At 43.9% G+C, this 72,089-nt stretch overlaps 1 protein-coding gene across 4 annotated transcripts; it reads left to right on the top strand.

Annotated features, from left to right (window-relative positions):
• Positions 1 to 16,784: 16,784 nt before the first annotated feature.
• Positions 16,785 to 71,791, top strand: PRR7 (proline rich 7, synaptic). Of its 4 annotated transcripts, none has more exons than XM_069954479.1 (5): positions 16,785 to 17,099; positions 59,482 to 60,288; positions 60,381 to 60,428; positions 61,060 to 61,092; positions 69,644 to 71,791. In XM_069954479.1, the coding sequence occupies exons 2-5, from the start codon at positions 59,889 to 59,891 to the stop codon at positions 70,021 to 70,023; spliced, it is 861 nt and encodes a 286-aa protein (XP_069810580.1). In that variant the 5' UTR covers positions 16,785 to 17,099; positions 59,482 to 59,888; the 3' UTR covers positions 70,024 to 71,791. The 4 variants fall into 4 exon arrangements, with proteins under 4 accessions (XP_069810580.1, XP_069810606.1, XP_069810597.1 ...); XM_069954496.1 differs by lacking the exon at positions 16,785 to 17,099 and adding an exon at positions 17,302 to 17,421; XM_069954488.1 differs by lacking the exon at positions 16,785 to 17,099 and adding an exon at positions 17,444 to 17,493.
• The last annotated feature ends 298 nt before the right edge of the window (positions 71,792 to 72,089 follow it).

The following is a 72,089-nucleotide window of genomic DNA, read 5'->3' as shown; positions in this document are numbered from 1 at the left end:
TTCACCTCAACGCGGTGGGCACCGATTTGTGGGCGTTGAGAGTTCAGGAAGGGATTGAGCGGGCCCTGGTCTTGGTGGGGGGCTCACATACTTGAGGTTTCAAGGTATGTTCGTGGTGGCGGGTGTAGAGGGTCCTTGGGGTTGGTCTTGGATTCTGATTTGGGGGTACATGGGTAGCAATCCTCTGATGTACTGGTATCATCAGGGGAAGTTCTGGGCTCCTGCCAGTGTGGTGTCACGGGGAGCGGAGTTATAGTTATGGTCAATACAGCCATCTGCTGAGCTTTATATAGAGGGTGTGGGGCCTTTGAGCCGGTAGCGGGCGGCTGGAGGTTTTAAATTGATGGGGAGCAGATTGGTTGGGAAATTGGAGCCCCAAGGACCCCCTGCACATTAAGAAGGCTCGATATGTATATACGTATCTAACATTACTTGTTTGGCCGTTGGATATGTATATATATATATTTATTTCTATATTTAGTTTTAATATTTGGTTTTAATATTTGGTGCAATATTTTGTATGTTGTTTTTGTTAATAAAATGGCTGCTGTGGCCAATTTTTCCAAGCAGGTTTCCGTGTCTTATTCGGGGACGAGAGGGTTGGTCCAGCGGAAGGGGGGAAGGGAGGTTTTTTACTGTAAGGTAAAGGAATGGTCTGGGCTACCCCCCTGTCATGCCCCCTACCCTTGATGTAATTTTAAAGTTCTAGCAGGAAAAAAAGGGGTTATCTGCTTTAGACTACCCCTCTAACCAAGTTTCCACCTTGAGAGGTGAACCTGGATATGTAAGGGAGAAGAGATACTTCCACCTAGCCATTAATAAGGTGACAGGTATTGCAGCCAGATCTCTCTCACATCCAGAGTAGTATATTTATAATCTGTTTTTATTATTATTGTCTGTAATTCAGATTAACTGTTCAAATTCTTAAACTATGTTATATTGGTATTACCCTCTAAGCCCAAGGGAGGGGCAACATGTCACCTCTTTCGGCGGATAGCGGAATACGCCGGCCCATAGAATGGTGTCTATGGAGCCAGAGGAAAGGCGCGCGGCCGTGCGCGCGGACAGCCAACAGAATTCCGCAGAGTTTATCCGCGAGAATTCCGTAGTGTGAACCCACCCTCAGGGTCTGCTGTCTTTTTTCAGTGTCGTGTGATTTGAAAAAAAAATAATTGTGAACATTTGACACCTGATTACAATGTTTCATGTCTTTATTTTGTGTTCTTTGATTTCATTCATTTTTTCTTGGCAATTGGGGGTCCATTACATAATAGAGTCATTGTCTACAAAAAAAAAATACTCCCTTCATTTCATCTTCAGCAGGGATCGGCTGATATCTCTCTATTAGCTCACCATCAAAACTGGAAATTCAGGGAAAGGATGGAGGATAGAGCCCATTCACTTCTATAACAGTGCCGGCTGTCACACCTTTATCTGTTTGTGAGTATACACTCACCGGCCACTTTATTAGGTACACCTGTCCAACTGCACGTTACCACTTAATTTCTAATCAGCCAATCACATGGCGGCAACTCAGTGCATTTAGGCATGTAGACATGGTCAAGACAATCTCCTGCAGTTCAAACCGAGCATCAGTATGGGGAAGAAAGGTGATTTGAGTGCCTTTGAACGTGGCATGGTTGTTGGTGCCAGAAGGGCTGGTCTGAGTATTTCAGAAACTGCTGATCTACTGGGATTTTCACGCACAACCATCTCTAGGGTTTACAGAGAATGGTCCGAAAAAGAAAAAACATCCAGTGAGCGGCAGTTCTGTGGGCGGAAATGCCTTGTTGATGCCAGAGGTCAGAGGAGAATGGGCAGACTGGTTCGAGCTGATAGAAAGGCAACAGTGACTCAAATAGCCAACCGTTACAACCAAGGTAGGCAGAAGAGCATCTCTGAACGCACAGTACGTCCAACTTTGAGGCAGATGGGCTACAGCAGCAGAAGACCACACCGGGTGCCACTCCTTTCAGCTAAGAACAGGAAACTGAGGCTACAATTTGCACAAGCTCATCGAAATTGGACAGTAGAAAATTGGAAAAACGTTGCCTGGTCTGATGAGTCTCGATTTCTGCTGCAACATTCGGATGGTAGGGTTAGAATTTGGCGTCAACAACATGAAAGCATGGATCCATCCTGCCTTGTATTAATGGTTCAGGCTGGTGGTGGTGGTGTCATGGTGTGGGGAATATTTTCTTGGCACTCTTTGAGCTCCTTGGTACCAATTGAGCATCGTTGCAACACAGCCTACCTGAGTATTGTTGCTGACCATGTCCATCCCTTTATGACCACAAAGTACCCAACATCTGATGGCTACTTTCAGCAGGATAATGCGCCATGTCATAAAGCTAGAATCATCTCAGACTGGTTTCTTGAACATGACAATGAGTTCACTGTACTCAAATGGCCTCCACAGTCACCAGATCTCAATCCAATAGAGCATCTTTGGGATGTGGTGGAATGGGAGATTCGCATCATGGATGTGCAGCCGACAAATCTGCGGCAACTGTGTGATGCCATCATGTCAATATGGACCAAAATCTCTGAGGAATGCTTCCAGCACCTTGTTGAATCTATGCCACGAAGAATTGAGGCAGTTCTGAAGGCAAAAGGGGGTCCAACCCATTACTAGCATGGTGTACCTAATAAAGTGGCCGGTGAGTGTATATGCTATATAGTATTGGTGCAACTGTTATTTTTGCAATTAATGCAGGCCTACACAAAGTGTAACCCTGCCCACCCAGGTGCCTGAATATGTTACTATTGCATATATAGGCCATGTTCACACAGTGTATGACACCGGCGGTTCTGTGACCCGGCTGGGTCACAGAACGACCAATGTCAGTGAAAAACATCCTGGCCGGTACTGCAGTACCGGCCGGATGATCTTCAATTGTGCTGAATTGGGATTCGGGCGCATCAGTGTGTGCCCACATCCCAATTTACCATTGACCTAGCAGGCTTCTGTGGCTGCTATTCAATGAATAGCAGCCAAACAAAACTGACACGTTAGTTTTTTGTACGGCCGCTAGGGATCCCGGCCAGAGTGTATTCTATGTGTATACATTCCCGCCAGGATTACCTCTGACTGCAGTACACGTAAGTTGTGTATTAATCACGGCTGTTGTTGCACATTGGCAACAGTGTTGATTAAACGGAAACTCCAGGTAGAGGTTAAAAAAATTGAAACTTCTGCAGAAGCATATAGCATTACTTACCTATCTATCCCAGTTTTGAAATTACCAAAAATCCATTTGTTTCGGGGGGTTTTGTTCTGTATTGTGTTTGTCCTTTTTGGTTGAGCAGTTCCCAGAATGCAATGCTTTCCCTCAGCTGATCATCACAGTCCCTCACCCATCACAATCAGTAAAATTAGTGCTGCACCTGCTTCTGGCCATTCAGAGATGGTGAATAACTCAGGGGATTGGGGGATCCAGCCAAGCCTCCTGTGACATCACGCCCTGCCCCCTGTCTGCATCATCAGCCTGCGCTCAGCAAACACACACAATGTGAGACAGAGGCATGGAATATTTATCTCCTAAGGGGGGAGAGCAGAAGGAGCAGGAGACAATGTAAATTGGCACAGACGCCATTTTTCTTCACTTCCTGGATTTCTATCAGCTACCAGTGTGGCAGAACCATGCAGATATGGTAATACGTTGTATAGACACATCTATATAACTTTTAATGTACTTTTAATAAAAAACAAGTTTTTCTTTTTCGGAGTTCCCCTTTAATATACAACTTACGTTGTGTGAACATGGCCTTAGGCAATATATTTTTTTATGAAAATGGAACATACATGATCGATTTTAAGACTTGTGTTAGCTGATGTGTGAGTTACCTAGCTTTCCTGGGTTCCTAAATGGCCAATCTGCCTAGAGCAAGGGTAATTTATCTAGGTAGATTTAATGTTCAGCCATCTCTATTACACCACCATGCGGTTTGTTACCCAGCTTTCACAGGACTCTGAAAGGTAAATCTTCCTATCTAGGTAGATGTCCAATTTTTTAGTTCTTGGGTAACGAATTTGACTAGTTATTCTATTATATCAGAATTGGGGACGTAGGCAGATGGTGGTCTGTAAAAGCTGGTAACAACCTCTGTGGAGCTGTGATGAAGGATAAGTTGACTGTAAAACATCCAGGATGCATCAGTGATATATATATATATATTATGAGTATCTATCATGCAGTATTAGGTATGTCAGTATCAGTCTCGTCACTCAAATGGGAAGTCTTTCTTTCTGTATATGGGGGATTTATCACTATATAATTAAGCAAACTTGGAATTCAGCAGTCTGGGGAAGGAAGGGGCCAGAGTGCAATTTTAAGTCTATGGCCGTCCCTAATTCTACCTGTACATCACATTTAGGTCCAAAAATCAGTATCACAAAAATATGAAGGAGACCTTTTTAAATGTTTAAAGGGAGTAAGGGTATGTGTGTTTTTCATATGTAAATGTATGACATAAGTAAATAGTAAATAAAATAAGGCCTCATTCACACTACGGAATTGACATGTCAATTCTTTGAGCGGAGGCGCATGAGGCCTCCCATTGAGATAGCAGGCAGGATTAGGCTTGGGGCGGGATTCCGAGCAGAATTCCGGCGCCAATTCTTTAGTGTGAACGGGCCCTAAAGCGTAAATAAATGACATTCTTACTCATCACTGTCGTAAATATTTATTACAAATAAGAAAGAATGATGGATGAGCAAACATTGTAGAATGCCACCGGTGCAGCGATAAGGAACATAGGCAGAGAATATGCTGCTCCGCTATCTACATTATGCCCAACTCTTTCTGAAATGTGTTATCCATTTGGCACACTGCGAACAATTAATGTATGTAACAATATTGTAGATTCTCTTGAAATTGATTTGCTCAGTTAAACATAAAAAGGAAGTTCAAATCCACTGGGATTTATTTCGCTGAGATTTTACTCCTTGTGTTTCACTAAGCATAGCAATTATACGCAATGTTATTATACATGAAAACAAATCAAAGCTCTGGAACCGTAGAGCTGTCACAAGTTCCTGTTCTCCATGTTAATTTAGTGAGCTCTTTGAGGAACTTAAGAGTCCATTTTCCATTTCATATTCAGATATAGATCCTTGCAGAGAGACCAATAAAAGCATTCCCAGAGGAAAGCAACAGCTGCTACTGGGTTCAAGGTAACACAAATCAATAGAAACGAAAGAGGATTTCTACCTAAAATGTCCGTACATTGGTAAATCAGAAGTTAGTGCAGTAGCGGCCAGAGGTTAATTGTGTTATATTTGTTTGCATATAAATTGCCATTTTTGCAAATGCAACTTCAGAAATGTTTGCCATACTGTCACCTCTCCATTAGCTTCTAAGTTACTGACACTTTGTAAGTCATTCCACATGAAGACATTACAAATATTATCAGTTACAGAGGATAAAGTATTGATTAACCTCTTGTTAACATCAGAAGTACATGCAAATCAAAGATCAGGTCAGAGAGTGTGGAGCAGGTCAGGATCTGACTCCAAACACAGCAGGTGCCAGCTGTCAGGAACCAGGACTAAGATAACTCTGATGCCATGTATGTTTCTAGGTGCTGCGATCAGTAATGCATCCAAAACAAAATACGCAGCAGCACCACATCTGTACCACCTTATACAGATGGGACCCAACACTATACAGACTCACCAGCCTTTTGGGCCTAGGCCTACAAAACGACAGGAATGAGCATTATTCTACTCTACCTACAAGAAACTCACATTTAAAAACATAGTAAATATAGAAATAATCCAATCTCAGCCAGGTGCCATGGTCAATAGTGACTGGGCATCTAAGCACTTTGGCAAAGGGAAAGAATTCCTTTGTTACCCACTGGCATCCGACAGATGTCATCATGGGTACCAATGGTTGTCACAGCAGACAAAGGCCTAGGCCTGCCATGGCTGTTTGTCTATTAGGCTGTGCTAGAGGTAAAACCTAACGCATTGCCTTTAAGTATATGTCTTTGTTATATCGACTATACCTTATCATTACACAAGCAATCAGAAATATTTCAACATTTCCAAAGGAGACTAAAAAATCATAATAAGTGTTTGTTTGCATAGTAAAAAAAAAGTGCATAGTAAAAAAAATTAAGGGGAAGACAGGTCGGCAAAATCACCATTATTAGTCCCATTGTGCCAATTATCCCCCTACCTACATTAAGTAGGTCCTCCCTCCCCTTACTGACTATTTTCTCCCATGTTTGGTAGGTAGACCCCCTTTCCAGTCTTGCAGTACTTATCAGCTGCTGTATGTACTGCATAAAGTGGTGTATTATTTCCAGTCTGGAGAGCAGGAGAGGTTTTCTATAAGGATTTGCTATATCTCTGGACAGTTCCTGACATAGACAGAGGTGGCAGCAGAGAGCACTGTGTCAGACTAGAGAGAATACACCATTTCCTGCACAACATACAGCAGCTTATAAGTACTAAAAGACTTGACATTTTTAATAGAGATAAATTACAAATCTCTGGCACTTTCTGACACCAGTTCTTTTTAAAGAAAACATTTTTTGGTGAACTACCCTTGTAAGAAGAAAGGTAGACTCCCTCTATTAATTTGATACGCAGACCCCCACATTAGCTAGATTGGAAGACTTTCCCTCATTTGGTAGAGAGGCATAAACCTCCCCTGTCCCCACCATTAGGTGGATAGGCAGACTCACCTCCTCCCATTAGGTAGATAGCCCCTCCATTGAGTAAAGAGGCAGACCACCCCACTTTACAGTGCTGCCTGTGCCAAAAATAATGTTACTCACCTTAAAACCCTGTCAAGCTCCTGCTTCCTCATCATCTGGTGCAACAGTGTGACGTAGATATCGGTTCTCAGCCTTTTGAACACCACAAGCATGAAGAAGCCTGTGGCCTTCAAGGGTCAGCAGCAGGGTAGAGGGCTCATTCTCTCTGCTTCACCTCTCTTTAGTTACAACTACATACACATCCTGATGGGGCACATGTAGTTGGAAGTAACACTTGCCCAGGAGTCAATAGTACATGCCCTGGATTGCAGGGAGTGAGGTAACTGCTTTAACCCTTTCAGTTGGGGCAGTGAGCTGACAGTTCCCAATCAGTGAGTCTGGTACAGGTGCAGAGTATGTAAACCGTGCTTGATAAAATGTCTATTTTGGAGCGTGAAGGGTTGTGTTACTGCTGTGTTCAAGAAAATACAGGTATACATTTTTAGAACCTTTTATAAGGCGCACAAAGGGCAATGACGCAATCCTGGAAGGGGTTAACAAAGAATATATGTTGTATTTTTATTGAAAAATTGATATGTAGGATTGAAAAACCAAGAATTTCTTGGTAGAAGCAGAGTTTCCAAGGAAAGCTTGTCAAGATATATATATATATATATATATATATATATATATATATATATATATATATATATATATCACAAGGTGAGTATTTTTGGAAATATCTGTGGGCACCAGTCTTTGTGTACTGTTATATTTCTGGGTTTCCTGTAAGCCTAACTTGCCATATACATGTGTCTGTGCTTTGTCGTTGAGCCTGAGAAAGAATTCCCAAGTACGGTTTCGTTTTCCTTGGTAACTGTTGCCATAGTAACGTAATGGGAACAGAGTGGCACATACATTTTGTGTGTGTGTGTGTTTGTGCGTACATAAATATATATTTATATGCTTCTTTTTATCTATGGGTGTGATGAATTGTAAGTTCCATATCTTTATTAACGCTCTTCACCTGCACAAGAGGAGGATTGTGATTTGTAAGAGCTTTACATAATTAGATTTCTATTTGAGTCATTACTATACATTAAATTATACTGAATGAACGTTAATGCTATGAAGGATTACATTCACTAACAGACATGTTGTAAGGAGGGCTACATTTAGAAGCAAACACGGAGAGATGGTCTATGTGAGCCTGCAGATCCTCCTTCACTCAGAGCACCACTGTAAATAGACTGCCGAGCATGGCTGTAGTCATATACATCTAGATTAAGCAGTATATCTATTATTTCAGGTTATGACATATCTAAAGGATATGCTATAGCATTGGAACTGTTGGAGGTCTGAGGTTAAAGGGGTTGTCCAGCGAAATCAAATTCTTTCAAATCAACTGATATCAGAAAGTTATATAGATTTGTAACTTACTTCTATTTAAGAATCTCAAGTCTTACCATACTTATCAGATGCTGTTTGTCCTGCAGGAAGTGTTTTATTTTAAGTCTGACTTAGTTCTCTCTGCTGCCACCTCTGGCCGAGACAGGAAGGGATTCCCATAGAAAGCCTCTGCTGCTCTGGACAGTTCCTGTCTCGGCCAGAGATGTCAGCAGAGAGCACTGTGTCAGACTGAAAATAAATATGGCCACTATAGGTGGAATACTGGCTTTAGTAAAAGAGTAGTCAGTAACGGTATGGTGGTATTGAATTATTATTGTGTGGTAGTGGTATAATCATCTTGGTGTGGCAGTATTATCTTGCCCTTGTTTAGTGCCAGGCTGATAAGTGCAGCAAATGAACTCTATTCTTGAACTGGCTACAAGACATTAAAGGGATAATCTAGTTTAAAAAAACGTATTTTCAAATTCCCTGTTACAGTATTCTGAGTTAATAAAGAAATCTCTCAGTTGAGATCCTCAGCAGACAATGGCTCTAAGGCAAATTACAGTTGTTCCCCGGGACAGTGTCCTGACAGTGGAACTTCTTACAAAAAGTGATTTAAGAAAATGTGGACAATCCCTTTAATTAGTGCTACAATTCCTTGTTTTTGTGGGGATCCTAGCATTGGGAAATAGTATAAGTATACATTCCTGTGTCTCTAAAAGGAACAAAGATAGCCCTTCAACCCTAAAGAGGCATGCCCACCATAGATTTTACATTCTGGCCTGTTACTAAACTATATTATATAAATAGTAAACAGTATAGTATATAAAAGTGCTGTTCATTCTCCCTAGTTGTATAGGTGATTTTCTTACCATCATCCTCAGTGTTGTTTTAGGTAAAGCTTCACTTTATTTAATATGCAAATTAGGTGTATTGGTGCACTGGGGGCAGGATTACAACCCTGGTGCACTGATCTGGCCTCCTCATGGTTATAGAGGCAGTGCTCTTCAGTAATGTCACTCAGAGCGCCAGATGGACACTGTCCCTGACAGATTTTTCTTCTTCCTCATAGCAACATGCCACGCACAAGTAGACATATCCAACATCTAATTTCCATTTATTCAGGTTAATTGTAATCCCTCTGCGAGTATGTAGATGCCAGCAACCTTAACCCCTCCCCGCCCCACCGCTGGGAAGATACAGTACCTGCTCCACGCTCTGGCTGCATCTGAGGCTCCCAGTTCCTTGAGGTCCTGCCCAGCCAATCAGTGACTGTGGCCGACTGGCTGTGTGGGACCTACAGGAGACAATCCCGCTGCGAGTATGTACTCTCATTGAAAATTGTTTTTGAGATTGTTTCCACAGCGGATTTCACTGCAAACTCGCATCAAGAAACCCACTGTGGGTACAGTATGTGTGAACCCACCCTTGAGGAAAAATGTTTCTACGCCAGCACAGAAAGGCATTCTTTACTGTAAGAGCAGACTATGAAACTGTCTGCCAGAGGAAGTAGTCATGGTGAACTCAATGAAAGAGTTTAAAAGGTACACTTCTGGCAGGTAATAATATTACAGGTTATAGTCACTAGATTCTGGAGAAGGGTTGTTGATCCAGGGATTTATTTTGGCTGACAGATTTGGAGTCGAGAAGGACATTTCCTCCATCAAATAAGGAAATTTGGCTTCTATCTCATGGGGATTTTTGCCATCCCCTGGATGAACACTTGTAGGGTATTAGGCTAAACTGGGTGAACCTATGTCTTTTTTAGCCTTGTTTTGGCTTTTCCAATACTTTCACCAATTTATACCAAAATCGAGGTAAAATCCACTAGGCCATTGTGGGTTCCCCTTTACATCATTATCATTCACTGAAAGGATTAATGGGAAGTAAGCAGTAAAACATTCAATTTTTATGAGTATGAATTAAAAGTATCCAAGCGTTCCAACGTTATTTCTAATTGATTCACCACTTTGATCTTTATCGGCATGTTCTTCTGTTACCATATCTACCACTTTGTTACAAAACAAAACATCTCTTTGTGCCTTTCTGTTTGTTACATTTCTTTACATCATATCATCATCATATCAGGAGTACAGCAAACAGTTCATATAAGCCCAGCACATCATGGCCTTCTTTATATGACAGAAGCAGGGATCTTAGTGTAATAATTCCTTAGCCACTCTGTAATATATAACCTGACATTTCTCACATGACTCTAGAGCAATATTATTATCAGGGGTCCTGGTCAGCAGCTTAAAAAAGTCAGGGAATGTGATAAATTATCCCTAGTGACTGCCAATACATGTCTAGTCACTAGGCGGTGTTGACTAGGCCGCCACCATTTTATGTTTGCTGCCCATGCTGTACTCCTGCACTGTTAGGACCAGTGACACCTTTGATCCTGGTATTTTAAGCCATTACAGTTTAACAGATCTTTGGTGCTGTTATCCCATCGGCATCCTGGCGACATGATCGTTGGGTGCTGATGGTTCTCCGTGGCATCTGGGGGCCCTCAGGCCTGCCATGCATGTACAGGTATACAGTCGTGTCTAAGTCATGTCAACACAAGTGATTAAAGAATATACCTCTTTCACTGAGTCATTCTCTATCTCCTTAGGACCATCACATTTTATTTGTGCCTCTTATTGGAAGTTTCACAGACCAGGGTGGTAATAGAGAATTCTCATCCTCAAAAATATAATTATGTCAACCAGAGATGCCACTGCTCTCTGGACTCACCAGCTAAAATATTCAAGACATTAAATATGAATAACCACAGTTGTTTTCCATACAAAGAACATACATAATATCCAGTTTTATATAGTCAGAATCCACCTTGATCCTGCCTGATGGATAAGAAATGCTATTATTTCCAAGCACAAGTAGTCTAAAGCCCCTATTACACAGGGCGATGTGAAGAGCATGTGCCCCTCATTCCTCTGCTCACTGTCACCGCTATTACACACGCCGACAGCGAGCAAGGAGGAGCGGGTAAGAGTCGGGCACGCAAGGAGCTGCAGGGAGGCTGCCCGGGTGATTGCTAGATTGTCTGTGCAGCCCATAGGAGACAGCGGTGGTCTACTGCTGTCGCTACTATTACACAGAGCGACAGCAGCAGATGGTTGCCAGGCTGACCATTGCCGTTTCAGCCAACATCATGCATGTCAGCTGATCATTGTCTTCTATCACACGAAGCGATTATCACTTTGTGTAATAGGGCCTTAAATGTCCCCATACACCTTAGACTTTGGATGGCCAAACCCGATTCAAACGTTAATCTAGGGTGTATGGGGCTCCCCTGAACCATCACCGACAGATGATGTCGGTGGTGATAAGGGTTGTGATGGAAAATCACAACTGATGCCTTTGTTTAGACAGAGATAAGCCACAGCAGGAGCACTCTCACTGCAGTTTATCCCTTCCTATAGAGAACACAGGAACGATTGACAGTGCCAAACGTTTCTGTGTTACAAGACAATCTCCAAAGAGTTTGGCATCCTGGCCTCATTGCTACTCATGGATTAGTGAAAAAGCTTCCAGGATATGCTGGAAGAGAAGAATGAATTCATATGAGTCATACGTAGTCCAGTGGTACCAATAAGAACTTCATGTTTTCCCATAAAAATTTTTACCCTTATATAACCATGTCATCCAAAAAATAAAAAATGTAGGGGTCTTTTAGCCATACTGTAGATGGCATATATTTAAAACACAAAAAATAAATACAAAATCAAACTTTTTCCATTTTTCCTGCAAAAACTTAAAAAAATTAAAGGGGTTGTTAGGGACTTTTGAATAAACTAGCATTGCATTTACTCCTGTGGGTGCTGTATGTTCTATATACACTTTCATTATTTATTTCTAGCTTCTCTTGTGTTCTCAGGGCTTAGTCCCATGACCACTCTGCTTGCAAATTCTTTACTTCCTGTGATGTCACGGTCAATATCTTTTTCCTGTTCCTTCCACTGAACATGATCACAGGTGGTGTCATCAGGTGGGTGAGGCAGGTGTCCCTCCTAAGGGCTGGCTGGAATTCCACATTGATGTGCCTGAGCTAATGTTGGAGCTCAGTAAAAGCTGTAGCTAAAAGGGCAGCATGAAATGGAGGAAAGCAGGAGCTGATAACTACCTAAATGGGGTTGTGGTCTGGCATATGTAATTGTTAGGGGGTCTGATCATGCATCTGTAATTCTTAGGGAGTCCTTATATATGGGGGTATGTATATTTTAATTCTTGGCAGCTGTACTCTGTCCCCCATCTTTAGAGTCACCTTTGATTCTACCCTGTCTTTTAAACTGCTTATTCAGACCCTGACCACCTCCTGCCCCCTTCACCCCAAAAACATTTCCCCAATCTGCCATTTTCTCAACCCTGACTCAACAAAACAGCTGGTACATGTTGTCTTCATTTCCCAATGCCTTCACTGGCTTCCTATTGCCCAAGGAATTAATTAAATTGTTGACCGTGACATAAAAGGCCATCCACAACCTGTCCCCTCCGTATATCTCTAAACTAATATCCCATTTCCATCTCTCACACAACTTCCAATCCTTCAATGACCTCTGTTTGTGCTCCCCCCCACGCCTTGTTCGTATCTCACACAACCACTTCCAAGATTTTGCCCGAGCCCCCCCCCCCCCATACTCTGGCACTCACTACCGCGACACATCTGGCTCTTACCCACCATCAAAACCTTCAAAGGCAACGTAAAAACACATCTCTTTAAACTAGGCTACAACCTAGTACAGAACTTGCAGTGGACTTGGCTACAGTTCCCTTAAGCAGTTGCTTTTTGATCAGTTTACTGGAACACAGTCTCTAGATACTTAAGGGCACTTTAGTGTTGCTGGTGTGGCATAAAGCTTATTGTTGCTAGTGAAAATGTTGCCGTGCATATGCAGCCCATTCAGTGTAAACTCTGCTGTAGAGGATTCCTACAGATCTGGCAACCTGTGATGTAGTGTACTGAAGCAGACTCTTACAGTTAATGCTACGGCACAGTTTCACATAAAGGGCTTATGCAGAAAACACAGTTGTGATGTGTAAGCCACTAGGCACTTACAGTCAACAAAGAGTTAGGTAAAGCACGTGAGTCCTTGAGTAACTGATACCTCTCTTGGCTTTTGCCAATTTTAACTGTCTGGATTAGGAACAAGTGTTTGAGCAGAACTTCCCTATTAGTGTGGACTGTAGGCAGCCTTGAGCGAGACCTCCTAAGTCCACACAATGACGTGATTACAACATGGACACAGTGCTAAGCAGAAACAAGGCTAACAGCTGGAACTAGTTATAAGTAGGGATGAGCAAGCTTGCCAAACATTCAGGTTTGGCCAAACCCAAACGCTTGGCAATTGACTTCCAATGGCTGGAGAAATTGGATGCAACCCTAGGGGGTCCTGGAAAACATGGATACAGCCATAGGCTGTACCCTCTGTATATTCGCTCATCACTAGTTATAAGGTAATGCGGCAGTTTAGTTACTTGCTTTAGATTGCAGGGATCTGCAAATTGACTAGGCCTTAACACACACAGATATCTGACAGATTTTTGAAGCCAAAGCCAGGGATGGATTTGTAAAGAGGAGAAATCTCTGTCTTTTCTTTATTACCTGTTCTCTGTTTATAGTCTGTTCCTGGCTTTGGCTTCAAAAATCTGTCAGATAAATCTGTCTGTATAAACACATGCTAAGGCTTGGTATAGAGCCTAGCAAAGGAGGAGATCTGTATAGGTATTCTAACTCCCCTGGTCAAGTTAGGAATACACGAAAAAGTTCAATTTCTCTGGGAGTCTTTACTTCTTTACGGGTATATTCACACGGGCGGGCTCGCAGTGAGATTCTCGCTGCGAGCCCGGCAGGTCCTGGCAGTTCCCATACACTACATACTTGCTGCGGTCTAAACGACCGCAGCGAGTATGTAATTCTGCCGCCCTTAACCCCTTCTGCTCCCGCCCGGCTCCCCCGCTGTAAGCATACTTTACCTGTCCTTGCTGCACGGGTCCGGCGTCCTGCTCTACCGTCCGGCCAATCAGTGTGTTGCCCAGCTGCAGCCACTGATTGGCCGGACGGGAGAGCAGGACGCCGGACCCGTGCAGCAAGGACAGGTAAAGTATGCTTACAGCGGGGGAGCCGGGCGGGAGCAGAAGGGGTTAAGGGCGGCAGAATTACATACTCGCTGCGGTCGTTTAGACCGCAGCAAGTATGTAGTGTATGGGAACTGCCAGGACCTGCCGGGCTCGCAGCGAGAATCTCGCTGCGAGCCCGTTCATGTGAATATACCCTACATGTGATCACTGGTCAATATACACTGCTCAAAAAATAAAGGAAACACTCAAATAACGCATCCTAGATCTGAATGAATTAAATTTTCTCATTGAATACTTTGTTCAATGAGACAAACTCGCACAAAAATCATCAATGGAAATCAAATTTATCAACCAATGGAGGCCTTGATTTGGAGTCTGTCTGCTTAACCCCTTATGTAGTGCAGTGTGTAAGTGACCCAGTATTCACTTACATGCTGCAACATAAAAAAGGGTTAATATGCAGAGGATAAGGAGATCTTTGCTTCACTTCTCTGATAACCCCTGACCTCTGTTCTCGCTGTTGCAATCAAGCAGGAAAATGTGCCAGAGGTCAGGGGTTATCAGTGCATTAACAGTGAAGGAGAGATCTCTTTGTCCTCCTTTGTAACTCTTTTTTGTGTTGCAACATAGAAGTGAACTTTGGGTTACTTACACACTGCAGTACATAAGGCGTTAAGCAAAAGGTAGTCTGCTCCTGCATCTACGTATTTAACCATAAGGTCTCCTAATGGGCCCATATATATGCTCGGTGACGTGGCCAAAAACTAAAATCTCTTGTGACCAAAGGCAAAAGTAGCTACAAAAGTGACTGGCAGAGCTAAGTACACTAAGTACAGCGGGCCACAGCCTCTCAACCTGAACTTCAGCATGATCTCTGCCTCAGGACTATATGCATACAACGGATAATAGGTAGACTTTTTCCAATATCTGCATTGTAGTGGCCATTTTATTGCAGACTTACTACTGATGTGTATGAGATCAGGCATCGCTGTGTGACAACAAGCTTTAATATATTTGTATGCACAATATTTACCAATAGGCACATTTATAACGGAAATACCACTCCAAGCGCTGGATGTAGCACATATGTATCTAGGTATATATGTGCTCAGTTTATTTTAGTATTTTCACTACATGAATACATTGAGTTACTTTTTTGTATACAAAGTAGCACTGTACAGTACCACAGCATTAACGGAGGAGATTGGGAAAAGTAGCATAGAGACAGCCGGACTGTTCCACGTGCATTGAGGCTGAATACTGCATTGTTTCTACTGAGAATTATGGGCTGGTGTGCATATACAGAGTGGCTGCTATATTATAAAGTGATGGTACTGTATATCATTGGGATATGGAGTGCTTCTATCTGTTGGATTAGTGGATATGTTTACAGGCAGTGGTTCAGGTGGTTCAGCCATTTTGAGCTTGCACTTGGGCTTATACTTTAATGGTGCTCCCCCGTTGTGGAAGTTTTGGCTTTGAATATGGTATTATTTAGTCACCGGTATGGTAATATGTGGTCTTGGTGAGGAGCGTTTTTTCTCTTTTTTTAAACTCCACTTCTTGACACATAGGGGGTGATTTATCAAAGGGTGTAAAATTTAGACAGGTGCAAACTGCCCACAGCAACCAATCACAGCTCAGCTTCCAGCTCTGGTGAAAGGAAAGAGGAGCTGTGATTGATTGCTGTGGCCAGTTTGCACCAGTCTAAATGTTACACCCTTTGATAAATCTCCCCCATAATCCTTTGTGTGGCCTCAGTGAGCGATGCTGCATACACGGTATGCATTGCTATTCTTGTATTTAGGGGTCTAGTTGGGGTGGCACAATACCTAGTCTAACTCCAGGTGATGGCAAGGCACACTACACCATTGCTTTATGAAGAGTGGAGGCTGCCAGTTGTGGCTGGTTGCAGTTCTCTCACAATGGGTATAGGTAAAGGGTACACAGCACTAAACTAGAGACGTGGGCGACGACCCATCGCAAAACAACCCCGTGGCCGCTTCTTCTCCCCTGCACCTGTGTCTCATCAATACACATCTGTGCACTGGATTGATCATGTGTGGTGGGTGCCACCTCAGGGCTATGGCTATCCTGTGGAATATTCTCTCCGACATATATGTAAGATATATGATGTAGGACTATGGCAGTGTCTCCTCACTATTCCCAGGATGGGTGGGGGGGTCCTAGGGGTCAGATCCCTCCCACCAGTAATGGCATATCCTAGTAAAGGTGGCCATGCAGGCTGCAATATCCTTCGGTCATGGTAGAATTGCCTCATACTGCTCTCTGAAGTGCGACATCCTCCATCCCTGACACGTTTGCTATGTTCAGTTGTTCTGTGCACATTAGGAGAGTGACTTTGCACTGTTCCCACACAGCAGCCCGCTGACACATGAGGTGGGCAGCACACGGGTATGGGTAGCCGGTGCCCCTGTGTGCCTGGCAGCAGACAGGCTCCCAGAGCCCCGGTGTGTACAATAAGGCGCTTCTCCCCTCTACACCCCCAGCCGCCTGACACATTGTGCTGCCTGCAAATGTCGTGATTTCCTGGTTACTCTGTTACCATGACAACAGCTGCTAGCAGTGTAATGAATAGGAATCCGGCGACACATGCCAGCACATAGAGCGCACGTGTGCCGCACACATAGAGGGGCACTACACCCCCGGGCACTGCCCCCCAGTGTGGGGAGGGGAGTGAGGGAAGGGAACCCAGGCACCGGGGGCACAGACAGAGCATCCCCTCCCTCTGGGGAAAGGGAACCCTATGTGTGGCTGCTGCGTGTGACAGGGACACATAGAGGTAACGTGGGGGAGGGGGGAGAGAGAAGCTAGACTGGAGCTAGGTACAACACGGAGGAAGGAAGGAGGACAGGTGCACGCCGAGGAGAACTCCAGCCCGCCACAGCCGTGAGGTAAGGAGACGCTCAGGCATCGTGCACACCGGGCGCCGGTGCGGGGGATTCTCTCTCCGTCACCGGGACTCCCAGCTGCCCCCTGCACCGGTGACTGCAGCCCCCGGGGGGCACTGGCTGAGGGGGTGCAGTGCCAGCCCCAGCATCACCCCCAGACTACAGCACAGCCCGGGGAGGCTGGCATCTCCAGCAGCCAAATCCGGGGGAGGGAGCTGGAGGAAGGAGGAAGACAGACTGTCAGCTCGGTGTACCAGGCAGCACAGCGCTGGCACCATTCTGTCTGCCCGTCTCCTGCAGAGCTCTGCTTCACCCCACTACCCAGGTACCAGGGAACCTCTGCAAAGGGAGGGGCGACTGCAAGAGGGCTGATGGGTGGCGGGGCACCCCTCCGGAGGTGAGTGGCATCTGGATGGGGGGGGGGGGAGCAGATCCTGGGTATGGAGGGGGCAGCAGATCCTGGGTATGGAGGGGGCAGCAGATCCTGGGTATGGAGGTGGAATTAGATCCTGGGTATGGAGGTGGCATTTGATCCTGGGTATGGAGGTGGCATTGGATCCTGGGTATAGAGGTGGCATTAGATCCTGGGTATGGAGGTGACATCCTGGGTATGGAGGGGGCAGCAGATCCTGGGTATGGAGGTGGAATTAGATCCTGGGTATGGAGGTGGCATTGGATCCTGGGTATGGAGGTGGCATTAGATCCTGGATATGGAGGTGACAGATCCTGGGTATGGAGGGGGCAGCAGATCCTGGGTACGGAGGGGGCAGTAGATCCTGGGTATGGAGGTGGCATTAGATCCGGGGTATGGAGGTGGCATTAGTTCCTGGGTATGGAGGTGGCATTAGTTCCTGGGTATGGAGGTGGCATTAGATCCTGGGTATGGAGGTGGCATTAGATCCTGGGTATGGAGGTGGCATTAGATCCTGAGTACGGAGGGGCCATTAGATCCTGGGTATGGAGGTGGCATTAGATCCTGGGTATGGAGGTGGCATTTGATCCTGGGTATGGAGGTGGCATTGGATCCTGGGTATGGAGGTGGCAGCTGATCTTAGGTATGGAGGTGGCATTAGACCCTAGGTATGGAGGTGGCATTGGATCCTGGGTATGGAGGTGGCAGCTGATCTTAGGTATGGAGGTGGCATTAGATCCTGGGTATGGAGGTGGCATTAGATCCTGGGTATGGAGGTGGCATTAGACCCTAGGTATGGAGGTGGCATTGGATCCTGGGTATGGAGGTGACAGCTGATCTTGGGTATGGAGGTGGCATTAGATCCTGGGTATGGAGGTGGCATTAGATCCTAGGTATGGAGGTGGCATTAGATCCTGGGTATGGAGGTGGCAATAGACCCTAGGTATGGAGGTGGCAATAGACACTATGCATGGAGGTGGCATTAGATCCTGGGTATGGAGGTGGCATTAGATCCTGGGTATGGAGGGGGCATTAGATCCTGGGTATGGAGGGGGCATTAGACCCTAGGTATGGAGGTGGCATTAGATCCTGGGTATGGAGGTGGCAGCAGACCCTGGGTATGGAGGGGGCTTTGCTGGTCCCTGTTTAGGATAGGTAGCCAAGCTAGAGCCATGCATGTAATGCTGCATTCACCACCTGGATCTCACTGTTGCTTCTCCTTCAGTCTCAGTGCATGTGCTATGGATGCTGTGCCTGTATAAGCTGCAGACATGGATTTCTCCAGACTGGTATATGCTATATATGATATCCATGTGGCAGCTGCTGCCCTAATACATGGGCCTCTATGTACAGAGCTCTGCAGATTTCATCTCTATACCCCATGGATGGTGGATACGCATTGCTCATAGCCTTTCCACATTCTAGCTGCATCATGTAACTTTGCATCTTTGTAGCCTCCATGTAGAAGCTCCCTATAGGATGTATACTATTACATCAATGAGTAATCTCTATTATGTGTATTATACTATAGGACTGGGTGATCTCTATTATATTGTAGTTATCTTGCAGATGCCGTCCCTTCTAGCCATCCGTTGTTCCTAGCTTGGTTGGTTTTGCAGTTTCCCCCATTGGAAAGTTTTGCTGATTTTGTTCTTAGTGCTTGGATTTACACCTGCAGTTTTGGATGCATTTTAGCTGAGTGAAGTAGTAAGGACTCATTTTATATATATATATATATATATATATATATATATATATATATATATGTATACTTCACTCGAAAATTGTATGTGTAGATCCTTATGCCAGGGATGTTCAGGGGATTTGCTGGTTTTGTTACTGTGTGATGATGTCATACGCAGAGGTCCCTTCTTAATAGGGGTTTAAGACTGGGATGCTAAAACCTACCGCCTTGTGTGAAAGTGCTGCTGCAGGGAAGGTGTCATCCAGTGAGTCACGTGACAGGAGACTTATGCCAGGATTGTAGAACGTGGCCTCATATTGGGCATCATCCATGTGCCACTGCAAGGGTGTAACAGTGGCCAAAAGATCAAACTATGCAATCCCTATGAGTAAGTGACTTACTGTTGTAGCTTATGCATAGCTCATACTAAGGTGGCTTTCTGCTGAGTATAATGTGGGACATAAAGAGAGAGACAATATAATGGAAAGATCGGCTTTTAAATACCTACGCAAATACTGACCAGAAAAAAGTGGCCTTATACTAATAATATCTGCAGGTTTTTTTTTAATCAGTATGTGTTTTGTAATTGTATACTATCCATGTGAGATGGGAATATGTGTGTGTGTTGGGATGCTTTCTGGCATTAGCTTCTTTTCGGCTACTTGTATGTCCCTCCACACCTTTTCTTTTGCTATTGGTCTTGGTGGTTACAGTTAATGATTTGGTATAGGGGTTGCAGCAGTAACAGGCATAACTGGCTTATAACATTGGCCATAAATAGTTACAATATCATTTTACTATGGGGCAGATTTACTTATACTGGTGGTTTATATGCCAGTCTGAACCAAGCCCCCTAGAGTAAGGGTCCTTTTACATAAAAAAAAGTCTGTTTTTAACAACCACTTTTTCGGACAGAGATGAGTCGACAGAAGGGGTAGGCGCACCCCTAGTAATTAAAAAACAATAGTAAAATGAACATTGGGCCCTTATTTATAGTCTGTTCCTGGCTATGATTTCAATAATCTATTAGATAATCTGTCAGATAAATCTGTGTGTGTGTAAATGGACCCTAAGAGGTGGCATAGACCACAACTTCATAGCCACCAGGTTATGCCGATTTCTGATGTATAGTTTATCAGTTAACTGGCAGGAGACCACGCCCTTCTGCTAAGTCCCACCCAAAGTGGCCGTAACGGAGCAACAAAAAAAAAAAAAAAAAAAAGTTGCACATCTTTGTGGTAAACATGCATGGATTTTTTTTCCACCAGAAAAATGGAGGAACACCATTAAAAGACTCTCCCTATGTGATCTCATTCAGTGGGGCAAGTGCAAATGACTGTTTCAGATGTAAAGCCATAGGCAGCTTGGTTAGTTTAGTTATAGTTTTCTATCAGTACATAGAAGAGTCCGGAAACTGGAGAGAAAGGAACGGCTGCACATCCCATCTATGGCTGATACTAATGCCGCTTGGCCTATATTAAAGTGAATGTACGATCAGGCCTGGGCTGATGCACTTAATTACAATCAATGAAGCCGCATCATAGAGGGGCTGGGGTTTCCTCCCACTGGGGGTGGGTTGGCCCGCCTCCAGTGCTTTAGCCTGGGCCTGGTGGTACATTCACTTTAAAAATCAACACCAGAGTGTCTGTATATGATTTGATTAAGCCATAATAGCCCCGTGTACCAACGTGCAGGTCCTCTGGTTCACACGGGTCCCTACGCTAACTCCACACCGTGTCGGTCAGTGACCGCCACCCCCGCAAAGCGTGCACGTGCAGGGAAGGGGGGCCATGGAATGGTCCTGCAACCCCCATGTCACAGGACCAGACCCAAAAAGCCCCACCAGAACCCGGCCAGCACCACCGGCGGGGGAGGCTGCCCCCAAACGACACAAGTATGGATATGGTATTACACTTACCACTGCTGCACTCAGAGTGGGGAGGACATAAGGTACTGACACATGAGCACAGGCATATCCTGCTAATTTTGGTCAGGTGGGTCTTATAAAGGAGTGCGAGCTGTTCAGAGAGGGAGAACTGTAAAAGTCGGAAAATGTAGAGAAAGGAACGGCTGCACATCCCATCTATGGCTAATACTAATGCCACTTGGCCTATATTAAAAATCAACACCAGAGTGTCTGTATATGATTTGATCAAGCCATAATAGCCCCGTGTACCAACTTGCAGGTCCTCTGGTTTACTCTGGGTCCCTACGCTAACTCCACACCGTGTCGGTCAGTGAGCGCCACCCCCGCAAAGTGTGCACGCGCAGGGAAGAGGGGCCATGGAATGGCCCTGCAACCCCCATGTCACAGGACCAGACCCAAAAAGCCCCACCAGAAGAGCCCCATATAGAAGAGTCCGAAAATCAAAATAATGCTCTTCCGTCCTCCCCTTCCCTTACCAAGAAAGCAAGAAAATAGGATCATTCCCTTGTTCGCACTTTCAGATTGACCATCGGGCTAGGTGAGGAGCCAGCCACATCTGAGGTTCCTTATCTTAACCATGGGAAATGAGGGGGCTTCAAAATCTGTAAAGGCACCCATGCACATCTATCTGAACCCACCCATTTCAGTGAGACTGACAGACTGTCAAATATGTATTGTGGCTATAGCCTGCTATGGGCCCATTATGTACCTTGTGGTTGTGGCAAGTTACAATGTTAGCATGTTACATCAGACACGTAAGTATTCTCACCAAAGATGAAATCCCTCCATAATCAGGTGTGGTAAGTGAGCACCATATGGAGACACTTAGAGAGTCTACGGGTCCATAATGCTGAGTGGATTATACATTCAGTTCTTGATTCTTCATTCTAGATTACCTATTTGCATCAGTGCCATATGCCGACATATAATTGGATTTAGTGACACATCAAAGTTTGATTATTTTTACCAGGGCTGTCATTGTCATCTGTGTTGTTTTTCTATGATGGGATAGAAATGGATGACAGTAAAAAGGAGCAGGAGAAGAAATGGCTCTCAATTAAAAAAAAAAAAAAAAAAAACTTAAAATTGTTGATTCTTAACAAATGTGTAAATGTTTACATTTATCAAAAATGACACTTCGCCCTAATGTCTTGGCCCCAAGACCTTCTCTGCCGTCTGCTCTTAGGCTGCATTCACACATCAGCAAATTTTGCAGATCTATGGATGGCGAATGGCTCTACGGCATGGTTTTCATATATCAACATCATGCCAGCTGCTGGGAAAAATTTTAAAATCCGCGCGTCTCTGCTTATACAGTGCCGCAGAGATTTAAACAGTTTCCCCGCTGACGACATGATGTCGATATATCATGCCAGGCTGGAAGACCATCCGGTGGACGTGTGAATGCAGCCTAAGCCCCAGTCTGCCTTTAGGAACATAGAGACTAGAAACAGAAAGTGGCAGTGGGGCTTAAAGGGGTTAACCAGCGCTACAAAAACATGGCCACTTTCTTCCAGAGACAGCCCCACTCTTGTCTCCAGTTTGGGCGGGGTTTTGCTGCTCAGTTTCATTGAAGTGAATGGAGCCTAAAGAGGTTGTCCAACATTTTTTTCTTATTGGAAATGTAAATAATATGTAATCTGTCCCTTTCCCTTAGTGGTTTTCTCTGACCTTTTTTCTCCTCTGGGCCTCCTCCTCTGTTGCTGCTTTTTGGATTTGTGTTTGTTTACATAAAGAACTTCCAGGTCACAGGGGTCAGCAGTGACATCACAGCTCTGCAAGCATATAGCTCCACCCCCTCCTCTCTGAATCTAGCCCCACAGCCATAGGCAGGAAATGTCTGTATTACTACAAGTGTCTTTTGAGCAGCATAGTGGCCCAGTGTCTGCCAATTACTTATGTTACCAAATCAACTAGTTTTTCACACTTATCTGTTGTAGGACTACAAACCCCAGCACACAGATTACATATACACCACAGAAGCCATCCTACAGGTGGGCGGGGTCTTAATGAGGCAGGATTCTGTTATCTCAGCAAGAAACGTATATAATGGTGACTGCCATGAGGTGAAGTCTCCTCTCCCCTCTCCATATTACACACAGCAGCAGCAGCACTGCCCTAACACTGTACATCCTTACACTACAATAGTAACAATATAGGGGGAGATGTAACACAGCCTGTGCAGGGGAGCAGTTACCCATAGCGACCAATCAGATTGCTTCTTTCATTTTTAAAAAGGCCTTGGAAAATGAAACCTAGAATCTGACTGGTTGCTATGGGCAACTGCTTCCCTGTTCCTCTGCACAAGGTTTGATAAATCACCCCCTCATACTTCCTTTATTTACTGTTTATAGCTCCAACCTATGCTGAAGTGCTGTACAGAGATTGTAGTCTGTCATGCTGTCCTCACTGCTGCAGTTTCTTCTCAGATGTTAGATGTTAGGGGTGTGGCTAAAGAAATGTGGAGGCATAACCACGCCCACCTGATGACTCACTGTTCCCTCACTGGCAGGAACAGGAAACAGAAAGGGAACAGGACATCACAGGAAGAAAAGAAAACACAGGCAGAGTGGGCATGTGACTAAGCCTGAGAACACAGCACTCTAAATTAAAAATAGAAGTGTATGTAGAATATCCACAGAGGTCAATGCAATCCTAGTTTATTGAAAAATCCTGGACAACCCCTTTAATTACAAACTGCACCTGAGCTGGAGACAAGAGTCGTGTTGTCTCTAAAAAGAAATTGGCCATGTTTTTGTAGCACTGGATCACCCCTATAAGGTTGTGCTATGCGCAGGAGAACTCCTGGGCTGTTACCTGCAATTTTTGAGCCTGCTCTTTCCAGAGGATACATCCAAACCATCCAAAAAAATTATGGGAAGCAGTGCGTTGTTGTGTTATTATTTCTGTCTCCTGAATGTAATCATCCTGCTCCCTTCAGATTGTCCTCATCGTCATCACCAGGTCCCTTTGCAATGCTGCTACTGCTGTTTTTTTGTTTTGTTTTGTTTTATTCTGCTCACATAACACCTTGCTCAGCCATTGCCTTTCTCCCTCCACCTACCATCTATGTTAGTGTTCTGTAAATCGTCCCCAGCACAGGGTCAGCCTGCTCAGTCCAGTGCGCTTTTACTAGCTGTGTAATGGCATAGCAGAAAAGAGTAAATGATGGGCTGTGTTTGGCCATGTAAGGGAAAGGAGGCCTGTGCAGGTTCGTCTGGCAAAGCTTTGGTCTTGCCCCAAAAATGGACAGAATAAAAGATAGCTGTGTGTGATAACAGCAGTGATACCACTAAAATTACCTTGCCACAATTTCAAAGGGTTAAGTTTTACAAGACAGGCATTTCTTTGACTTAAAGAGGACCTGTCACCCCCGGTGACGGGGTGACAGGCTCCTGACCGCCCGTTAGAGCCCCCTATACTCACGTGATCCCGCTGGGTCCCGCTTCTGGAGATGGTCGGGTCACGGAGATATCGGCGCCCGAGTCCAACACTCATAGAGAATGAGAGGAGAGTCCAGCGCTCCGTCATTCTCTATGAGCGTTGGACTCATCTGAGGAGCGCGCGCGTCGGGCTGCAGCGGCTGAGATCTCGGTGACCCGACCGGGTCAAAGAAATGCCTGTCTTGTAAAACTTATCTGATATCTGCAATAAATCTTCCACATGTGGACACACATTTACAGTGATCCCTCAACTTTCAATGGCCTCAGGATATAATATTTTCAACATACAATGGTCCTTTTTGAACCATCGTAACTTGAGACCAGACTCAGTATACAATGCTACAGACTGTCAGGATCTGCAGCACATGTAAAAATAACTAGCTGATCGACCAATAAAAGTGGCCATTTTACTAGTAAAATCCCAGTATTAGTGAAGTGGATGCACTGATTGTTTGTCTAGGATCCCCTCCCTACAGTACAGTGCGATACTACATGTTCTGTGCTGCTCTTTACCTGGGCCAGGATGAGCTGCTCCTTTGGGCACCTGGTAAGGGCGGCTTCATTTTATTTTTCTGAGACCCTGTGTAATCTGTACAGGACCCTGAAATTGCTCTGGTCTTCTACATAGAAAGTTATTTACAGCTTCCAGTAGCTCTTTCTGATATTGTATGTAAGGACTTGCTTTATTCATATTAGTTAGCTGGGTTTTTTTCCCTTTAAAGGGACTCTGTACCCACAATCTAACCCCCCCAAACCGCTTGTACCTTCGGATAGCTGCTTTTAATTCAAGATCTTTCCTGGGGTCCGTTCGGCAGGTGATGCAGTTATTCTCCAAAAAAACAACTTTTAAACTTGCAGCCCCGTGCCCAACGGCCGGGGCTTACATTATGTATGCATTAGGCTGGCACCACCTCTCTGTCCCTCCTCCCCGCCATTAGGAATGCTCCAGGAACATTTACTGCTGTTTGAACATTGCAGAGGTGCCTTAACGATCCAGCCCATGTTCAGTATTCACACAGCTGATGAATAGGAAGCAATCTGCCTGGAGCATTCCTAATGATGAGGAGGGACAGAGAAGTTGTGCCAGCCTAATGCATACACAATGTAAGCCCCGGCCGTTGGGCATGAAGCTGCAAGTTTAAAAGTTGTTTGTTTGGAACAACTGCACCACCTGCCGAACGGACCCCAGGACAGATCTTGGATTAAAAGCAGCTATCCGAAGGTACAAGTGGTTTGGGGGGTCAGATTGTGGGTAAAGTAGAAATATGTAGAAGACGGCACTTCCGGGGAGGTGGTGCTCGAGGTGAGAAAAATGTTCAGATATTAGGAAGAGCCCTGCACTCACCAGGTAAATTATGCTTCTTTATTGTAGTGTAGCAAACATATGGTACAAGGACACGTTTCGGCCAAGCATGGCCTTCATCAGCTTAGGGGTGTACCCCCTAAGCTGATGAAGGCCATGCTTGGCCGTAACGTGTCCTTGTACCATATGTTTGCTACACTACAATAAAGAAGCATAATTTACTTGGTGAGTGCCGGGCTCTTCCTAATATCATATTGTGGGTACAGTCGCTATAAATTTTATATTTTTTCACATTATGGGAAGCCATTTCGGGGGTTCAGAACCAATCACCAGTTTTCCATAGAGTTTTGGCCTCAAAATACAATGGTTTCAACATACAATGGTCTTACTGGAACCAATTAATGTATTGGTATGAGGGAAAGACGTATTGTGGCAGACACAAATGATGGTCCATGTAATGTATGGATGGACCTGCCAGCGCTACCAAGTAGCTTACTTTGGTTCTGGCTTACACAGTGGGACCGTGAGGTGAGCCCCCTGTTACATTTATGCGTTCTTGTAACCTTTAGGCTAGATTCACACGTAACATATCCGCAGCAGATTTCACACTGTGAGATCGCATCAAAATCCGCAGCGGATACCTTTCTTGTAATTTCCAATTTGATAACATACTTGCAGCCGGATGGTCATCCTGCTGCGAGTATGTAAGTGCCGCCCCCATTAACCCCCCGCCGCCAGGAAGATACTTTACTTGCTCCATCCTCCGGGCCGCATCTGAGGCTCATGGACATCTGAGGCTCACGGGCAATCAGTGACTGTGGCAGGGCTGTGCACTGATTGGCTACGCAGGACCTCCGGAAACGAGCAAATAAGACCGGAGCATGGAGCAGGTAAAGTATCTTCCTGGCGGCGGGGGGTAATGGGGGAGGCACTTACAGATGACAATCCTAAAGTGAGTATGTAATCACATTGACACTGACAGGAGTGGTATCCACAGCAGATTTTGCAGCATGAAATCCCCTGCAGATATGTTTTATGTGTATCTAGTCTTAAAGGGGTTATCCAGCGCTACAAAAACGTGGCCACTTTCTTCTCGAGAAAGCCCCTCTCTTGTCTCCAGTTCAGGTGTGATTTGCAATTAAGCTCCCTTCACTTTAATGGAACTGAGTTACAAAACCCCACCCAAGCTGGGGACAAGAGTGGTGCTGTCTCCGGAGGAAAGTGGCCATGTTTTTGTAGCGCTGGATAACCCCTTTAATTTTAAATATTGTTTTGGAATTGAGAATATATTGAAAACTAGTAATCTTGTTTATTATAATATCACCTACTGTTTGGACAAATCCAGAGGGTCAGGTACCCAGCATTCCCAGCAGCTGCCCAGGTTGTTCACATGTAGCTTCCTAATTGCAGACAATAGAGGAGAAAGCCACACAGAACAGAGTGTAGTTGCAGGGGTGTCAAGCTCAGGCCCTCCAGCTGTTGCAAAACTACAAATCCCATCATGCCTGGGCAACCAAAGCTTTAGCTTTGGCTGTCCAGGCATGATGGGAATTGTAGTTTTGCAACAGCTAGAGGGCCTGAGTTTGGCACATGTGGTGTAGTGCTTTACTGGTGCCATGGCTGGATAATGCGGAAATGGAACCTTAAAAAAACACAGAAAAATCTTTTCAAGAAACACAGTGTTTGCCAAGCATACCTTCCCTTCTCTGCAAGGCTGTTACATAGTTACATAGTTAATACGGTTGAAAAAAGACACATGTCCATCAAGTTCAATCAAGGAGGGGATGGATACAGGGAAGGGGGAGGGGTGATAGGTTCTATACATATGCATTTATATTATTTTGCTCTAAGAACTTGTCTAGGCCTGTTTTGAAGCCCTCTACTGTTTTTGCTGTGACCAGATCTATATACCCGTCATGCGGCCGTTAAGAGTAAACAGAGAGGGCTCCCGGCGTGAGCCCTCTCTGCAGCGCGCGGTCCCCGGTTGCTATGTGCAGCCAGGGACCGCGTGTATTAGCCGGCGCGGCCGATTGCCGCGGCCGGCTAATTAACTATTCAAATGCCGCTGTCAAAGCTGACAGCTGCATTTGAATAGCAGCTGTGCCCCCTCTCCCTGGTGTCCAGTGGGGGATCTCCCCCCCGCGATGCGATCGCGGAGGGGAGATCCGTTCTAATGAGCCGGCCGGGGCTCAGCGTCGGAATGACGCTGATCCTGGCTTGGCAATCTATTCAGATGGTCTGCAGCAGACCATTATAATAGAGCACCAATCTGATGGATCGGTGCTCTATTATATACACAGGATTGATCTCAATGGGAGATCAGTTCTGTGTATATAGAAGTCCCCCAGGGGGCTTCATATTACTGTAAGGGAAAGTTAAAAAAAGTGTTTTTATTAATAAAAAATCCCCTCCACTAAAAAAGTCAGAATCACCCCCCTTTTCCCATTTTACAAATAAAAATAAATAAATAAATAAATAAACATGTTTGCTATCGCCACGTGCGTAATTGCCCGAACTATTAATTAATCACATTCCTGATCTCGCACGGTAAACGGTGTAAGCGCAAAAAAATCCCAAAGTGCAAAATTGCGCATTTTTGGTCGCATCAAATCCAGAAAAAATGTAATATAAAGCGATCAAAAAGTCGCATATGCGCAATCAAGGTACTGATAGAAAGAACACATCATGGCGCAAAAAATGACACCTGACACAGCCCCATAGACCAAAGGATAAAAGCGCTATAAGCCTGGGAATAGAGCGATTTTAAGGAACGTATATTTGTTAACAATGGTTTTAATTTTTTACAGGCCATCAGATACAATAAAAGTTATACATGTTATATATCGTTTTAATCGTAACGACTTGAGGAACATATATAACAACTAAGTTTTTTCCATAGGACACACGGCGTAAAAATGAAGCCCCCCCAAAGAAAAATAATTGCAGGTTTTTTTCAATTTCACTGCGCATATAATTTTTTTCTGGTTTCGCAGCATATTTTATGGAAAAATTCAGCCTGTCATTGCGAAGTACAATTAGTGACGCAAAAAATAAGGGCTCATGTGGGTCTGTAGGTGTAAAATGCAAGTGCTATGGCCTTTTAAACACATGGAGGAAAAAACGAAAACGCAAAAACGAAAGTTAGCACGGTCCTTAGAGGGTTAAATAAGTTAATCATATCTCCCCTTAAACGTCTCTTCTCCAGACTAAACAAATGTAATTCTTTTAATCTCTCCTCATAACTAAGATGCTCCATTCCCCTTATTAGCTTAGTTGCCTGTCTTTGTACCCTCTCCAGCTCTAGAACATCCTTTTTATGAATCGGGTTCCAAAACTGGACAGCATACTCCAGATGGGGCCGCACCAAAGCTTTATAAAGCGGTAATATTATATCCCTGTCCCGAGAGTCCATGCCTGTTTTAATGCATGACAATATCCTGCTGGCCTTAGAAGCAGCTGACTGACATTGTGTGCTGTTCTGTAGTCTATTATCTACAAGTACACCCAGATCCTTCTCCATTAGTGACTCTCCGAGAGTAACTCCCCCTAGGATATATGATGCATGTGGGTTATTAGTACCCAGGTGCATAACTTTACATTTATCCACATTGAACCTCATTTGCCAAGTGGACGCCCAAACACTCAGTGTGTCTAAGTCATCCTGTAACATCTGCACATCCTCCATAGACTGTACTGTACTACAAAGCTTGGTGTCATCTGCAAAGATAGAAACATTGCTGTTAATTCCATTCTCAATATCATTAATAAACAAGTTAAACAGAAGAGGGCCCAGTACTGACCCTTGGGGTACACCACTTATTACCGGGGACCATTCGGAGTAGGAATCATTGACCACCACTCTCTGGGTACGATTATTAAGCCAGTTTTCAATCCAGTTACACATTAAATTTTCCAAACCGATAGACTTTAACTTACCCATCAGACGTCCATGAGGAACTGTGTCAAACGCTTTTGCAAAATCCAGGTACACGATATCCACAGCCCCGCCGCCATCCAGGCTTCTACTTACCTCTTCATAGAAACATATTAGGTTGGTTTGACAGCTTCTGTCCTTAGTAAAACCATGCTGGTTATCACTTATAATACTATTAGCCACTACATATTCCTGGATGTAGTCCCTTATAAGCCCCTCAAATAGTTTCCCCACAATGGATGTTAAGCTTACAGGTCTATAGTTACCTGGGGAAGTTCGAGAGCCCTTTTTAAAGATCGGCACTACGCCAGTCCCTCGGCACAATACCAGTAAGCAAAGAATCACGGAATATTTCATACAAGGGTAGAGAAATTCCCTAAGAACTCTGGGGTGTAATCCATCAGGCCCTGGAGCTTTGGTTACATTGAGTTTGTTTAATTTATCTTGGACCATATCTATAGTAAACCAGTTCAGTACATGGCCCCACCCACAACAGCTCCATCCTCTTCTTTTGTATATACAGAACTGAAGAAGCCATTAAGTAACTCAGCTTTCTCCTGATCCGCAGTTATAAATTCCCCTTCGCCATTATTTAGGGGTCCTACATGCTCTGTCCTTGGTTTTTTTGCATTAATATATTTGAAGAATTTTTTGGGGTTTCTTTTGCTATCTATAGCTACTTGCCTTTCATTGTGAATTTTTGCTGCTTTTATTACATTTTTACAGGTTTTGTTGACTTCTTTGTAATGTTTAAAGGCTACAGCTGACCCCTCTGATTTGTATTTTTTGAATGCCCCTTTTTTGTCATTAATAGCCCTTCTAACCTCGGTTGTAAGCCATGTGGGATTGGATTTTAACCGTTTATATTTGTTACCCATAGGAATATATTTGGCAGTACAGTTATTTAATGTGGATTTGAAGATTTCCCATTTATTAGCTGCATCAGTATGTGACAGCAGCCGCTCCCAGTCTATGCCCTGAAGTTCTGCCCTTAACCCAGGAAAATTGGCCCTTTTAAAATTAAGAGTTTTTGCCCTACCAACATGTTTTTCTTTTCTACACTTTAAGCTAAAAGTCACTATATTGTGGTCACTATTACCCAGGTGTTCATGGACATCCCCAACCAGCTCAGCGTTGTTAGAAATAACCAGATCCAACAAGGCATCACTTCTAGTTGGCTCCTCCACAAACTGGCCCAGAAAATTATCCTGCAGGAGGTTAAGAAATTCCCTCCCCTTTGTGGTTTTAGCTGAACCTTGACCCCAATCTATATCTGGGTAGTTGAGGTCCCCCATTACCACTACTGTTCCCTCCCAGGCAGCCCGCTCTATTTGTCTATTCAACTGACCATCTATCCCCTCAGTAATGTTGGGGGGTCTATAGATTACACCAAGAATAATTTTTTCACTCTTTACCTCCTTCTGTAGTTCTACCCATAATGCTTCCACATCATCACAGTCATCGCCCACTATTGCATCTTTTACACTCACTTTAATATCACTTCTGACATACAGACATACTCCTCCTCCCCTTCTGCCCACCCGGTCCCTTTTGAACAATGCAAATCCCTGAATATTGACAGCCCAGTCATGTGAGTAGCCCAGCCATGTCTCAGTCACACCAACCACATCAATGGACTCCTCCAGAACCAAGGCCTCTAGCTCCCCCATCCTGCTGGCTAGACTTCTGGCATTAGTAACCATACACTTTATATTACCATCGAATTTACCCGCTACATTATAAGAAATAGGATTTATTACAGTGCTGTGGCTACAATCATCCCCACTGTTCATCCGCAACATATGGATCTCCCTATCCACTGCTCTTATCCTCCCCCCACAGGACCCTTCTCCTCCCTCCTCAATGTTCTGTCCCCTCTCTAACCTATCCGCCACTATATTACAGACTACATTGTCCTCCCTCCACATCCCTAGTTTAAAAACCTCTCCACCCCTTCTAGGATTCTCTCCCCCAGCACAGTGGACCCCCTTCCATTAAGGTGCAAATTATCTGCGGAAAACAGTTTGTAGCCCAATGAAAATTCAGCCCAGTGCTCTAAAAACCCAAACCCTTCTCCTCTACACCATGACTTGAGCCATGCATTTAACTCCCTAAGCTCCCGCTGTCTTTCCTGCGATGCGCATGGCACAGGCAGTATTCCAGAGAATACCACCTTGGAGGTCCTTCCCTTCAACTTAGATTAAATTATTTTTAATAGACCTCCACCTACCTTGTATCCTGTCATTGGTTCCCACATGGACCACAACAGCTGGGTCATCCCCAGCCCCCCCAAGTAATTTATCTACCCTTTCCACCACATGCCAAACCCTGGCACCAGGGAGACAGAAAACCATTCGGTTGAGGCAATCTTGGCGACAAATTATTCTATCCGTCTTCCTGATTATAGAATCCCCTACAACCACTAGCTGTCTAGGCCTACCTACAATACCATCCCGCCCACTACTAGTTGGACTGTTCCCCCGGCTGTTAGGGAGAACAGGTTCCACTAGAGCTGCCATTTCTGACACGGATGCCCTTGCATCATCACCTAACTTGGCAATTTTGCTTGGGCATACAGTAGGAGAAGTGGCCTTCCTTTTCTTGGATCCCTTACTGGTCCCTCTAACTACATTAACCCAGCTACTTACTTGGGCCTCCTGATCTAGATCACCACCCTCCATCACTACCCCGCTAACTTCCTGCTCAGTGAGCCGAAGTTCCCTCTCAAGGTGGCCAAGTTCCCTCAGTGTTGCAATATGCTTCTCCAGATCTCTAACTCGAGCTTCTAGATGGGCAACATGCTCACATCTGTCACAGCGGTACTCACCCTGGAACTCCTGCTCCAGTTGTGCGTACATGCGGCAGACTGCGCACTGAATGAAACCTTCCATCTCGCTAGCCATCATCCTCAGTGCAAAAAAAAACCGGAAAAGGAAGAGATTTAGCACTTACCAGAACTTGTAACTCCTTCTTTTAACTGCTTTTTTCAACTCCACTTATTTTCAACCACTTGTCAGCAAGCACACACAGTGAGTGCTGAGCCTTGATTTAAGCACCTGAGATCAATTAACCCCACCTCCAGGTGCAGAGCAGACCAGAGACCAGCTGTGTTCACACTGGAGTGCTATATGGGAGGGGTATACATTGGCATATCGTCAGAAAGGTCTGACATTGTATACCGCAATGTACTCACACCTCGACCTCTGAGGTAAAAGTACTGAATCTGTATGCAAAAAAGTGGACGCCCTAAAAAAAGAATGCATTTTAATTCTTTTTTTTAATTCTTTTTTTTATAATGTAAGTCCGTGGAAAAACGGATAAAAGCAGATGCACTTAAATGCATCCGTGTTTTCATCCTTTTTTGCATAAAACAGACTTGCAAAAACACAGTTTGAACCCAGCCTTACAACCATTTTGACATTTCTTTGATAAGTGTTTATTACTTATTATCGACATGCCATTAATTCTAATGACCTGTACATATGATGAAGGGGTCAACATACATAACATGAGATAAAAACTAGCCTGATAACAAGAATGGAATAAATGACAGACTGGTACAGAGGGAGAGATGACCTTGCCCATGAGCGTTAACAATTATTTGCCCCAAATAAACACCGTGAAATATTGGTCACTGTTCAGCCCCAGTATTCCTAGCACAGTTGTGCGCCCCTTAAATGTAGGCGTTCTTCGATTTACAAAAACCGCAACTGTGCCTGTCTACAGTTTTCATAACAGTGCCAACTTTCTGCCCCAAGCAGTGACATAAGTAGACACAACAGAGCCTGCGTTTAGTAATTCCAGTAGGTACTCTTGTGTCCTAAGAAGTAGTCATTGAAGTATCTCTAACAACAGTAAAAACAGCATTGTCTCTTGTATCCTAGCAGTAGTTATAGCAGTGCGCCCACTTTCTCTAGTATGCCCAGCAGTGCCACCTCCTTGCATTTTTTTGTGAGCCAATATGTGTAGCCTACTATACTAACATTACAGGATGACACACAGTACCTTCCTCACCTGACCAGCAGGAGCGGGCAGAAAAGCTGGCGCCGGATGCAGTCAGCATTTGGCCTGTCGGAAGGCCCACTCAGCAGGGCCCATTTTCTAGTCACCATGGTGACTGGGCTCTCTCCAGCTCTGCCATAGAACAGTTTATGATAACCCTCCATTGTGTGCAGAGGACCTGTACTCCACCACTTTGTTTATTTTACAGGTAATAAAAGGAGCAGCGGGTCCTCTGTAAAGTGTTACCAGTTAGAAAATAGAGATGTCGTGTTCGGAAACAAGTTGTATGACGTAGGCTTCAGTGGTGGCACAGATCTATTTGTGTCACTTCATAGTCATCGCATGCATCCTGTTTCTATTTACACACTGCTACTATCATGACCTTGTGTAAAACTGGAGAAACATATTACTGCGTGCAGGTGATAACAGATTGGCAAGGATCTAGAAAAGCACAGCATGACCTCATAGCTACCTATTCACTGTCCTGCCCCATTGTGCACTTAACATGCACACACAAGAGCCTGTGATGAATAAGAATAAAAATAGGAATAACAGTCTGATAACTAGGAGCCCATATTGTGGAAATTCTGCAACACATGAATGATTCATTTCCAGAAACGTTATTATGTTTCAGGAAAACTTGGATGTCATTTGTGCAATGTGAATCCCTAACACATGTATGTGTGTGTTTATATATATATATATATTATCCTTGATAATGCTGCGTTTACACGAAGCGATAATTCGCCCAATCGATCGTTTAACGATTTTGAAGCAGCAATTTGGTTTTCATAACGATCAGCGTTTAGACAAAAATTGTTAGAAAAATTGTTAGAAGATTCGTAAGAAAAATCGTTATTGCGATTGTTTTTAAGATCGCTTAAGACCATCTTTAACATAGGGTGAATCTTTGAAAGACTGTTGATAAGAAGCGATATGCGAATTTTTATCGAACGACGATTAGAAAACATGTTGAAAGATGAAAATGAACGATTTCTCGCTCGTCGCTTAATCGTTTGCTGTGTTTACATGGAGCAATTATCGCTCAAATGCGATCGTTATTGTGAAAATACGAACAATAATTGTTCCGTGTAAACGCAGCATAAGTCATAGCATTAAAACAAAGTAAATGATATTGGTTATCTTGTGACAATGGCACCTGAATAGGGATGGGATATGTTAGGCAGGCAGTGAATAGTCACTTCTTAAAGTTGATGTTATGGTGCACTACATCTGACAGATTTTTGAAGCTAAAGCCAGGAACAGACTATAAACAGAGAACATGCGCCGGTCTGTTCATAATCAAGTGCCGCATGCTCAGGACAAACACAAGCGTTTTCGTGGTTCACTAATCTCTAGATGTTACCTTGACATGTACCACCTACCTAAATACAGTATTTTTTCAAATGGTAGTGACTTCTGTGAGTCAAGAATGGTTTGAGGAACATGACAAACCAACAAACTCCAAATCTCATTCTGATCCAGTATTTGTGCAATGTGTTGGGGGGAAAAAGTCTGATCCATGGGGGTCCCACCTCATAATTTGCAGGGGTAAAGGATTTGCTGCTATTTACTTTGAGACAGATACCAGAGGACACCTTCTGAGGTCTTGTGGAGTCAATGCTTCATTACAGGGGTAGTTTTAGTGTTATAATGTGTGTGTGTGTGTGTGTGTGTGTGTATATATATATATGTACAAAGATACGCAGCACTCTAAGAAAAGTTGAGTTGCCGGGTGTCAGCGGTCCCACCTCGATCCACAGGTGTCTATATAAATAAGATACAAAGCGACTACAGCACTCAGGACTTAGTGAAAAAATAAACTTGTATTGGTTTATTCCACACAAAAAAAAAACATGGTGGGTATAAGCGACGTTTTGATGTCTCAATGACGGTTTTTTCAAACCAGTGTATATATACAGTGGTGCCTTGCATTACGAGCATAATTTGTTTCAGGACCGTGCTTGTAATCCAAATCACTCTTAAACCAAATCTTCCCAGAAATAATGATTTTTTTATTCTGAATAACAGGAAAAACAAAGGAAACAAACATTTAGAAAGCTGAATATATCATATTATAAGGTACTGTACAGTATAGCAATGAGCATGTGGAATATAAAGTATAGTAAGTGCATACGAATGGAAAAACTGCAGCAGTTTGTAGATACCCACAATGCAGTAGCGTAGTACAACATGCTAGAATAGAGAAGCAATGCTGCTGTCAGAGGTCTGTGTGGTCACATGACAGCAATGGGGGAGGGGTGTGTGTTCAGCATAGACCAATCAGGATGTGAGAATCACAGAGCTGTGCAGGAGGACAGTGACAGAGACTTCTCTATACAGCAGTGTGTATAGCTGAGTGTAAGGGCAGGCACATGGCAGGAATGAAGAGGGTGGGAAACACAAGACACAGGAAGGAATGAGCAGAGAGAGGGGTTACAGCTATGGCGAGATTACCTCAACAGTCTTGTCCCCTGATGCAGACCCCAGCCTAAAGTTGATCTGCTATGATTTGGAAGGTGGGGGAGTACAGTGCTGTAAACCCCACTATGCAGACCATGCCCCTCCCCTGCTCTCCCTCCCACACAGTACAGGGAGCTCGTAAACCAAATCAATGCTCTTAAACCAAGTTACATTATTATAACTATATATATATATATATATATATATATATATAGAGAGAGAGAGAGAGAGAGAGAGAGAGAGAGAGAGAGAGTTTTTCTACCTACAAAGACTGGAGAAGTCAACAATTGTTGTCGTACATACACTTCTGAGACATAATCTATGTATTTGATACTTTAGAAAAACAAAACTTAGATGTAGTCCCGCCCCCAGTTCACCAAAATGCCTAATTAGCATGAGGATTAAACTGTTAATATCATAGAAGGGGGGGGGGGGGTATCAAAAAGGTATAAAGTAGAATTGGATCAGTTGCCCCTAGCAACCAACCAGATTCTACTTTTCATTTTCCCAAAAATCTGTGTGGAAAGAAAAGTGGAAGCTGGTTGCTAGGGACAACTGAGCTAGTTCTACGTAACACCACTTTGATAAATCTCCCCCAGGAAACGCACCTTATTCCTCAGTGCCTCATGCGCTATAGGGAAATATCAGCAGGTTAGATGCCTCTAACTTGCTGATAGTCTTCCTTTAATATTTGGTACAAAAACTTTTTTTTGCAATTACAGAGGTCAGATGTTTCCCGTAGTTCTTGATGTTTCCTGTAGTTTGCACACAATGCAGCAGGGATTTTGTCCCACTCCTCCATACAGATCTTATCCAGATCTTTCAGATTTTAGGGCTGTTGCTGGGCAACACTAAGTTTCAGCTCCCTCCAAAGATTATCTGTTTGGTTCAGGTCTGTGTCAGGGAGTCCTGGGGTCCGGGAAGATGGAAGTCCCTGTCTAGACCCGCAACCCCGGTCCCTACCTGCTTGCCCCCCTAGACTAACCCCTAGGGCAGCAACTGGGCGACAGTCCCTAACTTACCTAGGGATACGGGGAGGGCGACAGAACACACAAACAAGTATATACAAACAGGTCAGGCAGTCCGAGTCAGCAACAGGAGGTCACGTCAAAATCTGAATCAGCAAACAAGGGGTAAACAGAGTCCGGTCCTAGGTCAAACACAAGAGGTAACGCAGTACAGAGGATGAGGCAAAAGCGAAGTCCAAGTGTCAAAATATCTAGCAGAACAATAAGATACGCTGGTGTAGCTGGAGACCAAACATACACTGGCAACTACAAGGTGTAATTCACCAGCTTAAATGCTACCAGAGCTCCCGCCCCAGCCTCTGATAGCAGCAAGGAGTCTGACAGCAGCAAGAGATACCAATAGCAGCCAGGGAGCCCTCCCCTGTACTCAGACAGGAGCAAGCCTCAGGAGAATGCAACACCTGAAGGCTTAACCCCACGAGCACCAGAGAGGAGTCAGGAGAAGCATGAAGCCGGGTGTCGGCTCCCTGGCAGTAGAGCAAGAAGTGTGAACAGGTCAGAGAGAAATCGGGTGTCGGCTGATTCTTCCAGCCGAGTTCACACACACAGACTGAACTCTAACAGTACCCCCCCTCCTATGGGGGTACACCGGACCCCTAAGGCTAGGAGCCGGTTTGTGAGGAAAGGCTCTGTGGAATAAACGGACTAAACGAGGAGCGTGAACATCCCTGGCAGGGACCCACGTTCTCTCCTCAGGGCCAAACCCACACCAATGTACCAGATACTGCAGCGAGCGTCTGACTCGCCTAGAGTTAACAATTTTCTGAATTTCATATTCAAGTTCCCCCTGCACCAACACAGGAGAGGGTGGGTCATGGGTGGGCAATACCGGAACAACATATTTCTTGAGCAACCCTTTATGAAACACATTATGAACTTTCCACGAACTGGGAAGGGATAACTTATATGCAACTTGATTGATAACCTGTAAAACAGTAAACGGACCAACATACCGAGGAGCAAGTTTTAAACAAGGAACTTTTAATTTCAAATTCTTGGAAGAAAGTAAAACCTTATCCCTAACAACAAATGGTGCAGAGATGGTGCGTCTCTTGTTGGTGTTATGTATTAGTCTTTCCTGGGTACCCTGGAGATGGAGAAGAAAAAGAAAAGCGAGGATGAAAACCATAGTTGCAGAAGAAAGGTGAGGTTTGAGAGGAGGAATTAACATGATTATTTATGGCAAATTCTGCAAGAGGCAAGTAAGTGGACCATTGGGATTGGTTATCAGAAACAAAAAGACAGAGATATTGAATTACTTCTTGATTCATACACTCTATTTGCCCATTAGACTCTGGGTTAAATGCTGAAGAAAATGATAAATTAACATTCAAATTTTTACAGAAGGCTCTCCAAAAACGAGCTACAAATTGTACACCCCTGTCAGATACAATATCCTCCGGAATTCCATGCAATCGAACAATTTCTTTGATGAAAGTTTCAGACAATAATTTGGCATTAGGTAACTTGCTAAGCGGAACAAAATGAGCCATCTTTGAAAACCTGCCTACAATCACCCAGATAGTAGTGTTGCCGTGAGACAGTGGCAAATCAGTTATAAAATCCATAGACAGGTGTGTCCAGGGCCTAGATGGAATGGGCAAAGGGAGAAGAGGACCCTCAGGACGTCTCCTGGGGTTCTTTCCCCTGGCACAGACCGGGCAGGCCGAATCAAATAATCTTACATCTCTGGCCATATGTGGAAGGGCTTCAGGAGCAGACTCTTGGGCTGCTTCAATAAGTGGAGAAAGGTCAGAGGAGACGGCTGCTAGAACAACTCCTGGGGAGAGGATGTTCTCAGGTTCAGTATTCACTGGTTCAGGGGTGCCAAAGCTTCTAGATAACGCATCTGCTTTGACATTCTTAGTACCAGGCCTGTAAGTAACCACAAAATTAAAACGAGAAAAAAACAATGCCCAACGAGCTTGTCGAGAATTTAACCTTTTAGCGGAGTCTAAATAAACAAGATTTTTATGGTCAGTAATAACAGTTATCTGGTGAACTGCACCTTCCAAATAATGCCTCCATTCCTCAAATGCCCATTTAATGGCAAGTAACTCAAGGTTACCAATGTCATAATTGCATTCAGTATCAGAGAATTTTCTGGAAAAGAAGGACGTAAGGAAGGAGTGTGGATGGACCTTGTGACAATACTGCCCCCACTCCAAACTCAGAAGCATCGACTTCTACAATAAATGGACGAGTCAGATCAGGCTGAATGAGGACAGGAGCTGAGGAAAATAAGGCCTTCAGAGCAACAAATGCAGTTAGGGCCGATGTGGTCCAGGCGCTCACATCTGCACCCTTCCTGGTTAAATCCTTTAAGGGTTTTGCGATTACCGAGAAACCTTTTATAAATTTACGGTAATAATTTAAAAAACCAAGGAACCGTTGTAAGGCTTTTAAGGTGGTAGGTTGGGCCCACTCAGTAATCGCTTTCACCTTAGCTGGAACCATTTGCATATCCTGAGGTGTTATGATCTAACCAAGAAAAGAAATTTTTTGTACACCGAACAAACACTTTTCAAATTTTGCAAACAGTTTATTAGCTCTGAGACGGTGTAAGACTGTATGTAAATGAGAACAGTGTGATTCCCAGACAGGTGAGAAGACAAGAATATCATCTAGATATATAACCACAAATGAACCAATCAAATTCTGAAAGATAAAATTCATAAAGCTCTGAAAAACCGCAGGCGTATTACAGAGCCCAAAAGGCATTACAAGGTATTTAAAATGACCAAGAGGTGTGTTAAAAGCAGTCTTCCACTCATCCCCCTCCCGGATACGAATAAGATTATATTCCCCCCCGAAGATCCAGTTTTGAGAACCTTTGGGCCCCTACAACCTGGTTTAGAAGGTCTGGGATGAGAGGAAGTGCATACTGGTTCTTTACCGTGATCTTATTTAGCTCACGGTAGTCTATGCAAGGCCTGAGTCCACCATCTTTCTTTTCTACGAAAAAGAAACCTGCCCCTGTTGGTGACTCAGATGGTCTAATGTGCCCCTTTTCTAGACTCTCGTGTATGTATTCTTTTAAAGACTCTCTCTGGTACTGTGAGGTTATAGATTCGACCTTTGGGTAACTTAGCGTTAGGTAACAATTCAATTTTACAATCCCATTTACGATGTGGAGGTAAAATCTCAGACAACTGTTTAGAAAATACATCAGAGAAATCAGCAATGTATTCAGGTAATTGATAGTTAACACAAACCGAGGTATTCAAACTGAGAGGTTTTATGTGACCGGCACACTGAGGACCCCATTTTATGAGATCTAAAGTCTCCCAATCAATAACGGGATTGTGCTCCCTTAACCATGGCAGGCCAAGTATTATATCCACTGACAAATTCTTCATTACCATAAATGAACAGGTTTCAGAATGCAAAACTCCTACCGTGAGGTTCATCTTGGGAGTAGAGAATTCCACTTGCCCTGCATGCAGAGGGGTGGAGTCAACCCCTGTGACCTGAATAGAAGGGGAAACCGGTACAAAAGAATTCACAATCTTAGTAGCAAAATCAAAATTTATGAAATTGGCCGCAGCCCCAGAATCAATAAATGCTAGCCCTGTACAAGAGAGCGAGAGATACTCTAGAGTACAGGGGAGCAACATTTTAGTTACTTCAGGGAGTACTTGATCTCCTAGACAGTCCTCCCATAAACTGTCTAGAAGTGGGAGTTTTCCTGCTGTGACTTCTTTTTTATTAGCGGGGAGCCGGGGACAGGTAGCTACCCCGTGACCAGAATTCCCACAATACAGGCATCGATTATTTTTAAAACGAAACTCCCTCCGCTCCTGAGGAGTCATAGTATCCAGCTCCATGGGTTCAGCTGGAGGCTGAAACCCAGTGTTGGCTGATGACGATGGAGTGGATCGGACTAGATCTGTTAGAACGCCTAGACCTCAGACGTCGATCTGCACGGATCGCCAACGACATGGCCTCTTCCAGGGATCTCGGCTCAGGATGGGCTATGAGCAGATCTTTCAATGAGTTAGAGAGGCCAGCCAAAAAAAAATCCTTTAGGGCTAGGTCGTTCCACCCAGACTCAGTACAGTGCTGGCGAAACTGTGCGCAGTAATCTTCTGCCAATAGACGGCCTTGTCTCAGTGACATCAACTAAGACACGGCATAAGCTGTACGGTCTGGTTCATCATATAACAGACCTAGGGCAGAAAAAAAAGCGTTCAAAGTCTGTCGGGTGGGGGAGTCTGAGGGTAGAGAGAGCGCCCAGTTCTGGGGATCCCCTCTAAGTCTGGAAAGGACTATTCCTACCTTCTGAGCCTCTGAGCCAGAAAAGCGAGGACGAAGGTCAAAGTATAACTTGCAACCTTCCCGAAAAGCAAAAAAACTGTCTCCTATCACCCGAAAAAAAATCGGGCAAGGTAGCATGTGGTTCAGAAACAGTGACGGGAAGGACTGGAACTTGGGCTGGTGCCACACTCTGCTCCTGATGCTGTAAGCGAGCAGACAGATCCTGTACCAGGGAGGTAAGGGCATCAATCTGACCCGCCATTGCAAACATCTTATCCATTGGAGGAAGAAACGTTGCTGGTCTTATATAAGAGTCAGCCTTTTTGTGGGCCAGTGTATCTGTCAGGGAGTCCTGGGGTCCGGGAAGATGGAAGTCCCTTGTCTACACCCGCAACCCCTGTCCCTACCTGCTTGCCCCCCTAGGCTAACCCCTAGGGCAGCAACTGGGCGACAGTCCCTAACTTACCTAGGGATTCTTCCAGCCGAGTTCACACACACAGACTGAACTCTAACAGTCTGGAGACTGGATACGCCACTCCAGGGCTTGAAATGCTTCTTACAGAGCCACTCCTTAGTTGCCCTGGCTGTGTGTTTCGGGTCGTTGCCTTGTCTTAACCCAGCCACGAACCATCTTGAGTGCTTTTACTGAAGACAGACGGTTGTTGGCCAAAATCATGCGGCCCCATCCATCATCCTATCAATACGTAGTAATCCTGTCCCCTTTAAAGAAAAGTACCCCCAAAGTATGATGTTTCCACCCCCAGGCTTCAAGGTTGGGACCATGTTCTTGAGTCATACTCATCCTTCTTCTTTTTCCAAACACGGTGAGTAGAGCTGATACCAAAAAGTTCATGTGCTGGCATTAGCACATTTTGGCCATATCACCCAGCCCTAATTGACAGTCATCTTGTGTTGCTTGCACTTTCTAATAATTGCAGCAACAGTTGTTGCCTTCTCAACCAAGCTGCTGGCCTGTTGTCCTGTAGCCCATCCCAGCCTTAAGAAGGTCTACAATTTTGTCCCTGGTGTCCCTAGACACCTTTTTGGTCTTGGCTATAGTGGAGAGGTTCCAATGCTGGATTGATTGAGTGTGTGGACAGGTGATTTTTTTTTTATACATGCAACAAGTTCAAGCAGGTGCAATTAATAGAGGTAATGAGTGCAGAGTAGTAGAAGCATATACTATTTGTTTTGCCTTATAAGACTCACCTGACTTTAAGACACACCCCTGGTTCAAATAAACAAAACAGGAAAAAAAATGCTTATTAACCTTTAAGAACAAATAATGTAAACCTACCCCTCTTCCTCTATGTCGTTAAAGGGGAATAGAGAGGATGATCTCCCCGTTTTGGCTATTTAACTATTTAGATGGCTTTAAAATGGCTTTCCTGCTGGTCCAATCGGCTCTCAGTGATGCCGATCCATTATACTTACCGCCAAGGGTCTCTTCTGTTTCCCGACGCTGTCCTGGCTTGGCAGTTGTTTCAGGCTGCCTTTAGCAGGCTGAAGCAATCAAACTTAGATAAGATCAATCACTGCAGTACATAGGTACAGCATTGATCGCTATGAACAATGAGTGCATTGCTCATAGAAGTTTTCTAGGGGGACTAGACTTAAATGTAAAAAAAAAAATCTATAAAAATCTGATTATAAAAGTTTAAATCACCCCCTATCCCTTTTTTTAAAATAAAGAAAATAAACATATTTAGTATCGCCACGTACGGATTCACCCAAACTATTAAATTACCCCATTCCTGGACGGTAAACTGGGTAATGAAAAGCCCCCAAAAAAGTAAAATTACAGATTCTTGGTCTCATCAAATCCAGAAAGCATTTTATAAAAAAATCAAATACAGGCAAGGGAGGTGCCAATTAAAAGTTTAGATCATGGCGCAAAAAATGACCCCTCAAATAGTGTTTGCATAATTCAACCTTCATTATGATGCTGTGAGCTCCAAAACTGTTAATGCATGCTGCTTCTAGTAAATCCACCGGGGGGAGAGGGGGAGAGGTTTAGGGCATGGGGGTGGTCTTTTTATGTTAGAAGTACCATGGTCCTATATATTGCCCCCAGGAAGGACAAGCTAGGTCAGTTTGCATGACATCAAAACACAAGCCTATTGCCTATTGAAAAGCCTATTGAAAAAGCTAGCTCATTTATGGTATGTTCACACTGAGTAAAACAGGTGGAATTCCATGGCGGAACTTTCCGCCACCAAATCCCGCCTGTCTCAGTGTCCCATAGCCCGTCTATAGGAAAGAGTGCGCTCCTCTGCTGCCGCCGCAGCAGCGGGGGGGGCGTGTGCTCTCCCATAGAGAAACAGTGTCTAGAGAAGCAGGCAGGGCGGATTCTGCAGCGAAGAGTTCTGCCGTGGAATTTCGCCAGTTTTACTCAGTGTGAACATACCCTTACAGAATAAAATATAGAAAAACAATTAGGGGTCAATTACACGTTCCGTGCACGGTCAGTATATACGGAGGAAGTGCTATGGACTGGCACTTCTGGCATCATCATTCAATATGATTGTTAGGAACCGGACAGCAGGACAAGACAAGACAGTGAGCCCTAAGCTCAGCCCCGCCCACTGTCCTCTACCTACTTGCCACTATCCGCCCTAAGATGGCGGCGAGCAACTGGACGGCAGTCCCTGCACTGGCTAGGTGAAACACAAATACAAAACAGACAGACAAACACAATGAAGAATAGTCCACAAGCCGGGTCACAACAGTCGGGCAGCAAAAGTACAAAATCAGGATCCAAAGGCGTAATCAGAAAACAGGCAATATGATCAGGGGCAGGCAGCAAGCAAGGGAGGTCAGAGATACAAAGCAGTAGTCAGGAGATGCAAAGAAACAGAATCCACAAGCAGGCAGAGACTAAGTCAATAACCAGCAATGATATCCAAGACTGAGGTAGTTATATAGGAGGCCAGGGTTCTGATCCAGAACATAATTGGACCATCCCCCTGATCTCCAAGCACAGACAGCTGAGAACAAAACAGATCCACTGGCAGGAAGACCTGTCAGTCACAGCAGAACCAAAACAGATTAACCATGACATGGCCAGACAGAACTCAGCAGGTGAAGTCGGGTGTGTCTCCCAACCCAGGTGAGCAATAAACCAGAGTTCACACACAGCAAAACAAAACACAGAAACAGGATACAAGAAAATCAGTGCCTTCTCGGCCGAACAGCACGAGCAGAGGGACGCATAATGCTCTGAAGAGATACCATCCTGACAATGATGCTGTGAGCTCCAAAATAGTTAAATGTTTGCGCTACTGTACTGACACGCTGTGTCAGTGACCCCTTAGATTATTGTGTTTATACTAAAATTATGACGCGGAAGTTAAATATAAAACCTCAACTAACACATATAGACTTCTCTATTGATATCTCTTTGAGCAATATATTCAAGTGGATTCATGTCTCAGGTTCATTATATGACTGCTCTAACTAAGCAACATAGACAAGATTCTAAAGGTAAATAGGAGACCAAAATGAAAAACTGCATATTCTGGGCTTCAGCAAAAACAAGACAGCATGTTTTTACATTTCATATATTTACATTGTAAGCTCATGCAACTCTAGTCAAAGACATTGTCCACTATACTACTGGTCACTCCAAAATGGGGCTTTTATTGCTGTGAAGTAATCCACACATAGAGGTGTGAGTTGTCATGGAAACTCAATAGACAAAATAATAACTATGGGTGCTGAAAAAGGCAAAACAATAATTTTTCGCTTGAAATAAATATAAGAGACTAAAAAATAAAGAACCCAGACTTCACAATTAATAATAACAATTATGTATATAGGCATACAGTTATTACTCAGGTATTAATGCTGAAATAAAAAAGATTATATATATATATATATATATATGGGAGGGAGGAGGTTGCATGGAGATATATAAGTATGATGATGTGTAAAACTGAAATACATTTACTGTGTACTTCCATGATTCCATGATCATCATTCATTAAGAGCTATCTCCCTACATAGTACTAATGAGCAGATGCACGGCAGTGGAGGGGAGCACACACCAAGTGGCATGGATTAAAGTGAATCTGTTACCCCCTGACTGACTACCAAGCTGGCAGCGCTACTGGATAGATATCAATGAAAGCATTCAGAACCTTGGTTGCATGTGTATGTGTTTTTGTTTTCATAGCAAAAAAATGTCTTTATTCAGCCTTAAATGGGCACTGTCATTTTCAAAAACTTTTGACCTGTCAAAAGTTTTGATCGGTCCGCGTCTGAGTGTTCAGACCCGTACCAATCGGGAAAATGATCAGAGAGAAGACCACAGCCATGCGGTCCACTCTCCGCTCTGAGTTAGAAAAAAAGAGTCTGACTTATAATGGGCTGCTATGGAGCATCTTTTTTTTCTCTTAGGCTGGGTTTACATATATAAGTTGGCATCAGTTGCGTTTTTTGCCTAAAAACTGACCACAACTGATGTCACAACTGATGCCAAAAATGCATCAGTTGTGATCAGTTTTTCTATCCGTCTTTTCATTAAAAACCATCAGTTTCCATCAGTTGTCATCAGTTGTCACAAGTTGCGCTCATCTGTTGACATTTTTTTCCCCAGTATGTTTTCCTGTCATTTTCAATGGGATTTGCGGGGGAGCGCACGGGGGCTATATACTAAATTGGGGGAGCTCACAGGGGGGCTATATGGGAGGGGGAGAGCGCACAGGGGGGCTATATGGGAGGGGGAGAGCGCACAGGGGGGCTATATGGGAGGGGGAGAGCGCACATGGGGGGCTATATACTATTGGGGGAGAGCGCACAGCAATGCTGTATACTAATTGGGGGAGAGCACACAGGGAAGCTAAATATTACTGGGGGGGCAACAGGGGGGCTATATACTACTGGAGGAGAAACAGGGGGGGTGATATACTACTGGGGGACCAAGGGGGGACTATAGGGGAGGGGGAGAGCACACAGGGGGAGATATATGTTTATTTTGTGTTACTATTTGCCTGAACGCCGGATGCCAGAGCTGAACGACATGCGTCCTGCTCGGCGAGGCATCCGGCGCTCTATTCGATTGAATTGGTGCGGCGCCGCATCACCGGAGCGGCGGTCCTCCAGGACGCTGCAAGATGCGTCCTAACGCACCGACGGTCCGGCGATGCGGCGGCCACTAGTTCACCGCCGCACATTTTGAACAATCCCATTGAAAACAATGGGATCAGTTCAAAGGTGCGTTTCCCTCCGGCGCTTTTCTCCTGCGCCGGAGGGAAACGCCGCCGGACATATGTAAACCCGGCCTTACTCAGAGCAGGGAGAGGATGTGCTGCTGCCGTCCTTTCCCCACTCTTTCTCCTGATCAGTACGGAACACTTAGAACCAGACTAATCAAAACTTTTGACATGTCTCTATGATTGCAGCACAGTCCTTTCCCTGCTCATTCTCTCGATCGATGTGAGTCTGAACACTGAGACCTGGACAGTCAAAACTTTTGACATGTCTTTATGACATGTTAAAAGATTTCCTAAACAACAGTAACACTTTAAAAAAAATCTCTTCCCGAATTGAAAGTTTAAATTACACCTCCCTTTTCCCATTTAATAAATAAAAAAAATAAACATATTTGCTATGACTATGTGGGGAATCGCCTGAACTATTAAATTATGAGATCTTGCATGGTGAAAAAGCGCAAAAAAAACCCTGCCAAAGCACAAAATTGGGAATTTTTGGGAATCACATCCAGAAAAATTTTAATAAAAAGTGATCAAAACATTGCATGTACGTGAGCAAGCTACTGATAAAAAAAAGTACAGATAGCGTATAAAATGATGTCTCAAGTAGCCCCATAGACCAAAACATTAAAGTGTTATCAGGATGGTAATAGAGCAGTTTTCAACACATTTAGTTGTTGTTTAAAGTAAAATTGCCTACTATTGTAATTGTACTGAGATAGATAACGTCAGTTTTACCACAGGGCACACAGCGTAAAGACTAAATAAGCCACAGCACAGTAAAGACTGTCCTGTACCTAATAGTGCCCCCCAACCATTCCCCAGCAAGTTAAAAGTGCTCGTATAGTGCCATTGTTTCCATATACTATTATTTCCCCATTAGTAAGCCTTCAGGGCTTGCAAAAATAATATAGGTTGAAGCTGAAGAGGCCCCAAAGTAAGAAGCCTTTGTATAGGTTATCAATCTGTTATGCCCAGAAAACCCCTTTAAGAGACTCAACTTTTTCCAGTGGGAAGAAGGTCATGTAGCATAAAGAAGACCAGAATTGTCTCAGACATTAAAGGGAACCTGTCACCCCCCGTACCGGGGTGAAAGGCTCCCGACCCCCGTTAGAGACCCCTATACTTACCTCATCCCGCCGGGTCCCGCTTCTGGAGGTGGTCGGGTGACGGAGATCTCAGCCGCTGCAGCCCGGCACGCGCGCTGAGAGATGAGTCCAACACCCATAGAGAATGACAGGAGAGTCCAGCGCTCCGTCATTCTCTATGAGCGTTGGACTCATCTGTCAGCGCGCGCGCCGGGCTGCAGCGGCTGAGATCTCCGGGACCCGACCGAATCCAGAAGCGGGACCCGGCGGGATTAGGTAAGTATAGGGAGCTCTAACGGGGGGTCGGGAGCCTGTCACCCCGGCACGGGGGGTGACAGGTTCCCTTTAAGTACTACAACCAGATTTGCAATCTCTCTTGTGGTTTAAAAGTTATCGACACAGAAAGTTGAGATAACAACCAGCTATTTGATGTGCTGTCCATGGTGCTGAACACAGAACTGGCAGCACTGGATTCAATTGTTATGTACAAACATGAGAACTTTCTGTACTGATAACTTTTGAACCACAAGGGATTGATTTCTGACAGTTCTGGTATTCTTTGATATACTCATGACCACCTTTCCTTTGGAAACACTTGCCCTTGATCCAGAAAGTGGATGTCAAGATGGCGGCCATGTTCAGGACATAGCTAAAAAGATAAACCCCCGCACCTATTACTTGCTGTGGTATTCAGAATGTGTGTCCTTAGACTTGTATCCTAATCCAGCACATTCTGAAATGCTTGGGGTACATATACCAGAGACAGTATGTTTTTGCTGTCTGTTTAAAGGAAAAATAACAGGTGCAAAAACAGATGATGCTGTATGCCATACTGCAGGACCCTTTTCCTATTGACTTACATTATAAAAAAAAAGAAAAAAAGATCCTTTTATTTTGCTTACACAAAAACGTTGACCACGTTTTTCTGTACTTTAAAATTAAACGTACTGTTTACTGTACAGTGAAACAGATGGGGAAAACAGTGCAGACCTCGCCTATCAGGTAGAAGATCTCAATGGGAACCTGTCACATTGTATTTGGTGTGCAATTTGCAGGCAGCTTGTTGTAGAGCTGAGGAGGAGCTGAGAAGATTGATGTATAATTGTATGGCAAAAGATTTATTATACCTTGTCATTTGCCTTAAGGACACAGTGATTTACTTCATTTATCTCTGCATTCAGGAAGCTGTAACTTTCGTATTTTTCCATTAACACAGTAGTAGGAGCTGTTTTTTATATAATACGAGTTGCTGGCAATGATTATGGAGTAGGCTCAGGAGCTAAGCCTGCTCCATTCACAGCAGGTGTCGGCTGTCTGCTACAGCTGACACACATGGGCAATGGCCCAAATCAGATATATCTCCCATCATTTTCCTTGAACCCCCTAGATGCCAAAGTTAAAGGCAGATAGGATGGTGTATTCACCATGCTGCTGTGCCTCCCACCTTTGGATGTCCCAGAGTGGACTGGGTAGCCTGTCACCATCCAAAACACTGTGATCCAGTATTGTTGAAATGTATTGTACAAGTTATCACTTATTCAAATATCCTAGGCGACCTAGGCCCCCCCGTTCATATGTCAATTCTTTGAGCAGAGAGGCGTGGAGGTGGGTACGCCCTCCCATTGTATCTAATAGAAGGCAGGAGTCGGCACTGAGTCCGCGTGGAAGAGTTCCGTCCGGAATATATATATGTGTGTATATATATATATATATATATATATATATATATATATATATATAGTACTTGAAAACTGTAAAAAAAATGTTTATGCAGCAAGATGAATTTATTTGTATAGGCAAGAAATAGGACCCTAAGTGGACCCTAGGCTCAGCCCCGCTCACTGTTCCTGCCTACTTGCCCCCTAGGGCAGATAGCGGCAACTGGCTGTCTGTCCCTGGCCTGGATATGTAAAAGAAAAACAAGACAAGATGTACAAAACACAATAAAGAGTAATCACCAATCTGTAAAAAAAAGTACAGAATCAGAAACCAGTATCGAAGTCGAGAGTCAGAATGCAATGTCAGGGCGGGAAGCAAGCAGGAATAGTAAAGGTACTAGATAGAGGTCAGATAACAAGGAACAACAACAAAGGCAAGGGGAATTAGGTACGAGACTAATCTCAATAACCGTCAAGAAGTATACAGGCTGGGGGTGTTATATAGGAGGCCAGGGGTCTGGTACAGAATGTGATTGGACCATCCACCTAATCTCTAACCACAGACACCTGAAAACAAAACACATCAACTGGCAGGAAGACCAACCAGTCACAGAAAGAGCCAAAACAAAGTTTAACCATGAAGTGGTCAGACAGAACTTGGCAGGTAAAGTCGGGTGTGTCCATTAAACAATAGATTGAGCAGACAGATTAAAGGCCCTATTACACGGAATGATTATCAGCTGTAATCGCCCTGTGTAATAGAACACAACGATAAGCCAACGTGAATCATGTCAGCTGATCGTTGTGGTTGTTTGTCTTTCAACATGTTGAAAGACAAACGACTCATATAGCAGCGATCCGCCGCCATCGCTCCGTGGAATAGGAGCAGTGGCAGCAGAAACCCCCCCCCCCCCGGCTCTCACTCACTCGCTTCCGCCTGGCGCAATGGTGGCGGCAGAGAGCATGAGGAACGAACGAGCGCTTACTGCGCTCGTTTGCGCCTCCCAGTCGCCCCATGTAATAGAGGCTTAGGGGTCCATTTACACAGAGATTATCTGACAGATTATCTGCCAAACATTTGAAGCCAAAGCCAGAAACAGACTCTTAACAGAAATCAGGTCATAAAGGAAAGTCTGAGATTTCTCTTCTTTTCAAATCCATTACTGGCTTTGGCTTCAAATCTTTGGCAGATAATCTGTTAGTTAAAGAAGCAGTTCACTTTTTTTTTTTCTCTCCCCCCCAGGTAGCCGCTGTCATGTATACTTACATAAGATGATCGGTGTCCCGTTCCCGTCGGTCAGTTCCGTCCCGCGGTGCCGTTCACATCGGGCGCGCGCTCACTTCCGCCGGCTGCTGCAAGTCCTCTTCTCTGCCCAGTGATTATACGCCGGAAGTCACTCGCTTCCATGCATTCTCTATGGAAGCGCGTGACTTCCGGCGTTCAAATGACAAGGGAGAGAAAAGGAGTCACAGCGCCGGCGGAAGTGAGCGCGCGCCCGATGTGAACGGCACCGCGGGACGGAACTGACCGACGGGAACGGGACACCGATCATCTTATGTAAGTATACATGACAGCGGCTACCCGGGGGGGCAAAAAAAAAAAAAAGTGAACTGCTTCTTTAATCTTTCTGTGTAAATGGGCCCTAAACCATTGTTCAGACTAACACAAAACACAGAACAAGCACAAATAAAAACCCAAAAGCGTGGTCCCGGTCATGCTCTAAGACCTGAGGACCATGCCAAGGACCAAACAGGTACAGTCCTTACAACATTCATGGAAAATACCCAATGCCAAAATTGCTGCAACCACCTTACTATCATGAAAAGTACCCCAAAATAATACCATGCAAACAATGAGCCATCTCAAAACGGATGGAAAAATAAAGTAATGTTTTAAGGTTATTTTTTTAAGCGTAATAAAGCATAGCACAGCTATATAAATCATACCGACTGCAGAATAACATTAACATGTCACTAGGGGCCTGTGACATTGTTTGATGCAGTGAATTGTCCCTGTCAGTGTATTATGCAGCAAGTGTTTTATGAGATTTTGGAACATGGCTAACATGGTAGAACCATATGATCGTTTGGCTGGAGTGGCAATGGGTTAACACAGGGAGCTCCTTTCTTCTGTTAAATTGTTAGGTTACAAGGCCAGGTTGGCAGCAGTTAACAAGTTTTTATAGTACAGGCTGGAGCAGGAATAAAAAAAAAAAAAATTTGTTACTAAATTTGCTGCCAGTCCTGTGCTGCCACCACTCCTGTGTCCCCCACCGGAATTTCTGCAATGTCATCACATACATTGTTCATGTAATACTACAGCCAGTGAATGACCTCAGCTGTCACACATTCAGGAATAGACTGCTGTGATTGGCTGCAGCATCATGTGTACAATGTATGTGTCATTATCACAGCACTCGCACTGGGGGACACAAGAGCAGCGAAAAATTTAGGGATGAGTAAAACCAGCAGAAAACCACTTTTGTACTGCAGGGTGCCTAGGTAAAGCAGGATAGCAGTAACTCAGATTCTACCTGGAGACTGTATTTGTAAGGACGCTATTCTGACCAATAACTCTCAGTCATGGCTGCTGCCCTAAGTTTTTTTTTAAACCTTAACATAATAAACATATGATTTCTCTTCTGCATACAGTACTTAAATCTAATTACTGAAAGTAAAATTATATCTATGAGACATTCGCTTTAATTGAGTCATCTGTCTCTCCATTTGTTGAAGTGGATCTGGAACGTACCTGCAGGCAATTACAGAAACAGAAGAATTATGAAACAGAAAATTTTAAGGAACATAATATATTCACTCTACTCTATTCTCAAACAAAGTCTAACACAACCAATGATGAGACTCTTATTCTAAGGAACTAAATGAATATAATGATTTATACCAGAAAATAATCAAATTATGTCTTTTTAACCATATTTACTAGAGCAGGGGTACTTAACAACTTTTAGTGAAGGTCCACTTACTGGGGTCTATTGTCAGGTGAAGGTCCAAGCTGAACATCAGTAGGAAACATGTTTTTTTACTTTTCACAAACGTTGTTCAACTATTTACATACAGAATTGCTGCTTATTAGTGGGAAAACTGACATTTTTTCTCTCTCACCAGCCCTTTGAAATTAGATACAAAGCGGGTGACTGCCCTAGTAGTATATAGCCACCCCTGTGAGCTCTCCCCCAGTAGTATATAGCCCCCTGTGCACTCTCCCCCAGTAGTATATAGCCCCCCTGTGAGCTCCCCCTGTAGTATATAGCCCCCCTGTGCTCTCTCCCCCAGTAGTATATAGCCCCCTGTGAGCTCCCCCCTGTAGTATATAGCCCCCCTGTGCTCTCTCCCCCAGTAGTATATAGCCCCTCTGTGCGCTCTCCCCCTGTAGTATATAGCCCCCCTGTGCTCTCTCCCCCAGTAGTATATAGCCCCCCTGTGCTCTCTCCCCCAGTAGTATATAGCCCCCTGTGCACTTTCCCCCTGTAGTATATAGCCCCCCCTGTAGTATATAGCCCCCCTGTTGCTCCCCCAGTAGTATATAGCCCCCCTGTGTGCTCTCCCCAGTAATATATAGCCCCCCTGTGCACTCTCCCCCAGTAGTATATAGCCCCCTGTGTGCTCTCCCCTGTAGTATATAGCCCCCCTGTGCGCTCTCCCCCAGTAGTATATAGCAACCTGTGTGCTCTCCCCCTGTAGTATATAGCCCCCTGTGCGCTCTCCCCCTCCCATATAGCCCCATGTGCGCTTTCCCCCTCCCATATAGCCCCCCTGTGCGCTCTCCCCCTCCCATATAGTCCTGTGTGCTCTCCCCCAGTAATATATAGCCTCCCTGTGCACTCTCCCCCAGTAGTATATAGCCCCCTGTGTGCTCTCCCCTGTAGTATATAGCCCCCCTGTGCGCTCTCCCTCAGTAGTATATAGCCCCCTGTGTGCTCTCCCCTGTAGTATATAGCCCCCCTGTGCGCTCTCCCCCAGTAGTATATAGCAACCTGTGTGCTCTCCCCCTGTAGTATATAGCCCCCTGTGCGCTCTCCCCCCTCCCATATAGCCCCATGTGCGCTTTCCCCCTCCCATATAGCCCCCCTGTGCGCTCTCCCCCTCCCATATAGTCCTGTGTGCTCTCCCCCAGTAATATATAGCCTCCCTGTGCACTCTCCCCCAGTAGTATATAGCCCCCTGTGTGCTCTCCCCTGTAGTATATAGCCCCCCTGTGCGCTCTCCCTCAGTAGTATATAGCCCCCTGTGTGCTCTCCCCCTGTAGTATATAGCCCCCCTGTGCGCTCTCCCCCTCCCATATAGCCCCATGTGCGCTTTCCCCCTCCCATATAGCCCCCCTGTGCGCTCTCCCCCTCCCATATAGCCCCCTGTGCGCTCTCCCCCTCCCATATAGCCCCCCTGTGTGCTCTCCCCCTCCCATATAGCCCCCTGTGCGCTCTCCCCCTTCCATATAGCCCCTCTGTGCGCTCTCCCCTGTAGTATATAGCCCCCTGTGCGGTCTTCCCCCCCCATATAGCCCCCCCCATATAGCCCCCCCTGTGCGCTCTCCCCCTCCCATATAGCCCCTTTGTGCGCTCTACCCTGTAGTATATAGCCCCCTGTGTGCTCTCCCCTCCCATATAGCCCCTCTGTGTGCTATCCCCTGTAGTATATAGCCCCCCTGTGCACTCTCCCTCTCCCATATATCCCCCCTGTGCACTCTCCCCCTCCCATATAGCTCCCCTGTACATGTCATCCAGACAAAAAAAAAAAAAAACACAACTTACCTAGCACCCCCGCTGTGCCTGTCTCCTTCTTTTCTCCTGTCAGCCCAGCCCCCGGCTGATACGCGCTCTCTGGGGATGTCCCGGGCACAGGAAGTACAGGCCAGCGGCGTACACTGAGGTCACTGATGCGCACTTTGCTGGGGAATCCCCGGGACATCCCCATAGAGCGTGTATCAGCCGGGGGCCGGACCGGCACTGCCACCAGCCCCACAGGCGTACTGAAATCTAAGGACAGTACTCCTATGGGGCGGGAGGCATTGCGGTGGGGATCGGGACACATGGGGGCCGCCGGATCCGGGCGGTTGTCGAGTCTAGCCAGGGGTCCGGACAGCTGGCCTCCGCGGTCCGGGTTCGGGACCCCAGTTGGGGACCCCTGTACTAGAGAATACTGAGGTTTTAGAAAACTTTAAGAAAAACATCACTATGGACAAACCAACACCACAGTACAATACATACGTCTACACCATCAACAAACCACAGTGCAGCAATGAATTCTTCTCCACCAGCAACAAACCAACATCATAATGCAGCAATACCTCTTTGGCAGCAGTAAACTAACACTGCTATACAGCATTATATACTTCTCCACCAGCTGCTAACCAACACCATGGTGTTGCAATAAAAATATCTTTATGGCATCAGTTAACAACACCACAATCCATCAGGAACAAAAACCACTGTGCAGAAATAAATACTTTTCAATGACGAATAATCACAGCAGCGCAGCAATAGTTACCTCTTTGGCAGCAGTAAACCACCAACAGTAATAAGAATTTCTCCACCACCAATAAACCAACACCAGAGTCCAGCAATAAAGGCTACTTCACCAGCGACAAACCAACACAGCACTGCAGTGATGCTGTAGGACTAGTCTCTATGTATGTTACCTACGCACGAGGCACTAGTTGATGAGGCAGTTATTTCACAGTCATTGGGGGCATACTGTATAGAATAATACTGGTACTCCACCAAGACGTGCACCATTACTTATTTCTTATGTATTGTGGCAGTGATTTGACTGCATGCAACTGTATCAGGAAAAAACTTATGTTTTCTGATGTTTTGCAAATGTAGTAAATAAAGTGATGAGCCTGGACAACAATCTTTGCAATGCAGTTGCATTATAAAGATAAAGAAATGACATTGATCAATATGTCTCATAGTAATGGGGCCCTGCATTTGTCTTTAGTAATGACAAATAGCTTCTGGTGCTGTTAAAGGGAACCTGTCACCCCCCCCGTGCCAGGGTGAAGGCCGCCCGACCCACTGCTAGAGCCCCGGATACTTACCCCATCTTGCCAAGTCCCGCTCCTGGAGCCCTACCCGGGATGGAGATATCCTTGTCGGAAGCCTGGCGTGCGCGCTGCAGAGATGAGTCCGGCGCCCATAGAGAATGAATGGAGCCATCATTCTCTATGAACTTCGCACTCACCTCTGCAGCGCGCGCGCCGGGCTTCCGACAAGGATATCTCCATCCCGGGTAGGGCTCCAGGAGCGGGACTTGGCAAGATGGGGTAGGTATCCGGGGCTCTAGCAGGGGGGGGGGGGGGCGGCCTTCACCCCGCCTCGGGGGGTGACAGGTTCCCTTAAATGTTAGGTGAGGAGAACATGTAACAGAAACATATAAGAGCTATTCCAACACTTTCACTCGGTGTGAACATACCCTTACAGGGCACTCTTTTTATTCATCAGGTCATAAAAGGTTTTATTGGAAGCAGCATGCTTATGAGAACCTTCCACAATGCTCATGAGGTTTGTTTTTGGGATGTGATTTTATATTGCAGTGTTCTTTGTTATATATTTGTCTTCTTTTTGTGCTGGAATAGTCATGGGAAGAACTGCAGTCTTATGTATTCACAATGGAAAACAAAGCAGGATACCAATAAACTAAGAAATTAGAAAATGATATTGCAGGCACCATATAGGACAAGCGATTACTGTTGCTTTTACCTTTTTTCAATCCATTGCGTAGCATGTGACATCTAGGGGATCTAAAAAATCCATTGAGGGGCTACAGCAGAATTCTGGATGCTAATTAGCCCGGTTCATATGCAATTTTACTTTTTATTTGTTATGGAATCTGTGTCGGAATCCACATAGATTCTCCATATATGAACATACACTATGGTATTCCTATTCCTGGTTTTCTTGCTGTATGTGCAAAGGGTTTTTGAATGTTAGGTGCAGATTTCAGTGTGGAATGCACTCTGTGGGCACATGATCTAACATGATTTGTTCCTAGAAAGAGTCATACTATTGATGGGATATACAGTACCTCGGTTTTTGAACGCTTTGGAACTCGAACTGCATGGTATTCGAATGAAAATTTACCCAGAAGTAGTGTTTGGAATTCGAACTTTGCTCGGTTTTCGAAAGTTTTTCGAACATTTTTGTGAGCGTGGATGGTGGGTTGTACCTGGCGAGTTAAGCACTGGCTTCACATACACTTCACATAAGACTGCTGGAGTGCATATACAGTGCAGTAGTAGTACAGGCAGTGCACCCCCATCTCCCATACATTACAGTGCTTGGATGGGGGGGGCACTATACAGTAAATGATGGGTGAGGAGTTGGTGACTACTGTACTATAATTGCTGGTTCTGATGAACATTTCTTATGTTTAATGTCCTGTACAGTATAGTGCTGTTCTGTACTGTACTGTAGTGATTATACTGAGCACTTATCAGTTTAATAAATGAGTATTGTAGGTAATTATTGGTGGCTGCTGGAACCAATTAATCACATTTCCTATGGGAAGACACTGCTCGGTTTTCAAACTGCTTGGTTCTCAAACTGCCTTCCGGAACCAATTAAGTTCGAGAACCGAGGTACCACTGTATTTGTATTGTGTAAATAATTTAATATACTTCCTCAGAGGTTGATATAATATTGCACCTGTATGGATTTGGGAAGAATGTTAGCCTGTGCATAAAAAAAAAAAATGATAAAGGAAGAGAAAACTAAAGCTAGATTCACAAATCGGCTATGTTCACTTTGGGAACATATCGGCAAAGGCGGCCATCTCATAATATATAGTGTGACGCTAATAAATATCAAAATCTTTATTAGCAGCCGTCTATATTACGAAAGGGCCACATTTGCCTGATAGGTTCCAGAAATGGGAACATAGGCATACAGTTTCTGAGTCAAAGCCAGTCCTGGCCTAAAATTTTCCTTCCTACTGAGTCACTTCTGCATTTGAATCAAAACATTGCATCTCAACCTGCTTGAAAAACCGCATGTGTAATTCCCGCCCTAGGGTCCTTAAAGATTTTTCATTTTCTCCAACGAACAATAAACGATTGCAAACAAGCAATTTTGTGAATGACCATGAATTCTTTCACCATAATATACAGAGCGATAGTCGTTAGTTATGATCACAAGTACAATCGTTCGTATTCTCTAGTATATTAAGAATCGTAATAAGGAGAGGATGAAGTGTACTTATACCTTAAGATTTGTGAACGATTAGTGAAGGCTTAAAGGGAACCTGTCACCCCCCGTACCGGGGTGACAGGCTCCCGACCCCCCGTTAGAGCCCCCTATACTTACCTCATCCCGCCGGGTCCCGCTTCTGGATTCGGTCGGGTCCCGGAGATCTCAGCCGCTGCAGCCCGGCGCGCGCGCTGAGAGATGAGTCCAACACCCATAGAGAATGACAGGAGAGTCCAGCGCTCCGTCATTCTCTATGAGCGTTGGACTCATCTGTCAGCGCGCGCGCCGGGCTGCAGCGGCTGAGATCTCCGGGACCCGACCACCTCCAGAGGCGGGACCCGGCGGGATGAGGTAAGTATAGGGGTCTCTAACGGGGGGTCGGGAGCCTGTCACCCCGGCACGGGGGGTGACAGGTTCCCTTTAACGATTTTATGGTCAGCTTAAAAGATGCAATCAGTGACATACAAACTTATTTTCATTTGTCGTTTGATCGTTGCCTGCATACACACCAAAAGATTATTTCTTAAATTTGAACGATTTAACAATTTTTCGCACAAAAATCTTTCTGTGTAATAGGGCCCTTAGACCATTAAACTGCATGTGCAACTCCAGCCTTGGGCCAGTTCACATGGAGCAAAAGCGGAGGAACTCTCCACTGCGGAAACGCGCCTGCCTCAGTGTCTCACAGTGCCTCTATGGGAGGACTCGCATGCCTCCGCTTCCGTCTCTCTGTGCTCAAAGAATTGACATGTCAATTCTTTGAGCGGAGAGCGAAAGAAGAGGAGGTGTGCGAGTCCTTCCATTGACACACTGAGGCAGGCGAGATCCCACAACAGAGAGGCCCGACGCAGGATTCCACCGCTTTTGTTCCGTGTGAACTGGCCCTTAGGCGGCATGCACACGTCTGTGAAATACGGTCCACAGACTGCACTCTTGACTTCTTATGATGTCGGGAGCTCAGTTAAAGCTCCGTCCTCCTGTATTGACGCAGCCATGTCAGTTCAGACGCATATAACTTTAGCTGTTTTGAAAATCCCAGCATCATCATAATAAATTATAATCCCGAGAGTTCCATAAGAGGTCAAGAGTGCAGTTTGTGGTATACAGTAAGCTTGCGGATCGTATATCACGGACTTGTGCATGCCGCCTAAGAACAATAAGCTGCATGTATAATTCCAACCTTAGGCCATTTTCTTGTGAGCATTATGTGGGTACATGTGCACATATTTGTCTGGGGGGTAAAACAGATGTAAATATAAGACAGTCTACCTACAATTGTTTTTACTTGGTGACTTTTTTTACTCATGGTGCCTATTTGGGGTCAGTGGTAGTTTTTCCATTTATATATTCCGAATGACATTGGCTGATTAAACTAATACAAACGATGACAGGAGTTTATCTTATGCAGGAATCTATTCAATTGCATCGTGTAAACTAATGCATAGATAGCATTTCACTATTGGAATTAGCCCATATTTTGGAAATATACCAACAGCTGATCAGTGAGAGTCAGACTCCTCGCACCCCTAACAATTAGCTGTTCAGCATCCCCAATATACACAATGTACAGAGCCAGAAGTATCAGCTCCGTACATTGTGTAGTGGCTGTTCTGTGTTACTGCAGCTCAGCTTCTATTCACTTCAATTAGTCACATTTACCTAGAAACCTTTTTAAGACAGGTTAGCGCTGTTATTGATGATGACATTATAATATATATACATATATAGCACTTACTGCAATTTTTATATATTTTCATTTTTTCCTACAGATAAGGTACTCAGAGTTAAACTTTCTGAAAAGACATCTCAAGACCGTGCCAAATATGTTGAAAAAAGAGAATGTGCTTTTTGGACACTCGCACGTCTTTATGGACACCATTAGAAGCCCTTTAACTGTTTTTAGCTAAATATAAGACAATCTTCTGTAATTAAGCAATATGCTTACTGCCATCAAACTGGCTGGTCTTCAGAACCTGTGCGCAGTACAACACGCACTTGACTTGTAGACTTGCCAGATGACAGCTGGCCATAAACAGAGGCATTCCAGACTGCCCAAAAGAAACATTTGGTGAATAATGAGATTCATGGGCGGAAAAAATCCAAAGAACACAGCACAATATGAAAAAAACTGAGACCATGGATAATAAGATTACAGAAAGGAAGACCCAGGGATGATATGCCATCTTTGCACAAAGAATACCTGACGCTGGTGCCCCCATCTGTGAATCTGCAGTGCGTGTTTGGGGGTTCCTGCCCCTCTGTATGGCAGAATAAGATGGTTATGTCTCAGGGCACATACACTTTCCTCAGTTGTTTTGCTGGATTTTGGCTTATCTGGGGGCTGATAGTATTGCTGTGCTGTCTGTGCAGCTTTCTTAGGCGTCGCATGAAGCGACGCAGGGAGGAGAGGCTGCGAGAGCAGAGTTTACGTTCTGTACAGATCGAGCCACTTCAATATGAGGAATATGTTAGCAGCCCACGCATCCCTGTGGCACACAGAATCCGCGCACAGGCAGCATCTCAGGCACCGCCGCCAGCAGCACAGGCTCGGCCATGGTCTGCCACCCGCAGAAATGGTAAGACTCAAAACCAATGAAAAAATAATGTCAAAGAACAATGCTGCGTGGCGGAAGAAAATAATATATATTTCTTTTTTGTATCTTTATAGGCCCTGCTCCAAGTGCTGCTAGCAGGGACATTCCTTCCATGAGTCAAGGTGAGAACATTGTTTTATACACAACATTTGTATAGCAAATAATGCAGCACTAAAAATATGCTTCTTCACCCTATTAACGACACACACACACACACATACGCTTTACTGATTTCAGTAAGCAGCAGGCAACCCGGGGGCTGCATATACACTGTTTGGACACCCCCTTACAGTCTATATAATACACCGCTCTGTGTGTGCACTTTGCCTTGCTGATATTTTGCTGCACAACATGTACTGCATAAAGCGATGCACTGATCTTTGTGTGGACAGCAAAGTGTGTGTGGCCGGGTGGAAAAGCTGTGAACTGAATCAAAATGTTAATTTCTTACTAAACATGCTATGCCCTCTTCTTTAAGAACATCAACTTTTCACTGTAAATAATATACACGGTACCTCCTGAAATTCATTACAATATACACTGTGTACCTTAAACTCATTATAATATACTTTGTGCCCCCTGACATTCATTGTAATACATACAGTGCCTCCTGAAACCCATAATAATATATACCCCCAGACATTCATTGTAATTTATACTGTGCCCCCTGACATTCATTGTAATACACACAGTGCATCCTGAAATTCATTGTAATATACACCATGCACCCTAAACACACTTTATTTTTTGCAGCGGCAGTGGATATGCCACAAATGTTCACAGATGGTAATACCTCTTTAAACTCTTGTGCACTGAGCACTGCTATGCATGAAGCTCTAGTTACTGCTGTATACTGGTTTATACTGTGGTTTATAGTGTGCTATATTACAAAGTATAGCTACCACAACAAACCGTGTTAGATACATCATAAATATAATTTAAACAGCTAAGTCAACAACAAGGATGAGGCTAGTGAGGATAAAGTAATTTACCCTCCCCAGCTTTATACTGGGAGGCGAAAATACATTTACTGCTGGAGTGTTGCTTTAATGGGAATCCCATTTAAAGGGGTTATCCAGGATTAGAAAAAGTACAGCTACTTGGAATAACATCACCACCTCTGTCCTCAGGTTGTATATGGTATTACAATTCAGCTTCATTCATTCCAATGGGACTATGCTGCAAATCCACATCTGAAAGAAAGCAGACATATTTTTAAGTCTGTTAAAGAGAACCTGCCATCTGTTCTGAAATATATGTATCCTTTCTAAAATAACAAGTCTGGAGCTGCTTTTCTATATTGTGCAATTCCTTTGTTATTACTCCTAGATTTTATGAAAAATAATTGAAGAATTGCACAATGTAAAGCTGGAAGAAAATATTCTTCAGAATTGTTATCTCAAGGCAAAAACAAATATTTACATGTGGGGAGAGGGGTTGTCCAGTCTTACAAATGAATAACAAAGAAGTAAGACAAGGTTCACACTGTATTTATACAGTATGTCACCATTTTTCATCAGCATTTGCCAAAAAAGGGCAGCCGACATATACTGTGGTGTACTTAAGCAGGCACCATTCATGTCCGTGACCCATAACATAAGGTCCTTTTACTCTATGTGATTTCTTGGCCATGGGTGGGCGCCAACAAGCACTGATCAGCGAGATCGGCATTCGTTTGCAGTGCCTTTACACGGCACGAGATATCAAGTGGCCAGGCTGCTTGAACAAACCTTGTAACGTTTGTGCAGCCATGGAAACTGACGGCATGGATATACAACAGATATATATCCATGCTTACATACTTACCTACTGCGCTACTGCTGTGATAGAGCATCCTGTTCTCCTGCTACAGAGAAAAAGAAAAAATTGGCAGCACCCCTATGCCTATGTTCACACTGTAGGTTGCACACTGCATGTGGCTTAAGTACAGACAAAAAAAACTGAAAGTGCAACAGGAACCTACAGGTGCAAGTGCTTACCGTATATACTCCACCCAGTGATATTAAAAAATGAGCATCTTAGCATACTATTCTATCAAACGGAGTGTACCATGTCACCATGTTAAGGTGTCCTCAGAGACATGGTCCTACTCTAGCATTCTCACATTAGCAATGGCCTCTGGGCTAACAGTAAGCCTACAATGGGCAGATAGGTGCCAAAGCTCTATTTATAACACCCACAAGACATGGGTGGAGTGCAAGCCAACAGGAGGAAGCCACACCCCCTACAAACAACAGAAAAAAAGCAAAAATTGGCAGCACCCCTTTGCCTCTGTTCACACTTTAGGTTCCACGCTGCATGTGGCTTAGAGTAGGACCATGTTTCTGAGGACACCTTAACGTGGTGACATGGTTTACTCTGTTTGATAATTTTTTTAATATCTACAGAGTAGGTTCAGCTGTGGATCATGAGTCTTCCCCGTCAGCTGATTGGTGTCATTTTTACACGGCTGATTAAAGGCCACAGGAACGTTTTTTTTACGTTTCTTGAAATAGACATCATTGCACAATATACAGCATAAACACAAGGTGAACCTAGCCTTATATTCACCATATGATACCCCGATGACACTGTCCTGTCTGCGCCTGCTCCACGCTGAGCAGCACTTTCTGCTTTTGTCTTACGTGCCCCACAGCCAGTCAATGGCTGAGGCAGGTTATCAAGCCCATAACCACAAATTCAGAACTGCTTTTTATTTTATTTTTGTGCGCGTGCTAGTTAGATAGCTGCACAAATAGAACAATGTAGCTTAGAAGATAGGACTACTGTTTTAATTAACCCCTTCAAGACCGAGCCCATTGGTGCACAGATGTCCGGGTCAAATTAATGCAATGTTCCTCCCCGCCTTCTAAGAGCCATAGCGCTTTAATTTTTTCGATCTACAGGGCTGGTTGGGGTGTCATTTTTTTGCACTATGATCTCTAGGTTTTATAAATATCATATTAGTGTAACAGAAACATTCTGATTGCTTTTTATAAATTTTTTTCTGATCTATAATTTAAAAATATCTGCAATCTTGGTGTTTTTTGTTTCTTTTCTTCATTAAGCTATTAACCGTGCGGGAACAATAATGTTAAATTTTAATAGATGGGACAATTCCGCACGCTATTTTAAACTTTTATTAGGAGGGGGGCTTATAAGGTTTTTTTTTAATACTTAAAAAATTATTTTTTTTTAATACAGTTTATTTTAACACACTTTTTTCCCTCTAAAACATGCAATCATTAGATTGCATGTACTGATATATGCTATGCCATAGCATAGCATAGATCAGAGTTATCAGCCATTTATGCATAGAGCCTGTCTGAGTGCAGACTATCCATATATGGCTGATCTGACAGGACGGAGGTAAGTGGATTACCCCCGCCTGTCGGTGTAGGATCTTGTCCTGTCACTGAGTACCTTAAATGCGGCGATCGCAATAGATTGCAGCGTTTAAGGGGTTAATGAGGCAGCTGCGGGATTGCAGCTGCTTCTCATTACCCTCAGCTCCCGGGACACTGATGTGTGCGGGACCGCTCTCACTGCAGCAGTTCCGCACACATCAAACCGTTCAGTGTCAGGAACGTATATATACATTCCTACTGCAGGGGGTATGTACAGAAGGAACGTATATCAACTTATTATTGATGTGAAGGGGTTAAATATGTTTTCCTCAGTTATTTCTTTTAAATAACTAAAAAGTTCTAACCTTTATTAAATTAGTAAATTAAACTGCAGCGACTAATGCCAAGGTAAGATTGAGTTTCAGTGGGTTCGGAAACAAGCAACCAAAGTAATACATGCAGTGGGTATAGTACAGTGCCCCAATAGATGGTCAAAATTAGCATTATTTAATTTAGAAAAAAGATGTCTGAAGGGGAACTTAATAACTATGTATAACTGTGTCAGAGGTCAATACAGAGACCTTCCCTATGATCTATTCCTACATTAGAATATGGTATCCTTTTCAACTTGAGGAAAGAATATTTCTATGCTAACATAGAAGGGGATTCTTTACTGTAAGAGCAGTGTGACTATGGAACTCTCCGCCAGAGGAAGTTGTCATTGTGAACTCACTAAAAGGGCCTGGATGCTTTTTTGGAGTATAAAATATTACATAGCATTGTTTCTAGATTCATTCCGATTGCCAAATTGTGAATTAGAAAGGAATTTTACCATCTAAAATAAGGATAATTGGCTTTGACCTTGTGAGGGTTTTTGCCCTTGTCTGGATCAGCACTGCAATATAATAGGCAGAGATGGATGAACATTTTTTTATCGAAACAATGTTATTATGTTACTATTTTTCTTCTCCAAAATATACTGCAGTATGTTATGTAGTCCTTTACTATTTAGGGAATTTGTAAAAAGACACAACATAGGTTAGCAATATGGCATCAGTGTTAGGGTCAGCCTCTTTAATAAACTAATACTACAGGGCTGCTCCATTAGCCAATTAAACAAGGATGGGTTAAACAAGTCCCTTCAGGCAGAAGGTTTTGTATTATTCATTGGCGATATAGCCTCCAACAAGCGCTCCCATTTTTGTTTTCTTATTTCTTATTATGCAGCTAGTCAGCCAGTATATAAGATTCAGCTAGTATTACCTCATTGTCTCATTCCGTAGCATTCAGTGCAGCCCTGAGCTCACCCATGACGATCTACCCTAAATGGCATTTCCCAACTGGACAATGGTCCCTACACTGGGATAAATGCACAAGAGGGGGACCAAGTAAGTACTATACCGGCATATAAGAGAAAAATCACAAGACAGTAGAAAAGACCAGACGGTCAAAAGCAGAGAGACAGAGAAAGCAGGTCAGAGGGGCTAGGTCAATACCAGGAGGTCAAAGGCCGGTCCAAATCATCAGTCAAAAGCAAGGTCAAACATAAGTTAAAACGATATCGGTATACAGAACTGAATTTTCACTAGTGAGGTTTAGAAAGACCAATCGTGGGTCTTTGTTTGCAGGAGGTGCCCTAATTATATACCCAGAAGCTAAGGAGGCATGGAATGCCGGTGCTGGACCTGATTGGGCAGTCAATCCTACCTCCTGATTGATCGCTTGCTCTGCACATGTGCAGACATGCAGCCCGACATTGCTGCATATCCATTTCTTTGACAATTCAAGGAAAGGTTCCCAGGCTCGGAGGAATGGTAATAAGCAGCTTAGAGACAGGGAGAGGGGACGGTGCAGGCATGAGCTCTGGTACGTATATGAAACTCATTTGTTCCTGCCAATGTCGTCACCATTTCCTCCAGCAGAGCTTCTTGTATATGATGAAGTTGCATGGACTGTTAGAGTTACTGATGATGTATATGCAGCTTCTGTCACACAGAATAATAGTTTTGATTACAGTTCAGCCTTCCTGACTGTATATGTATAGAGACATATATGAGGATTATTACACAGTCCTCCCCACAGGCATGTGATACTGTACATGAGAAATACAGTTTGAAATCTGAAAATCACGATGGTGGATGATCAGAGGTCATATGACCCAGATAAGGTAATGAAGGTCATGGATATCTAGACTTGGTCTGAAACAGATGACACTGCAAGAATAGTGATGGTAAGTGTGTATTACATGAGCACAAAATAATTAAAAAGCCAAGAGTGCTTCGTACACTTGTGCAATGTTCAGTAAACAGCACTTTAAAAACAGGGAGACAATTTTACTTCCTGGTCTCACATTAGCAAAAAGGAAAAGGGTCTTAGGAAAAAAGAATCTATAGTTGAGGCTTGTGGGTTTTGCCCCAGGCGCAGAAAAAGTACCCATACACCCTAGATTAAAGATAACCAAGCAGCACGTTTGGCCTCTTCGTCCAGATGACTAGTTGCCGTCACTCTCCTGGCCTCACACGCAGGAATAAAGCATATTGTTAATGGATATAAAGAAACCGCTGCAGACACTGCTGATATGGTAAGGGAGCTCTGCAGGAGGTGTATTGGGTTCAGCTGGGAGCTATATGCTTCCTGGTCTGAGACTGGGCTTGAGATGTGACGTTTCAGGCCCACTCAGCCAAACCCCATTAACTTACATTTATTTAGCTAAATTGGGGCATCTGTTGCTAATGGATGGTACTAATTGATACATATACATTTTGTTGCAAATCTTCCCCACATTTTCCCTAAATGCAAGGACACCTATGGGATACTTTACCTTAGGACTAGCAAAGAAAAAGTCATATTTGAAACTAGAAAAGAAAAGATTAAAATGGGCAGGAGAACACAGACGATTGGATGACTGGAAAAGAGTAATATGGTTGATTATAAACGTGTAGTGTTTCAGTCAGATAGGAGGATGTTTGTGGGCTGGAGAGGAAATTATAGAATCATGTAGGAGTGCTTGATGCCTTCTGTCAGATGTAGAAATCATTATGAGACAAGTGACTATTCATACAGCCTAATAGAATGTCGTATTTTCTGCCTGAAGTCCACTGTTCAGTGCAGACGTTATTTACTGATGATGGCAAATAGGGAAGTAGTCATCTGGAGAGAAAGAGCACACCGTGAACTGGTAGTCTCAAAAGCAGAACACTAGAACAACTAGTAACCCAAAGAGGCTAGATGGCGGAATCAGATGTATTCTGCATCCCCAGAAACCTAGGGAAAATTGTAAAACACACAGGGTAACTGCAGAATACATTTAATTTACTTAAGGTTATCAAATGAATTGTAATTCAAACAAGGTATTTGACAGAGTCAGTTATAATCCATGTAGAGTAACCACTGAATGAGTCCTAGAGGAGTAGTCATTATAGGGCAGTCAGATCACAAGGAATTTTGTGTACATGAAAGACATAGTGGAGCTGGAGCAGGTTTAGAGATGGGCAACCAAAGTAATAAATGAAATGAGTGGACTACAAAAAGATTATTGTTTGCCTGTGTTTACAAAAAAAAAATACTAAAGTGAGGCCAAGATGTCTTTTATCAAGATATAGGTATAGAATTTAGTAGATGAGATCTTGATCTCGGACCTTAAAGACCTCACAGATCCCTGCCCGCTGGGGTTCTGGAGGGCTCTGCAGCTTCACCACTTTCTTCTTTCCTTACCTTCAACGTCTGGCTTCACACAGGCTCCTACCACCTTTGAGTCCCCATGTTTGGGCTCTGGCCCTCTCTGTCACTCGCTCTCACTTCTCTACACCATGTTGGGCTCCTCACTGGAACAGCCATGTCCATCTTTCTTGTCAGCTTGGGAGGCAGACTTAGGCCTTTCTTTCTCTCCAGCTTAGGTGGAAAAGCTATACTCCTGCACCCATTCTTCCTCTATTTCTTCCAGATTCCAGGAAGCGGCAAATAAGCTGCTCTCTTGCTGGTATTATGTCTCTACACGCATTCACAGGATGTTTCCGGAAGGCATCACCGATGTGCTGGAGAAATTGCGGGGAAGAGGGCTCTCTCTTGCATATCTTTTGGAGTTGACCCCCTACTGGAAGGAAGTATGGCCTCTACCTTCACAGACTACCCTCTCCCGTTCCCCCCCGACTCTCTTTCTCCTGCACATCTCTGACATCCGTCTCAAATGCTACCGACATTCGGTCCTTCGTCATTTAATTAACGTTGCTAAAGCTTGTATCCCAGTCTTGTTGAGAAATCCTGATCCTCCTCATATGGATACGTAAGGTTGAGGGTATCAAGCGTATGGAGGACCTCACGGCTGAACTGTCGATCGCTCTCCCACGCCTTTTCCAGACCTGGTTCTATTGAGACCAATTTACAGAAACAGATGATTACAAATCGCTCATAGCTCACTAAGGGGTTTGGGTTTATTTATTTTTATTTTATTATTTATTTACTTTTCCCTCTTTTTTTTCCTTTCCTTTTTTCTCCTACCTCTTCCTTTTCCTCTCTTTCCTTAATGCGTTCTTGTTTATTTCCCAGATCTTAAATTTGGGCGTTTCCCGCCCTTAGTGCTTTATTGTTGTTACCTTGCATGATTGTATGTACCTTTTTCATTATCAACGGTCTTGCCTAAGTTATCTCCCTACCTGTGCCTTCTTGGCAACTGTTGTATTGTTTCTTATATTTGGAAAAATTTCATAAATTCTGAATTTAAAAAAAAAAAAAGAATTCAGTAGATGAGTCATGGCGCTAGGGTTTTATTTAGAATGCCAGATTTGGAGCCCTGTCCTACCCTGTTGCCAAAGGTTGCAGGCTACCTGATCCTGTCTGGCAGGAAACTGTAACCCAATACACACCTGCAGCTGCTGTCATTGCCTCAACTGACCTCTACCACCATTGGTTTGCATGCCCTCTCACTCACTGCAGATATTCTGTCTTTCTTGCAGAGAACCCTGTGTACCAATAGGGTGAAGGCCCTTTTACATTGGCTGATTATCGGGCAAATGAGCATTCGTAGGACTGCTCATTCCCAATAATTGGCCCATGTATAAAGGACAGCAACATGGCCTGTTAACCCCTTCCTCCTAGCTCCTCTCATACGATGACCACTGATTGTTCACAGAGGGCACACAGTGAATGCAATTTGTCTCCTTTCATTGTGTAGTGGTGGTGATGTGTAACTGCTGAGCTGCAGTTACATGTGGCCACCGCAGGGGTAATCAGCAGGGGTGTTGACACCCCACCATTCAGTATGCGTTGGCTGAAAAACACCTTTACGTTTTCACTATTAGAGATACTTGTATTCTTTCATCTGCCAGTGACTATCATTGTAAAATACTTGTAAGTAAGCAGTTCAAATTATATAGAGGTTGCAGTTTTAGGCTGGGTTCACACACTGTATACTTCAGGCAGTATTTGGTCCTCAAGTCAGGTCCTCATAGCAACCAAAACCAGGAGTGGATTGAAAACACAGAAAGGCTCTGTTCACACAATGTTGAAATTGAGTGGATGGCCGTCATATAACGGTAAATAACTGCCATTATTTCAATATAACAGCCGTTGTTTTAAAATAACAGCAAAAATTTGCCATTAAATGACGGCCATCCACTCAATTACAACATTATGTGAACATAGCCTTTCTGTGTTTTCAATCCACTCCTGGTTTTGGTTGCTATACAGCCTCACAAATACAGCCTCAAATATACATAGTGTGAACCCAGCCTCAAAGGGGTTCCCAGCTTTGTAAAATAGATGGCCTATCCTCGGGATAAGCCATAGATCGGTGGGGTCCAACTACTGGCCCCCCCTACCATATACCATATGAAGAGGCAGATTTTTTTAAGTTTAATATTTATAAGTTATTAACATTGTAATCCACAGATATATTTATTTACAATGTCACATTGTTGATTTAAAAAAAAATAGTAATTATTTTAGTATTGTTTAAAGCAACATAATTTTATACAAATAATGTATGAATACTAACCTGTTACCTCTGTTTTCAGAACCAGATTTGTCTCAGCCACCATGTTATGAAGAGGCATTGCTTATGGCAGAACCTCCACCACCCTATAGTGAGGTCCTGACTGACACTCGAGGTATCTACAGGAAGATCCTCAGCCCTTTCCTTACTGTTCAGGATGAGCTTGTGAAGCCAGAACAACCCGTGAGCCATAAACAACATCTGGTAGGACCACCCCATACGCAACCCCTTCCAGGTGCCCTAAGTTCACCAATTTCACCAAATCCTCCTCAAGAACCACAGAGGGTGAGAAGACCATCCTGGTCAGGCTCGGAAATTGGAAGTGGAGGTCTACACAGACTGCCTAGGGGCTGCCAGTTGATCTTCCCTATTCCTCTTCTGGGCAGGACTACAGCTGTTTGAAACAACATGCATGGTTGGATCATATATCTTAGAGTTGCTGTGGTCCAAAGAGCATAAGTAGGGAATGGGGTGGGCGGTGAACATCATAAAATGACCATGTAGAACTTAGATGATCAGGGTTTACATGATGAACTGTTTAATCAGACAAAAGTCTCTAATAAGTGATAAAGCAGATGCACTAGAATTGTTTCATGGACACTTTAAGGACCAGAGAAGTGCATCTAGTATGCTTGTATAGCTTTCTGAGAAGACATGATCTGCTTGGACCTGACTTTGGGGACGTTCATGTTCTACTCCTAAGAAGACTCATACAAACTGGAAGCCATCTTTATTTAATTATTTATTTCTTTATATTTTTTAGTTGCACTTTCTTTTTTGTGGGATTAAAGTTTGGCAGCCGTTGTGTATATTTAAGCTGCTGGCTAAATCATGGGGTCCATTTCTGTATGTTGTACATACTGTGTCTAAAAGAAGATTCTGTTGTTCACAGCAAAATGTTCAATACAATTAATCTGAAAGGGCTTCACATTGAACAATTTAAAGTTGTGATGTGTAAATGATAACATTATGTGCCATGCGCCAAGTCAACACTGTGGATGCTAAAGTGACCTGTTCAGTGATGCAGAAAATTTCATTTTATATTATTCATATTTTAAATCAAGATTCGATTGATCATAATTGGAATCTTTTCTTAATTTATTTCCAGTTATAGGGAAGATTGTAAGAAATCTATACTTTAATACTAGATTATTATGATCTTAATATTGCTAGACAACATAATGTGCATGTTGAGGCTGCAGTACCCATCTTCCGGGGGTTCTACTGAACCAAACTTGAATGTACAGTAACTCAATGGTGATTTAAGCTGATTCAGAAAAACAAAGGGAGGTCCAAGAACAGCAGCTGTAATACAAATGCTGAAGTGTGACAGCTTGAGCCAGCAAAATATCTGTAAAATGCATAAAAATCTACCCATAGAAATGAGCAATATTTACTGTAAATATGTCATTTTGATTTCCATTTATTGGCACATAAGTAATCTTTAATAATAACTATTCAATATTGTGATCACGTTGCCCAATCCAGCACAGAAGAACATGCAGCATCTTTATCCAACAGTAAGTCTCAACTCATAATCTTCTATTGTATGTGATCAACACCAAGGGTTGTCACCAGCTACTATTGCACACAGTATTTTAACTTTACATTGTTGTAACCAGCAGCAGCCTTGAAAGTTACCATATAGACAGGGATGTCCTTGGAAATCACAGGGGTCCATATTGAAAGTCAGAAATACCTCTTCCCCATCCGGAAGGAGAGTGGTTCCTACACAGAATGCATTATGTTTACTTACTCACTGTGGTGAAGGCAAGGTCACACTGTATGTAAGGACATACATACAGTGCTAGTAAAAAAAACGAAATGCATTTGCCCCCCTCACCTCATCCAGTCAGATCATCCATCATCTTTTAATTTAAAATAAGCCAAACACAAAATGCAGCTTTTATATAATCAATCCATTTATTCAAGAGTTCAAGGGTTGATGGAAACCCATGTCACCAATGTGAAAGTGAAAACCTAATAATTCTGTGCCCCCCTCGGCAGTCACAATCTGACATTTGCAACAACTAGTGATAAGACTTTGACATCACTGTAGGGGAATCTCATACAACTCTTTGCAGAATTGTTCTGATGCGGTTACTTGGAAGGTTTTCGAGAATTACGTTTATAGGGGTTTTACCATGAAGATAAATAGGTCAAAACTGATGCATTATGTGAAATTAAACATATTTCAAATGTACAAGCATTTTTTTTTAAATGTCTTGTTTGAGATATATCTTCACTTACTAATCCTACGTGTGCCCTCCTTGTCTTGCCCTGTTGACTTTGGTCATGACCGTCTCAGAGCAGCCAAAGACAGTCAAGCATGCTCAGTTCAACTGAATATTGCTTGTTAGTCTCTACTGTGTTTGCAATCAAGGGGCATTGTGAAAAAAAATGCGCTCTGTTGCATGGCAACAGCAGGGTCAGAGTTCAGACCCTGGAAGATGAAACTAGAAAGTGAT

Source organism: Dendropsophus ebraccatus, chromosome 1 (genome assembly GCF_027789765.1).
Source record: "Dendropsophus ebraccatus isolate aDenEbr1 chromosome 1, aDenEbr1.pat, whole genome shotgun sequence".
NCBI classification, from domain to species: domain Eukaryota; kingdom Metazoa; phylum Chordata; class Amphibia; order Anura; family Hylidae; genus Dendropsophus; species Dendropsophus ebraccatus.
The sequence above is the reverse complement of the archived record's forward strand: the minus strand, read 5'-3'. Positions and strand labels throughout refer to the sequence as shown.

What these genes read in the sequence shown, in the direction of transcription:
- PRR7 (XM_069954479.1), top strand. Translation starts at nt 59,889, where the DNA reads ATGCCATCTTTGCACAAAGAATACCTGACGCTGGTGCCCCCATCTGTG. An exon ending in GTCTGCCACCCGCAGAAATG is followed by an intron (nt 60,289 to 60,380) that starts GTAAGACTCAAA and finishes GTATCTTTATAG; the next exon opens with GCCCTGCTCCAAGTGCTGCT. An exon ending in GCCACAAATGTTCACAGATG is followed by an intron (nt 61,093 to 69,643) that starts GTAATACCTCTT and finishes CTCTGTTTTCAG; the next exon opens with AACCAGATTTGTCTCAGCCA.